The sequence below is a fragment of the Homarus americanus genome, unplaced genomic scaffold, assembly GCF_018991925.1.
Source record: "Homarus americanus isolate GMGI-L3 unplaced genomic scaffold, GMGI_Hamer_2.0 scaffold25483, whole genome shotgun sequence".
Taxonomy (NCBI): Eukaryota; Metazoa; Arthropoda; class Malacostraca; order Decapoda; family Nephropidae; genus Homarus; species Homarus americanus.
In genome coordinates, this window is record NW_024726235.1 from 6,432,432 (window position 1) to 6,504,520 (window position 72,089).

Genomic DNA, 72,089 nt, shown 5'->3' on the forward strand with positions numbered 1-72,089 from the left:
TGTCCTTACTTGGAGCTGGCGGACGCTCGCCCCACAAGGGGTCACAGCTCAAGATTGAAGAAGCCGCAAGTCCAGAAAACCGTGAGGGCAAACTTTTTCGGAGTGAGGGTTGTAAACTCTTGGAACAGTCTACCAGAGAGTGTTGTGACGGCACCGAGTGTGAGCTCTTTCAAGAGAAGACTTGACCAACACTGGAGCGGGTTCAGGTACATTCAGAAGCCGGTGCATGGCCAGTATTTGCCAACAGTGCGTGACAGAGACGTGACCGATCGCCCGGGCGGCTAGCGAGCCGATCTATTGGTGAAGAATATAAATGAAAAGAGACGTGACCGATCGCCCAAGCGGCTAACAAGCCGATCAGTGGCGAAGAGGATAAAAGTAAAAGTAAAAAGTAAAAGTTCACTTCCTCTATGGTGGTACACTGCCCTGTTAAGGATATCTTAGCCTGAGAGATGCGTCAGGTTCTCGTGCGTGCGAATTGAATTGAGGATCAATTAAACTGACCCTATACGCCTCAGGTAACGGTATTTTTCATTAATTACATATCATTTCCATCAGTGCTGAGCAGTCATGGTAACTCCCAGCCATCCAGGTTCAAATTCTTAAAGGGTTCGTACGAAGAATATTTTTTTTTAAATGAGGATGTATGAATGCTCTTAACTGGGTGACTAAAAGTAGAACAGAAAAGTAATGCTCCAAAACAGCATCAAAAGTATAGTAAGACTCTACCTTAACAAGATACTTTCATCTAGCATCAGCTAGGAAACAAAAATGGATATAAAATATTTAGAAATTTATGTCTACCCAAACGTGATGTATTTTTCAATCCAAATTTAGAATTGGAAACACACTCGTCGGAGGTGTCATTTTTGCGCACATATGAGCATAAGAAAATAAGGAGTCTGCAATAGGCCGGTTGGCCTGTGCATGGCAGCTCCTGTCTAGAGTTACAACTACTCTAACATCCATGAATCTATCTAGCCTCCTTTTAAAACTTTCCAGCGTTCCAGCACTTACTACAAAGTTGCTAAGGTTGTTCCACTCGTCTACCAACCTATTTGTGAACCAGTTCCTCCCTATCTTCCTCCTAAACCTAAACTTATCCAACTTAAATCCGTTGCATCGAGTCCCATCCTGCTCGGATATTATAAGAACTTTATCTATATCTCCTTTAATGATTCCTTTCACCCACTTAAATACTTCTATCACATCTCCCCGCACTCTTCGTCTTTCTAGGGAATGAAAGTTTTGTTTCTTTAATCTATCTTGATATGCGGTACTTTTTTTTTTTACTGTGTGTACATACCTGGAATTAGTTGATGGCTGTTCTACTAGACGCCACAGTCTCAGGTTAAAGAAACTACGAACTGACAGAACTAACTTTTAGAGTGATAGTTGTCAACTTCTCAAATAATCTACCAGCGAATGTTATTAAGCCACATTAACACTGGAACATGTTCAGGTACAGTACGTTCAAGACCCTGTACAGTACGTGCCCAGTACTTTTTTGTCTTTTTTTTTTTTACGAGGATTAGCCCACCCGGGCACAGGTCACTAACCCACCTGAGCTACAAAGAACTGGCCGACCGTCCTACCGCCTAGTAAGCTAACAAATGTCGAAAAGAAGTATTTTAATAGGTATTTAAGCAAAAGGTTTAAGACCTGAGCCTCCTCTTCTCCCGTAACAATAACAAACGCGTCAATGTACAGTATACCACTATATTTATGTCAAAGGCTAAGAAAAATCATTTTGAAATGTTATATATATTTTTTTTATTTATTACAGTATATTATGTCATAGTTGTATGGGAATTGTTATGACGTGAATTTAATTAGTGCAATATGGTTTGTTACAAAATAGAAAGGCTATTTACTGCAGTGTGGACAAAGCCACACGTTACCAGACTCTTATTTGAAGATACTGTTCTGTCAAGGCTGTACAATTCAGATTTAAAAATATTTTACTTGGATATGACGACAGAGTTACATGTATGATTGAATTTGTGTGTGTGTGTGTGTGTGTGTGTGTAACGCCAACATAATACGAACCATTAACCAGGCCAGTGTCGTTATTTTTTCTCTAATATTCTACACATTCAAAATCAATAATTATGTTTAATTTTACATAAGATAACTGTTACTCTGCCAATGCGCCAACACGTACCATTTACCGCTCCGTTCCTAGGGTGGTCCGCAGTGGTGAGATACTGTATGGGAGTACTGTACTGTATATATCATGATGCTGTGTTACGGGAAGATCACGATAGTTTCATGGAAGTACATAATAGTATTACAGGAAATAATGGCAGAACGAGGTAGTGCACAATGGCAGCCCATCACTAGGGTACATCATGATGGTATATTATGGTGGCCTATCATGGTAATGTACTATTGGAGGCATATTATGGTAGGATATTACTATGGTATTCAGTGGTAGTTCACTCTTGAGAAATAAGGAATTATATCATGGTAATTCTCCTTAAATCATCATGGTAATTTTTCATATTAGTATATCAAGGGAGTGTAGAATGATATAATGGTACTATAATGATTTTTGCTTCTTGGCGCTCTAACGCTGAAGTAAGTCATGGTACAAAATCATGAAAACACATCATGGTAGTTCCTCATATAAATGGAACATTGAATACAATCATGGTAGAAGCAGTGCGATAAAAAGTATAATTGCAGTAACATAAATAGCTTTACACTAGGTATTACATCATGGTGATCGTATCATGGTAATGCACAATAGTACGTTAAATCAATGCATCATGTCCTGTCCAATGTTATCCACATGGTTCACATCATGGTAGAGCACAATGGCATTGGTGTCTTATGATAGTGTTGCATGATAGTACATTATAGTTTATCATGGTAATGTATAGAGACCTTGTGAAATACATCGTTTTAATAGTGTGCTAAAGGTGTACATCATAGTAAGTCATAAGTATTACTGAAATACACCATGACTGTAAAGTATGGTATCACGGTAAATATGATTTTAATACGTTACGGTACTTCCTTCCTAATAATATTTAGTGTATCACACACACACACACACACACACTACTACTACTACTTTGCTGTCACTCGGAATCGAGCATGACGATCATCCAGCTATGATACACTTATATGAGTTAAGAAGGATGTCACCTTCATTGGTGAGTTACAAACACACACACACACACACATGCGCCGAGAAATTACATAAACAATACTAACGCCCATGTAAATACAGCAAGGATCCTCCATATATAAAACATGGGCGACATTTTTATTCGTTGCCTCCCACAATTTTTACCCTAAAATAACATGCATTCTACTCACACTGTACACAAAGGGAACACAATACAATAGTCTTCACAAGTATTATCGCCACAACTGTTACGAGCCACAGTCGTACCCCTGAAATTCTTGTACCTTTTAACCATAAACAAAACCAACTCAGAATAACTCACTTGGGTAAAACAAAGGGGTAAGTGTGGATCTCAGTGTAAAAATCGGTCAATTTATTCTTTACAATATTTTGCTGACCAAGACACTGTTTGTTTTACTGTGAATAAATGTTTACTTAAATATCCCCAAATTTGGTAATGTCAAATGTATTTCCAACGTTTATAAGTAACTTGCAAAGTGTACAGACATAAACCCATACTTAACATTTAAATTTTTTGAATGACTATATATATATATATATATATATATATATATATATATATATATATATATATATATATATATATATATATATATATATATATATATATATAATGTAGAGGCTGAACAATACATCTGGATGGCAGTATTTTTATACCAGTACAAATAAAACAAATTGACAAGAAGGGATGATGCAGCGAGGCTCGTGGAGATGAGGGTGAGGTTGTAAATAAGTGTTTAACATATCTCAAGTAATACGTAAAATGGAATGCACAGAAGGGCCGTTTAACTTAACCACCACACAGAGAGGGGAATTTTCTCAAGACAGTCTACAGGTAAAAGAGGCGAGGCGACAGAGAATTAAGGATTCACAAGACGATGGTTAAAACTGGAGGACTTAAAGGAGACAACACTGTTTCAACATGATAACTATGAGAATGTTTATTGAAATTATGTTGTAAAACAAAAACAAGTACACTGTATAACGTATCCGTTTGTCACAGTTGATACGGAAATTCGTGGGGGTGTAGTAAGTATTTTATGGAATGAAAGCTGCCGTAAGTAGGTAAGATAGGCTATATATAACTAGTATCTCCTGTAATAGAAAGAACTGCATGTCAATTCTGCATTTAACGAGCAGATAAATAGCTGAAATTAAAGTAGAATACCGAAAAGTGGGGGAAAAATAAAGTGTGAATTATTGTATTAGGTGTGTTGCCTGCTGATGAAACACGGAATTGCGACATGAAGACAATGGAATGTTAGCAGCCGAGGCAGAATTTCAAGGAAGGATGTGTTGTTGGGAGAATGCTGTGAGAGACATTAACTGGAAAATTCAGATTAAAGGAAAGGATATTCAAGTAAAATATAGGAGTGAATATGCATGCATTTGTGGAGATGACAGTATGTAAGGCCTACAATGATAAAAAAGATAGTTGGTGAGACAAGAGGGTGTAGGTGCCGAGTAGGAGTGTAAGGATTGAGTGAAGGCGAAAGTGTGAGAGGAGAGGACAGTTGTAACTTTTGCATCACCCATTCTGAAGTATAAAAGGAGAAGCCTCCAATAAATACTGATAGATAAGATATTATAATAATAAGGGCAACAAAATGATAAAACAATAATAGGGGTGTTGAAGTTCTGCCACAGATTCTTCATGATCCTGGGCGTGACCAGGACTCGACCACCGTGGTGGAATTTATAATTAAATTTACTGTAAACTGCGTTGTCTCTGTGAGAAATCTGATTTTTTTACAAAGTCCACTATCTTATAGTAGGTGGTCTTAATTAAACAGGTACTTATAAAGTTCTTCTCGAGCACTGTTAACTCACCACTTGTACCTCATAGGTGGCGGCACACTGGATATTTTTCTCCAAATAGGTTGCCCGTATTGCTAGGCGTTGGCCTTACGGCCCAACAAGCAGCAGGATTTCTGCTGTTGCGAGAAATGGACAACGGTTTGGTGTGGATCTTTGCTTTATATAATTTTAAGAAAATTTTGAAATAAATCATGAAACAATAATGATTTAAAATATGACACACAAATGGTGACATAATTCTATTTATTCGTCACTTTAAAACTTTTATAGTATTATTAAATCATTATTCAGGGTCTTCTTTGACCAGCCAGCCGCCGCCACTTTTAAAGAAACTTCACGACGCACCTATTGTCTTTTCTTTAGCCTTTGCAGATGCCTAATTTGTTTCAGCAATTGAAGAACTATAGCACAATCCTGCAAGGCCTCAACTGTAGTAACGGGATCCATGGCGAACCTCGTCTAGACGCTTTGTTGTTGTTTTCGTTGCGCTGGGCAGACGCGCCAACAAAACATCCTGGTGTGACGCAAACGTCTCTTTGTTTTGCTGGCCGGACCATGTTTGCCAAACATGTTTACAGGAAAGTGCCCAGTGTGCCGCCACCTTAAGTAACCCCACCATCAAAACAAGAACCATCATCGTGGATGTTCTATTTCTTTTTGGCTTCTTCATCACGAAGTGGCGGGTAAGAAGCCTCCTTGGCGAACACCTCGTCCTCCTTCGCCTGAGTCTCCGCCTGGGTCTTGTCCACGGACTCTTGTGACTTTTGGGTGCCCATCAGCAGGTCGGACATGGACATCCTACGGCACTCCTCGATCACCAGCCGCGTCGTCTCGTCTAAGCTCTCCTGCCTCCCGTCCTTCACTAAGGCCTGCACAAACACATATAACACTTTATAAGGCGGCGCTGTTCACCAGGCATAAGCTTAATAGACAATCACACAACAGTTAACAAAATTAACAGTAACACAATATTCGTAAATGTAAAATAACGGCCCGAGTAGAATAGTGAGGAACACACCTGAAACCAAACCTGCAGTCAGGAACAAACGTCTGTAACTATACCCTCTCCAACTATTAGTGTTATTTTTTTAAATATTATTGTTATTATATTTTTATTATTATTATTATTATTATTATTATTATTATTATTATTATTATTATTATTATTATTATTATTATTATTATTATTATTATTATTAAGTGTACCGTTAATGTAAGCTTAACATACAAATGTCATCAACCTGGAACAGGAACAGGGTTTATCCCGGACAATACACATTTAAGAAGAAAATAAAAAAAAGTACTTAATTTATTCACACTCATTAAATACAACAACAGAAAGATAATTACACAGTTTAATTGTGGTCGGTAAAAAGGATCTTAGCCAATGAGCTGTGCCATATCAAGGGTACCTTTACAAACTAGGGACACATCCTCTCTAACTGGTGAGTTACCTGAGGCGCGATACAGTGCTGGTGTTATCGTCTATAGAAGTGGGTGGAAATTGGTGAAGTAAATCTTGTGAACCGTGGAGAGAGAAATAATATTTCTTTCATATAACTAGCAATTTAGGATAGCTATACAAACTACATTTTGGGATATCTTGTTCAACAGTTCATAACTGTTATCAGTAATAATAAAACAATTGAAGTCGCAACAGCAATATACAAATAGCCCCGCCACTTACCAGGTAGTCATCAGGGGGCGGATTCATGAGTGTGAAGGGTGCCTCGGCGATGAGCTCCCCGGCCAGGGTGCCCATAGTGAGCTTGACGCGCACCACGTACGACACCACCACCCCGAACTGGTCACGGTGGCTTGGGTTGGTGAACCTGTCATACGCAACACCTGTTACTACCTCCACCTGATAACATTACCTGTTTGTTGAGCTAAATAGCAGCCATTCTTTCAGGTTCTACAGTGGTTTGACTCTGTGCTGCAATAAAGAATATTTATCAATCCGAGTGTTATAAGTCATATAAGGAGCAAGTGGAACTGAAAATTGTCAAGGTGGAAGCTTATAAACAATATCATCAGCTGCACCAACTATGATCGTGGAGACCACACCTGCAGTGATTCATGGAGTTCAGGTCTGCCGGCACATCATGCCAAAGTAAACTCTGTTGTTGATGTTTATAATGACTAAAACTCTGACAGTGAAAAAGACTCAAAGTGACTACACTGTGGTTTAGGTGGAGCAAAAAATGTTTGCTGGTATCAGGAACGTCTTAGTAGCTTAGCTATTGCCTCAGTGTAAGTCCCAGATAAGGTCATGGTGATCCAGAAATTATCCCAATAAATCATACAATACCTTAAAGACTTGAGGATAAATTCTCACTGATCCACATAAATCTTAAATGAGATTGATTAGCTCTTATTGACTCATACAAGACAAAGATTCCTTAAATAGGTTCTCACTAACTCACAGATATATATATATATATATATATATATATATATATATATATATATATATATATATATATATATCTTGATAAAATCACAAGGGAAAATGGAAACAACGGAGCACCTTAGCTTTCGTCTTTATTCAAGACATCTTCAGAGCTCCCAATTAATCATATACGACGCTGATGACTTAAATAAGTTATCACTGACTCACAGACAACTTATACGGTGACTTACAGAGTGGAGGAAGCAAGGTTGGTGTCCTCCACCTTAAGTCTCCCCTCCATGGCGATGCCTCGACGCTGGCGGTGGTCCTTCAGGGTAGGGGAGAGCCGGAAGGTCCTGGTGAGTGAGGACCCCGGCACCACTGGACACCCAACTCTAGGCAAGGACAAGTAGGAGACACACACGGGTTACTGACGAGTTGTAGGGGAGTGGAACGGGGATTTACAGGTATAGCGGAGAATAAGCGAAAAAATGGGTTCTATTAGGGAGTGTAGCGGAGGTTTAGTGAAGAAATGGGTTCTATTAGAGAGAATAGCGGAGGCTTAGTGAAGAAATGGGTTCTATTAGAGAGTATAGCGGAGGTTTAGTGAATAACTGGGTTCTTATAAGAAGGTCGTTCAGATATCTAGACGGTCAGTCCCTCGTAAAGATCTTCAAGAGTGAAGTGCTTCCCCATCTGGGGTACTGTCACCCCATCTGGTCCCCGAGATATGCTAGGGACTGTCAGCTGGTTGAAAATGTTCAAAGGAGGGCCACCAGACTGGTGCCTGCACTTCGGCACCTCAACTACCCTGAGAGATTGGAGCGCCTGAACGTGCCGAGCTTATATTACAGACGGGCAAAGGTGACCTAATTGAGGTGTATAAGCATCTCAAGGGGCACTACTCAGTCGAGTGTCCTTACTTGGAGCTGGCGGACACTCGCCCCACAAGGAGTCACAGCTCACGATTGAAGAAGCCGCAAGTCCAGAAAACAGTGAGAACAAACTTTTTCGGGGCGAGAGTTGTGAACTCTTGGAACAATCTACCAAAAAGTGTTGTGACGGCACCGAGTGTGAGCTCTTTCAAGACAAGACTTGACCAACACTGGAGCAGGTTCAGGTACATTTAGGAGCCGGTGCATGCCCAGTACTTGCCAACAGTGCGTAACAGAGACGTAACCGATCGCCCAAGTGGCTAACAAGCCGATCATTTGGTGAAGAGGATAAAAGAAAGAGAAAAGTAACAGAGACGTGACCGACCGCCCTAGTGGCTAACGAGCCGATCAGTGGTGAAGAGGAAAAAAGTAAAAAAGTGAAAGCCTATTAGAGAGTATAGCGGAGGTTTAGTAAAGAAATGGGTTCTATTAGGGAGTATAGCGGAGGTTTAGTGAAGAAATGGGTTCTATTAGGGAGTATAGCGGAGGTTTAGTAAAGAAATGGGTTCTATTAGGGAGTATAGCGGAGGTTTAGTGAAGAAATGGGTTCTATTAGGGAGTATAGCGGAATAGGTTCTATTAAAGAAATGGGTTCTATTAGGGAGTATAGCGGAGGTTTAGTGAAGAAATGGGTTCTATTAGGGAGTATAGCGGAGGTTTAGTGAAGAAATGGGTTCTATTAGGGAGTATAGCGGAGGTTTAGTGAAGAAATGGGTTCTATTAGGGAGTATAGCGGAGGTTTAGTGAAGAAATGGGTTCTATTAGGGAGTATAGCGGAGGTTTAGTAAAGAAATGGGTTCTATTAGGGAGTATAGCGGAGGTTTAGTGAAGAAATGGGTTCTATTAGGGAGTATAGCGGAGGTTTAGTGAAGAAATGGGTTCTATTAGGGAGTATAGCGGAGGTTTAGTAAAGAAATGGGTTCTATTAGGGAGTATAGCGGAGTTTAGTGAAGAAATGGGGAGTATAGCGGAGGTTTATGAAGGTTCTATTAGGGAAGTGGGTTCTATTAGGGAGTATAGCGGAGGTTTAGTGAAGAAATGGGTTCTATTAGGGAGTATAGCGGAGGTTTAGTAAATAAATGGGTTCTATTAGGGAGTATAGCGGAGGTTTAGTGAAGAAATGGGTTCTATTAGGGAGTATAGCGGAGGTTTAGTGAAGAAATGGGTTCTATTAGGGAGTATAGCGGAGGTTTAGTAAATAAATGGGTTCTATTAGGGAGTATAGCGGAGGTTTAGTGAAGAAATGGGTTCTATTAGGGAGTATAGCGGAGGTTTAGTGAAGAAATGGGTTCTATTAGGGAGTATAGCGGAGGTTTAGTAAATAAATGGGTTCTATTAGGGAGTATAGCGGAGGTTTAGTGAAGAAATGGGTTCTATTAGGGAGTATAGCGGAGGTTTAGTGAAGAAATGGGTTCTATTAGGGAGTATAGCGAGAGGTTTAGTAAGTTTAGAAAATGGGTTCTATTAGGGAGTATAGCGGAGGTTTAGTAAATAAATGGGTTCTATTAGTAGCGGAGGTTTAGTGAAGAAATGGGTTCTATTAGGGAGTATAGCGGAGGTTTAGTAAATAAATGGGTTCTATTAGGGAGTATAGCGGAGGTTTAGTAAATAAATGGGTTCTATTAGGGAGTATAGCGGAGGCTTAGTGAAGAAATGGGTTCTATTAGGGAGTATAGCGGAGGTTTAGTAAATAAATGGGTTCTATTAGGAGTATAGCGGAGTGAAGATGGGTTCTATTAGTAGCGGAGGTTTAGTGAAGAAATGGGTTCTATTAGGGAGTATAGCGGAGGTTTAGTAAATAAATGGGTTCTATTAGGGAGTATAGCGGAGGTTTAGTGAAGAAATGGGTTCTATTAGGGAGTATAGCGGAGGTTTAGTGAAGAAATGGGTTCTATTAGGGAGTATAGCGGAGGTTTAGTGAAGAAATGGGTTCTATTAGGGAGTATAGCGGAGGTTTAGTGAAGAAATGGGTTCTATTAGGGAGAATAGCGGAGGTTTAGCATAGAAAATGAACCTTGTTAGATATTATAAAGAAAGTTTAAAAATAATCTGAGGTGGGGCTCAGCAAAAAAACTCGATCAAGGGTTCAGAGAAACAAAAATGGTATTTTAGGGATTAGATTGGCGAGATAAGAGGTCTGAAGGGAGTTTTATGGGGTACAGTGGAGGCATGAGATTTAGACATGGGTTGCAGGAGAGAGAGAGAGAGAGAGAGAGAGAGAGAGAGAGAGAGAGAGAGAGAGAGAGAGAGAGAGAGTTTACAGTGGTAACTTTGCAGTCATCTTGAAATACCTTTGAAACTTTTTTTTGGCTTCCTACCCCGTAGCTATCCACAAACCCCATTCACCCTTCCCACCCGATGCGTACACATGTGTAGACACCCGTGTGTGTATATATGAGTTTGTCAATTTTATCTACACATGTGTACATACTTATGGGAGTGTCTACTTGTTCGTATCTACACATGTTTACATCTGCATGTGGTTTGGCATATATATATATATATATATAGTGTGTGTTTGTGTGGAACAGCATCTGTGTGTGCATTTCATCTTACTTTATGAGTGATGAATGTTTGGGCTAGATGAATGTAAATTTAATTCAATTGAGGGTTGAAGACTGTATGCAAATGAACACGTTACCAGGGGCTGTTGACAGCCTGGTCCTCAGATTGAACCTGAAGTAATTAGCAACAAGAATCCGCTTAACGGTGTTGTTGAGTGGATCAATGAACGAAAAGTGTCCGATTAATATGTTGTCGGTTGTTGAAGGTCAGCAGTGAGAGGATCAACCTTGGATTCGTCTGTAACGGTAGAAGCGTGCATCTTCTCTATTTCGTATGGTAATTTCTAGCAACTAACAGCAGCGCACATCCCGCCAAATAATAACGGAAATCGTTGAAAAGGGCGTCATGAGTGTATAATTGTCCAGTTTTTTCTCTGTAGGAAATTTTGATTTTTTTTTTAATTTCAAAGGGTGTGCGTCATGTCCGGAAAATTTAGAGTAAAGATAGAGTGTCTAGACAAACCACAGAGGAAAATTCGTTCAAGGACTGACACATGGATGGTCGCACAGATGACACCTTCGCCTGTGTTCCTTTTCGGGATGCAGGACTTGAAGGAAAACGACAATTCAAATCCTTTTCAAGGGGAGCAGGATACTGTGACAAAACGCAGGTCATATAAAAGTAGTTGAAAATTTTGTATGTGGAGGAATATTAATACTTTGCCAGCGTCCCTTTACCGCACCATAGTCCCGCGTCAGCAGTAACAGTGGCGCTCCTCCACAATTGCCTTCTTCTCCTCAAAGGAGCTGAGTGGCGTCGAGGGCCCCTGGCCTTTATCACATTTTGTAGGTATCTTTAGCCTTGTTCAGTCAATTATCGTGGAAAGTCAGAGAAAGTTAAAAAGTAAAACAGCTACAATGAGTGAAGAAATTCTAGTACTGATGAATGTTTACATAAACCGTTAATTATTATTATTACACTACTACTTTGCTGTCACTCGGAATCGAGTATGACAATCATCCAGCTATGATACGATGATATGAGTTTTAATGATGTCACCTTCGTTGATGAGCTCTGAGGTGACTAAAGAGGCTGATACGGGACCGGCAGGGCCGTCCACAGATGCTGCACGGGTGGACGGCTGCATCAAGGGCGGCAGCGTCTTTCCGGGGCTGGCGCTTGTCTGCTTCGGTATGCAGTCGAGCTAATTCGAAAGTATTGACACCTCGTGTGGTGCTCTTCCAAGCGTTACGGTGTGGAGTAATCATCTCCCAAACGAGGGGGTCGATTTGGCACTTTTTTAGGTTTGTCTTAAGACTGTCCTTTTACCTTTTCAGTTGCCCGCCAGCGTTACGTTTACCATTCGTTAGGTGACTGTAAAGTAGCTGCTTTGGTACTTTACTGTCGTCCATGTGGGAAACATGGCCAGTCCAACGTAGTTCTTCATGGACAATCGTAGCCTCGATGCTCCTACAGTTGGTGTGAGCGAGAATACTGGCAATTGTTCTTTTATCATCCCAACGAACCCGGAGAATGGAACATAGACTACGTTGGTGAAAGTTTTCAAGTGCCTTGAGGTGCCTCTTGTATGTGACCCCATGTCTCGCTGCCATACAGCAGCGGTTAGCAAAGATCATCTCAGTGGTGCCACGTGATGCTCTAAAGCCACATTTAGATTCTGGGAGGAAGAAGTCTGTTTAGGAGAACTCGGGCGATAATCTTGCCAGCTGTGGACATCAGTAAGATCCCGCGGTAGTTGCCACAGTCTGACAGGTCTCCCTTGTTCTTATAAACATTGACGATGGAGGCGTCTTTAAGAGCTTGGGGGTAATTTACCCTTTTCCCATATATTCTCCAGGAGAGAGTGGAGACGGCTGGTAAGCAGAAGTCCTCCTGCTTTATACACCTCGGCTGGGATTCCATCAGGCCCTGAGGCTTTGTTATGTTTCATCTGCTGGAAGGCAGTAGCTACTTCATCACACACACACACACACACACACACACACACACACACACACACACACACACACACACACACACACATACAGTACAGGGTGAGCATAAAGTCTTTCCCTGATTATGAAAAATCATATCTAGAAGACCATTCTAGATAGAAGCATGAATGTTGTAGCATTGTGTAGACGAATTCATAGATTTTTTTCATGCATATTTTAAGCTGCAAAAACTGTATGTTTGTACCTAGCATATGTTTTATGTAATAAATGTTTGTAATCAAGGAAAGACTTTATGCTCACTTAGAGGTGTCCTGGTCTTGTGTTCTCTATACGTGGAGTTCCCTCACAAGAGTACCCATACAGGAATAACCCCCCCCCCCCTACGCCCCTTAGTCAGGAAGTCCCACAAGATGGGAGACCTTCAGAGGTTGGTTAACCATTCCATCATATAAATAACTCACCAGTGGCATGATATAGATATGCATCCTCACCTACACCTAACTAAATCTTCATTCCCTCCTACACTTTTACCTACACCTACAACTTCCCCAATGCCTGAGTGTTAGGTGTTTGTAGGGCCTCCCCCACATCTCTCAGTTCTGAAGTGTCTCAGTATGGCGCGTCGTCTCTTGTGTTTCACCCACTCTCTCTCTCTCTCTCTCTCTCTCCTTTAAGAGTTTCATATAGTACAACATTTCTCTGTGCCTCTCCCCCCTGCCTCTGCCTCACCTGCAGGTAACAAAAGTGTCATGACATTTAATGAGGAGGAATGTGACAGCTCATTTACCAGGATGCTGACATTCCTTCTTCACTCTCTCTACTCTTATTCTTGTTCAATGATATGCCTATTTTGGGCTGCGTCATCAGCTCTACACCCGCTTTTTCATGATAGAGTTACAAAAGAACCTTTTTTGCTGAGTGATTTGTTTTCATCCGCCATCACCTTCTTAGATGTGGTCCTCGCTCGCGTGGCGCTTCTAGGCGTATGACTTTTTCCCCAGGTATATGTTCATGTTTGCTGAATGTCCCTGGCAATTTCACTCCACCTCATGCTGCAGCCAGTTATCAATCCTTGACCGCTCTTCCTTTATGTGTACGTGTGTATAACCTCAACGCTGTTACTGCCTCCTACCTGCCCTCTTGACTCCTATCTTAGCATCTCAAGATTTCCTGATTTAATCCTTCCATCCGGTTGTTGGTCATTGTATTTTCAATTTTCTTGGAAACCCCTACAATATTACCTACACTACAGCTTCACCTCGTTAGCCCTTTCAAAGGCGCTTTGTAGTTTTGTTCGAGATCGTTGCTACAATTGTTCGTTGACACACTGTAAATACCTGTACTGTATTTTATCAGAGACTAATAAACGAATGATATCAATTGCTAAATGTGTGAAATGAAACTATATTTATATTATTAACACTGAACTACTACTACTACTACTACAACAAAAAAATACTAATAATGATAATAATAGTAATAATACTAAAAACGATACTACTACTAATAAATTCTAAGCTGTTTAACAGATCATGACGGTACAGTAGATGCTCTGCTCTTCAGCCTCAGCAACACACCTCTCGAGTCACCTGGCGTCGGGAGTCACTGTGTCGGTGTTGTGCAAATCTATTCAACTCTGTGTCACCACTCACCAGTCGTGTCTCACGCCGGGGATGATGAGTCACGCCCCACCTTCCCGTCACCAAGGTCAGTCAGTGTCTTGCCAATTTTATTTGTTGTTTTTCTTGAAGGTCACAAATTAACGATGAATCAGTCACTCAACAGTCAAGGTCGAATTTGCCGAGATATTTATCAGTTAACTCATGGCATCCACTGTATTGGTTTTGCTTCAGTTTTTTCTTCTAGATGTTCGTGAACCAGTAAGAGTTCTCACACTGGACCGGATAGCAGGTTCACTCATCTCCACGTTCTCACAATAGCAACTGTTATGGTCAAGGAACTCGAGGAAAAAAGTCACGGCTTGTTGCGAGCATCCTGTGTGACGATGGCGCCTTGGAGAGACAAACTGGTCAGGGGTCCAGATTCACGAAGGTAATTACGACGAATAATTAATATAATTGAGGATATGGAAATAAACCTGAGTGACTTATAAAACTTTCATTGTTAATGATCCTTAACTTGATGCTCGTTTGATCACTTAACACCACCAAGTAGAATATAAAACTGTCGTATACAGAATCTTTTAACAGAATTCTGTCCCTTAGTTATGTCTCCTGACTGGTTGACAGTGAACATAACTAGGTAAGGGAGGTAGTCAGCGAACTTTTTGTTATTTTTATTCGATAATTTTATGCCCAAATTTGGTAACCAAATAACCTCTTGTGTACGGTGTCGTCTCTGAGCTGAATAAAATCGTCTGGCGTTAGCCAAATAAAATTTAAAAGTGATGTCCTCGTAGTGACGGGGTAAGTGGATAAAGTCTACTAATAAATTCTTCTACGTCTTCAGTTACGAGGAATGTTAATCAAAGGTTTCTGTGCACTTTTCGATATAACTACGATTACCACAGGCAGCCGCTGTTTACTCACGCTCCTTGCAAATGTATTAAGGATAACACTGGAGGGTGTGAACACCAGTACTTTTTTTACGGGGATTAGCCACCCGGGCACAGGTCACTGACCCACATCGTTGTAGTTTGTAACAGTGCATCTGTACCACAAGATGTTTACATCGTGTTGTTTTTTGTGCTGGATATCAAATTACAGTATATGTTTTCCCTAATCTGTCCTAACCCTCAAAACAAGATTTAAAAGTTCGTTAACTGTATGACCTCTGTAATTAAAAAAAAAAAACAGCAAACGGATCAAATTGTAATTGAATATTGATTAATCAAAACAAAAAGCACTGGAACTAACTGTGACTCGATGCTGCAGATGGTGTTTCTGATCTGGCCGGTGGGTCCCAGCGACACGTCACACAGCTGCACCACGCTCACCTTCACCTTCTTCACCTGTTTGTTGGAGTTGTTCGTCACGTTCACAGTCATCCCGATCGCCTCCTCGTGGTAGTAGATCTAAAGTAGAACAAGTGTGAGGGTGCTGAGTCATGGCTGTTCTGGTGATTATGAAGCTCAAGGTCGAGAAAAGTTGTTGCTTACATGATGGTGGTGGATGAGAAGCAGTGGTGGTTATATTTTTGGTGGATATGTTTCACATCCACCACAAATGTAAACAACGATACCATCTGAAGCAGTCATGGCGAGGGTGTCAAAGATAACCGCATAAAAATTTCATGGTCCACTTCCTAATATACACTTTCAACCAGGAAACGACATGTTCTTATAAAGGGGACTATGGTCCCACCTGCCAATCATTATATTCAGTGTAAGAGGTCCCGTGTGGATTTAATATATACATTCACTTGGTCATTGGATCAATGTCACAGTAGCTTCAGGCATCAAGCCACAGGACTGAACTAACCACTTTCTCCTGTTACTGTGATATTGAAGAATGTAGTGTTCACTGTTTGCCGCAAGAGGACACGGACAAGAAAGTTTTTCATTGTAAAATGGGCCATTTTTACAATCCAAATTTTGGAAGTGATAATAAAAAAGTTACGGGTATATCTCGAAAAAGTAAGACATAAACCAGAAATCATGGTACTGTAACCATTTATACAGGAAAATTATTTTGATATTTGAAAAAAATAATAATGATCTAAAAAACTTAAATAGATAGAATGTTTTACAACACAACTCGAGGAAGATTTATTATATATTTATTTCAGAATGTTGAAGGTTTTGAACAATTTGAGGAACAAAATCGAATCATTCAACACAACTGCTTCTTCTTATAATAGGATTTCGTGCTTATCTTCCTTCTTGTAACTGACTGATATATTTCCATAGCGCTGCCAGCTCACTGTACAGTTCGTCGTGGCTCTCCAGATCCTCAACATAGTAAAGGCACCTGGGTCAAGGAAAATATAATCAATACCTTGGTGAAAGAACTTACAAATGAACCTTTTTCTAATTGAGTTAGAAACAGTGAGGACTGGATTCGAGAGTAATTATTTATTATTTTTTTTTACGCAGCCAGCCTAGGGTCACCCACCGTCTCGTAGCATCATCAAGGTTACTAAGTTATTTATAGTAAGCAAAGTCAGCTGGACGGTCAGAAGTCACGAAGAGGTTTAGCTACATCAGGCATACTAATTTCATTAAAAGGAAAAGACCATGAAGATATAAAGGACTTGGATGACGTAACTCGGAAACTCCTTTATAGAACACGCATGTCGTTATGATTCTCATACGGACGATATGAATATGAATTAAAAGTATGTCAACAAGATTGTATGTTAAGTCGAGGTTCCCTGTAAGGCTTCTGTCTCACTCCTCCCGTCACTGCTGCGTCTCCCTCATACCCTTCCTCTCTCATGCATCTATCCTGCTTTATTCTACACTCTTTATTGTTTTCCTTCTCTCCTACTTTTCCTTCCTCTTTCTCTGTCTATCACTTCCTCGTTCTTCCCGTCTATTCTCGCTTTATCTTCTGCTTGTTATTTTATTTTTTCGTTTACTTTTGTCTAATTGTTATAGCTTCCCATTTTCATCCTCATTCCTCCCACTCCCATCTCCCCAGCAACCCTCACAACCCCTCTATCACAAAAATTATTCCTGGTACTTTAGTATGGCGATAACGTCACCTTCAGTCTTCACGGTGGTAGATCACGCATGATCTTGCCAGCTCTTCCTTACTACCAACTTTACCTATACCTAGCAAGTCTACAACATACTTGCTTCTCTACATAAACACGAAAACGAGTGTTGTGTTTAGAGTGACGATGGTTATAAAAACATAATATTGTTCTACATCCGACGTTTTCTGCCGATTAAAAAAAAAAAAATTGTTGGGACGGAAGTACTCTGGCTGCTTTTGTACTGTACACACTAATCTGTTCCTACCAAAAACCACATTTAGAAGCCGGATAGATATGTATAAGAACGGCCACACCGTATAACGCACAATAACGTACATATTCAGAAATATTAGTACAAAACTATATACACACCTTGAGTGAGCTACGGTACTGACCTACTTGTAACATTTGACGTGACTACCAAGAATTAACTGAGATACTGGTACTGATCTTCTTATATAGAGTGACTTGGGACACTGAACTGCCAATCTAGGATAGGATACTGACCTGCCTGTCGAGGGTGACCTGGAGGTGCAGTTTGCCAGGAGAGAGCAGGAACTCCTTGGCACAGGAGGCCATAGGTTGACGACCTTGTTTAGCCGGGGCGTACTGCATCCTCCTGCCGAGACACACATCATACTCAATCGGTCATTATTTGTCTGACAATTCTCTGTTTGTTTGACAATAGCAATTTTAACTGAGATTAGCTTATGTTTGTAAGATAATTAATTCAGTGTAAGTGGTAGTGTGTGAGGCCAATATGTTTCCATATCAAAATGGTTAGTATTAGATTATACAACTGATTAGTCAGCTTATCAAAAGAGAGGGGGAGAGGACCTACCTGACGAGGAGCCTGACACATGAGCGGCGGTGAGGCTGCTCGTCGTTGCTGGTGCCCACAAACACCCGCAACTCCCAGTGTACCCCACATGGTCGACCTGTCTCCTCCTTCCCTGTCAAACACACACATGCCAACACTTTAGTGACCTATCGCACACACCAACTTTAATCACACACACACACACAGCCGTATGATAACAAACACAGACGCTAACGCACACACACTTACATACCTTGCTGTATGGTGACAGAGGCCGGGGCGTTTCTAGGGAGCTCCAGGTGGAAGGGATATGAGTTGGTCCCTAGCTTCTTCTGCAGCCGCTCCTGTAGGTGGAGACAACACGATCAGAGACGAACTGACGCAACCTGCAGCGGGGTTTGCACAAGACAAACCTAATTTAGACCTACTATTGACTCGGGACTTCTAAAAGGCTTCTATAGCACCAATACACTTCAAGAGAAATTTAATAAAAAAGAAGTACAGTACTTGGGTACATGTAAATGCTTAGTCAGACCGAGAATGACCAAAAATGATCACAACTTAGCGAATTTGACTGAACCAGATCGAATCGCACTGAAATGGGTCTAATCGGAGCAAAATGGACAGATCCGGAGGAAAAGAATCGTATGATAACAATATTTTAACGTTAAAAGCCTGGTTACCTTATTATCTGACTGTAATGGATAGGTCAAGCTGAGAAGTCTTAAAAACACAGAAAGCAACGGTAAGCATGACACACAGCAGGACACTGACATGACAATACTTATTCACTATTCACAGGTGTTCACTTATTTTATGGCTCAAATAATCTGAGGCAATAGGGGGGGGGGTGTCTAAAGAATGTTTTCTTTTCTATTTATGTACTATACAAGGATTTTACGATTAAAGGTGAACTGTTGAGAAGAGAAATATTTATTTTTTTACACGTAGTCGAGGGGTGTGTGTAATAATAATAATAATAATAATAATAATAATAATAATAATAATAATAATAATAATAATAATAATAATAATAATAATAATAATTAAAGGTTTATTGAAAGAGCATGGCAGCCGGAAGGATGAAAATATACAGTTACACAATTGAGGAATGGGTCTCTTGGTTTACAAATAATATACAAGTAACATAAGTGATACAAATCTGATATATAATGACTAGGAGGGGAGAAGGTCATACTACAGGGCATTTCAACATAGTGACAGTGCAAAAAGTAAGTTTGACTGGGAGTGAATATACTGGTTGATTACAAGTTACTGATAATTTTTACAATGGTTGGGACTGGGCTGTTCTTATAGCGATCAGTTCGTGTTCGTATGGGCTGGATGCAGTTGTGGTGTCGAACAGCAATTCTCAGACGAGGGATCTCGGGTGTGTGTGTGAGTGTGTGAGTATTAGTACCCACCTGCAGGCTGGTAGGTCCAGCAGGGAGAGGAGCTGGAGGGTAGACTTGGGCGGATGCCACCACCACCTCCCTGGCGAAGGTGAGGCCCATCACCTCGTCCTCCTCCCGCCCGTACCTGTAGGTCATCACCACCTGTGCGAACACCCGACGATCCTTCACGTAGTCCTTCTCCAACCACACCATACCGTCTGTGGCACAGTGACACCTCATCAACGCGGTGCCACTGACATACTGTTGCAGTGTCACCCACACTCTGTTACAGTGCCACCCACTCTGTTATAGAGCCACCCACACTGTTATGGTGCCACCTCACACTCTTTTACAGTGCCATTCACACCTTGATTCTCTCTTGTAGTATTTATGCAATATTCTTAATTAATGAGAGATGTCTGTGAAATTACACTCACTGGACACCACCCAGAGGGATCGCACTTTGAATGATAACCTCGGTAACACCCAAAACACAACCCCAGTTTGGATGACACCCACAGTAACCACGCCCACACCCATACAGTACCCCAGGTTGGCTGAAGCCCTCATTGGACCTCCCAGACAACCAATAAATGGTACTTCAATGTAGACGTCGCCCACAGAACACCCACTTAATACTACAAGAGAGTTAGATGAGGGATTTACCAACACTGTTCATTAAATATTGAGGTATAAGGCTCCAATTGGCTATGGGGAGTCTGGGTATCAAGGGGTTTCTGACTTGTGAAGTGTACAGCAGCAACACATGTATCGCTCATAATGTGTCACGTGTTCGAGCGTTGGCCCGTACACACTTGAGAAGTGTTATCCAGTGTGACCTAGCAAACATCGCAGTTTTCCTCCAACAATAACACCGGACAATAAAATTCATAACAATAGACAACTGCCTGAACGACTCGTAAGTTGATAAATGATGAAAAAATAAACTAAACTAAATGGTAAATTAAAACCAAACAGGTAAAAATACATTAATTCAAAGAGATTAAATAAACATGTTGAAAGAGTAACTAAGATCGAGATAATTAATTTCTACTATTAAACTACGGTGACCTTTCAGAGACTATATAACTACAAAAGCGTTTAGAAATTGATATTAAACATTTGTATCACATGAAGGTTAACCCCTCCACACTTATTTCACCTGATGATTGAATTACCTTAACGCTACCGGAGCGGTGTTAGGTCAGATTAGGTTACGTTGCGTTAGGTTAGGGTAGATTTTGTTAGGTCAGATTAGGTTACGTTGCGTTAGGTTAGGGCAGATTTTGTTAGGTTTTGTTAGGTTAGGTTAGGTTAAGGTTAAGGGTGGTTAATCTTAAGGTGAAATAAACAGGGGAGAACTGATCTTCATGTAATCCACTTATTCTTAATCTGCATTTATACGAGATGTGAGGATTGTCACTCGTGGTATAAATAGCAAAGGTGAGAGGTGAGAGGTGAGAGGTGAGAGGTGAGAAGTGAGAGGTGAGAGGTGAGAGGTGAGAAGTGAGAGTTGAGAAGTGAGAGGTGAGAGGTAAGAAGGAGAAGTGAGAGGTGAGAGGTGAGAGGTGAGAAGTGAGAAGGAGAGGAGAGGTGAGAGGTGTGGAGGGGAGAGGTGAGAGGTGAGAAGTGAGAGGTGTGGAAGTGAGAAGTGAGAGGTGAGAGGTAAGAAGTGAGAAGTGAGAGGTGAGAGGTGAAGGAGAAGTGAGAGGTAGAGGTGAGAGGTGGGAGGTGGGAGAGGTGAGAGGGGAGAGGTGGAAGTGAGAAGTGAGAGGTGGGAAGGGAGAAGTGAGAAGTGAGAGGAGAGGTGGAGGTGAGAGGGGAGAGGGGAGAAGGAGAAGTGAGAGGTGAGAAGTGAGAGGGAGAAGGAGAAGTAGAGGTGAGGGAGAGGTGAGAGGTGTAAGTGAGAAGTGAGAGGTGAGAATTGGAGAATGAGAGGTGAGAGATGTGAAGTGAGAAGTGAGAGGGGAAGTGAGAAGGAGAGGGAGAGGTGAAGTGAGAGGAATGGAGAAGTGAGAGGTGGAGGTGAAATGAGAAGGAGAGGTGAGAAGTGAGAGGTGAGAGGTGAGAAGGAGAAGTGAGAGGTGAGAAGTGAGAGGTGAGAGGTTGAAGTGAAAAGTGAGAAGTGAGAGGTAAAAAAGGAGAAGTGAGAGGTGAGAGGTTAGAAGTGAGAAGTGAGAGGTAAGAAGGAGAGGTGAGAAGGAGAGGTGAGAGGTGAGAAGTGAGGAGAGGTTAGGTGAAAAAGTGAGAAGTGAGAGGTAAGAAGGAGAAGTGAGAGGTGAGAGGTGAGAATTGAGAAGAGAGAGAGGAGAAGTGAGAGGTGAGAGGTTAGAAGAGAGGTGAGAATTGAAAGTGAGAGAAGTGAGAAGTGAGAGGTAAGAAGTGAGAAGTGAGAGGTGAGAATTGAGAAGTGAGAGTAGAGGTGAGAAGTAGAGGTGAGAAGGAGAGAGGTGAGAATTGAGAAGTAGAGGAAGAAGTGAGAAGTGAGAGGGAGAGAGAAGTAGAGGTGAGAAGTGAGAAGTGAGAGGTGAGAATTGAGAAGTGAGAGAGAGGTGAGAAGTGAGAAGTGAGAGGAAGGAAGTGAGAAGTGAGAGGAAGTGAGAAGTGGAGAGAAGGGAGAGGTGAGAAGTGAGAAGGAGGTGAGAAGTGAGGAGTGAGAGGAGAAGTGAGAGGTGAGAGGTTAGAGAGTTGAGAAGTGAGAAGTGAGAAGTGAGAGATAAGAAGTGAGAAGTGAGAAGTGAGGAGGAAGAAGTGAGAAGTGAGAGGTGAGAGGTTAGAAGGAGAAGTGAGAAGTGAGAAGTGAGAAGTGAGGAGTGAGAGGTGAGAGGTGAAGTGAGAGGTGAGAGAGGTGAGAAGTGAGAGGTGAGAGGCATTACCTATAGGGTCTACGTGGGTGAGGTGGTCGGTGTAGTCCCGCCTGCCCACGTACACCGACACCTTGCCATTCGGGGCGCTCTTACGGAACACATGGAAAGAAAACACCATTGACCAGACTGCTGGGGGACTGCTACCTGTGGGAGAAAACCAGATCAGCTGGAGTGAGGAGGTGAGGGGTGTGGGGAGGTGAGGGGTGTGGGGGAGGTGAGAGGTGTGGGGAGGTGGGGGTGTGGGGAGTGTGAGGGGTGTGGGGGAGGTGAGGGGTGTGGGGAGGTGAGGGGTGGGGGGAGGTGAGGGTGGGGGGAGGTGAGGGGTGGGGGGAGGTGGGGGTGTGGGGAGGTGGGGGAGGGGTGGGGGAGGTGAGGGGTGTGTGGGAGGTGGGGGTGTGGGGTGGGGGGTGTGTGGGGGAGGTGGGGTGTGTGGGGGAGGTGGGGGTGTGGGGGAGGTGAGGGGGGTGTGGGAGGTGGGGGGGGGTGTGGGGAGGGTGGGGGTGTGGGAAGGTGGGGGTGTGGGGAGGTGAGGGGGAGAAAAGAAAGGTCCAAATGAAGGAGGCAAAAAGTGAAGAGATAAAATAAGTAAGAAAGAAGAATGATTAAGTCAGGTTAGGTTACAGTGAGTTTACAGTAGTTGAATTAGGTTAGGTTAGGTTAGGTTAGGTTAGGTTGAGTTAGGTTAGGTTGAGTTGGGAGAAGGGATCATTTCGGAGGAGGTTGGCTTGACAAGATACATAATAATAATAATAATAATAATAATAATAATAATAATAATAATAATAATAATAATAATAATAATAATAATAATTATAATAATAATATAATAATAATAATAATAATAATAATAATAATAATAATAATAATTATAATAATAATAATAATAATAATAATAATAATAATAATAATAATAATAATAATAATAATAATAATAATAATAATAATAATAATAATAATAATAATAATAATGGCAATGGAACTCATATAGACAATATTAACAAGACTATTACGTATAGAAGTTTAATCTCGTAAAATATAATACTCAAGTAAGACATTACTCTCGTTCCCTTGATAAAATTAATTAACTTTCTGCATTAGTGGAGATTAAAGACACCTGATGGCAATATAATAAAAGCAGAAGTATTAACCTTTTAGTGCTGGAGAGACGATGCAAAATGATGATTGAATCAGTGTTATCAGATCACACACCACAGTTCTCTCGCGGCTTCTGGGGTAAGTGACTTACCTGTATAGACCGAGGAGTAAAGGTATTTTGAGAGGGAGAGCGAGAGTCTTATGGGGTCCTGTTCAGGTGAGGTAACACTGTTTCATAACACGATGTTCTAGGGAGCATCACAGTCATTCATGCTAACGCTACTCCATGGCTTCCTATAGTCTAGTCTAGACCTATTGTTGTGCCTTCCACCAGCCTGGGAGGAAACAAGTGTGATCCTATTCAGTGCAATATTTACAAAGATATATATATATATATATATATATATATATATATATATATATATATATATATATATATATATATATATATATATATATATATATATATATATATATATATGCTCACATACACACACACACACACACACATGCATACACACGCAAAAAAAACGCATTATGTTTGTCTGTATCTAATCTATCTTTCCATTTTTCTCTTCTTTCCTATTTCTATCTTAATTTTCCTCTTTGTAAACACAGCGCCTTCTCCGTTGTTTTCCTCGCATTTTCCTGGAAATCGGCTTGCCTTGGGTCACGAGGCGAGGGTTACAACCTGGTGGTGGGGAGGGGAGGGGGGGTCGTACCATCCTGGGCCCCCAACAATCGCTTGCGTAACACTGTCTCCTTATGCAACCTGTCCACCTCCTCCCCTACTTCCCCTCACCCACTATCCTCCTCTTTTCATGCACTGCCTTCCCTCTCTCTTTCTCTTTCTCTCATTCACTCTCCTTTCCTCCCTCTGTTCCTCATTTGCTCTCCCTTCCGCACTTACTCTCCTTTCTTCACGGTTTATTTCACGTCCTCTTAGTCCGTCGCCATCGCTCACTGTTCCTTCAACCTTCAACTCCTTTTCATAATCATACAACCCCCTCCCACCTTTAACTGCCCCTCCAGCCTTTCCCTGCCCCCCCCTCCTACCTTTCCCTGACCGCCTCCCACCTTTTCCCTGCCCCCCTCTCACCTTTCTTTGCCCCTCCCACCTTTCCTGCCCCCCTCCCCCACCTTCCCTACCTGCATCACAATCAACTACCTCCACAACACTCCACCACAACCGATTTCTACCACCGTAACATTCACAACCCACCTTCACCATCCTCCGTCACACCAACCAGTCTCACCTCCACCACAACCCCCCACCTCCACCATACTCACCTTCAACACAATTAGTTAGTTGTTTACACGACAGGAGTACAAACTTGCCTCATCTGTGTGATGTCCTGCCAGGTCTCAACAGCACAGTTACTGTTCCCTCCAGCTCAGCCAAGTCACTAATTGTACAACCAGGTTTTCCACTACAGGTACACACTAACGTAAAGGCAGACTTCATTAGGAGCAATGGGGGCAATGTTGGTGCGTGGGTGGGGTGTGGGACGACGTGCGTGGGCGTGGGTGGGGTGTGGGGACGTGGTGGGTGTGGGGACGTGTGGCGTGTGTGGGGACGTGGGTGGGGTGTGGGGACGTGTAGAGGGACGTGGGTGACGTGAGGGACGTGGGTGGGGGGTGGGACGTGTAGAGGGACGTGGGTGGGGGTGTGGTGACGTGTAGACGTGGACGTGTGGTGGGTACGAGGGACATGGGTGGGTGTGGGGACGTGTGGGGGACGTGGGTGGGGGTGTGGGGACGTGAGGGGCGTGGGTGGGGGTGTGGGGCGTGTAGGGACGTGGGTGGGTGTGTGGGGGCGTGTAGAGGTGCGTGGGTGGGGTGTGGGGACGTGTGGGGGTGCGTGGGTGGGGGTGTGGGGGCGTGTGGGGGACGTGGGTGGGGGGTGTGGGGACGTGTGGGGGACGTGGGTGGGTGTCTGGGGGCGTGTAGAGGAACGTGGGTGGGTGTGTGGGGCGTGTAGAGGGACGTGGGTGGGGGTGTGGGACGTAGAGGGGCGTGGGTGGGGGGGACGGGTGGGGTGCGTGGGTGGGTGTGTGGGGACGTGTGGGGGGCGTGGGGTGTGGGGACGTGCAGAGGTGCGTGGGTGGGTGTGTGGGGACGTGTAGGGATGTGGGTGGGTGTGTGGAAACGTGTAGGGGTGTGGATGGGTGTGTGGGGACGTGTAGAGGACGTGGCTGGGGTGTGGGGGCATGTAGGGTGCGTGGTGGGTGTGTGTGGACGTGTAGAAGTGTGTGTGTGTGTGTGTGTGTGTGTGTCAAGTGCATTACTAACTTTTCTTACTTGTGTGTGTGAGACTCATCCTGCCTCCCACGTATATATACAGTCACCCTCATTCGATCTTACCACCAGATACCGCCTATATTCACACTTCTATTTTGAATCCTCACCCCATCTATCCCACCCACCCTCATCTCTACACCCACGTTTACGTTTACCCTCACCCACACCCATCTACTTTACCCCTCACCCACACCCATCTCTACACACATTACCCTCACACACCCACCCTCACCCATCTCTACACACGTTTACCCTCACCCACACCCATCTCTACACCACCACGTTTACCCCTCACCCACCCATCCCACACCACCACCCTCACCCCCCCCACCCACTCTACACCACCACGTTTACCTCACCCACACCCATCTCTACACATTTTCTCACCCACACCTACACTTTACCCTCACACACCCATCTCACCACGTTTACCCCCTCACCCACACCCATCTCTACACCACCATCACCCACACCCATCTCTACACCACCTCTCACCCATCTCTACACCCCCCCTCACCCACACCCAACTCTACACCACCACGTTTACCCCTCACCCACCCCATCACCATCTACACCCCACGTTTACCCCTCACCCACACCCATCTCTACACCCCACGTTTACCCTCACCCACAATCTCTACACCCCTCACCCCACACCCCACCCACACCTCACCCACCCCCACACCCTTTACCCTCACCCACACACCCATCTCTACACCCCACGTTTACCCCTCACCCCACCCCGGTCCCCCCTCACCCACACCCATCTCTACCCCCCCCCTCACCCCACCCATCACTACACCCCACGTTTACCCCTCACCCACACCCATCGTTTACCTCACCCACACCCACACCCCATTTACCCTCTCACCCACCCCTACACCCCACCCTCTCTACACCCCACGTTTACCCCTCACCCACACCCATCTCTACACCCCACGTTTACCCCTCACCCACACCCATCTCTACACCCCACGTTTACCCCTCACCCACACCCAACTCTGTCTCTCCATGAGGGTGTGCGTGTCTTTCGTTCCCTCTTACCGACTTAACTTCTGCTCAACACACATCCCAGGAGCTTGGCGCATGTACACCTTACTTTATAGGGAATAGGAGGAAGTTTATTGATTTTAAGTCTCGAATGGGCATGGTGACTCGTTAATGGTAGTCTCGTTGTCTTACCCGAGTGGTTATTGCAGTAATGAAACACACACACACACACACACACACACACACACACACACACACACACACACACACACACACACACACAAACACACACACACAGGTGGGGCTCGGGAGAAGCCAATCAGGTGCAATAGAACAAGACAACCTATGGTGGGTGTCTCATGGGGGGATGGGGAAGAGAAGGGGAGTAAATGGGAGGTAAGCAGGTGGAAAGGTGTGAGAGAGAGAGAGAGGGTGGGAGGGGAAGAGAGGGAGGGGAACTTTTAACTTTACTTCATAAATCTCACTCACCTTGACCAGCTCCCCCTCACTTCTTACTTCCTCCCTCACCTCTTACTTTCCCCTCACCTCGCCTCACCCCACCCTTTACCTTCCCTCACCCTTTACTTTACCCTTCACCCCTCACAACCTCACCTCGACCTTCATGTTCCCTCTTTTCCCCCACCTCAACTCAACCCTCATCTTCACCTAATCCCTAACCTCTCCTTACCCCCCCACTCATCCTGAACTGCCTCAATCATATCCTCAGGGTCAGGAGACTTCCCCTCTCTCTTCCTCATCCAATTCCGCTATAAGCTCCCGCTACCTTTGTGCCCGCCCCCCCTCGCCTCTAAACCCACAGGCCTGAGACATCCACCTTCCCTCAGTGTCATCCTCCTTTATCTCCTACTCCTAGTTCCTCCATTTCCCTCCAGCCCCTAGATTTAACAGATTGCTTCCCTCCTTCTTTACCACCTTTGCTATCCTCTCAACCTATCCACGTTCATTTCTCCCTCCGTCCTTCCTTTCCTTGTTCTCCTCCCACCTCTTCTGTCCCTCCATTTCCTTTCCTCTTTCCTTTCTTTTCTCCCACCACTTGTTTCTCCTGCCTTCCGGCCTCAAGACCAGGGGAGGGGGAGACACTTCACATTGACCACCGCCTTTGGTCAATAAACGGAAGAGGAGCATAAAAAGTTGTTGACAAAAGACCTGTTGGCTGTTTTTCACCCAGAGTGTCGTGTGTGGTGGTGGATGCTGTGCAGTAATAGTGGTCGTGACGCAGCTGGAGGACGCACTCACACATTCTACCATAAACGAGCGCCACTGTACTGTACAGGAGTCGCACGCTCGTATGACGTAGTCTACATAAGCGTTGAACTTCGGCTTATACCATAAAGAGAGCGCCACGAGGAAGAGGGGCGACTGTTCACTTGGTGTAACTTCCATAAACGTTTGGATTAATATCATACCGCAGAATGACCACCACCGTTCCCAGAAGAGGGACGAACGTTCGATTGGTGTTGCTTACGTGAACGTTGAACTTTGGTGTGTGCTATTAACAAAAATCACTCAAGGAGTCTAGATAGGGGCGAATATTCGTCTGGTACACCTTCCATTGATGTCTAACTTACGTTAATACCATAAAGAATACAGTATGCCACGGCAGACAACATACACAGAAGGGCTGGTGTGGCGTAGCTCCCGTGAGTTTCTGCCGCGTGGAAAGGACCGCCAGGCGTTGTTGTTTGCACGTGCACCACACAAGTATAGAATGTATGTAAAGAATATACACAGTAAGTATATAAGAAACAATAAAATGCTTTGATTTAGTTCAAGATTATTATGACTAAAAGACAAAATATATTGTATAGAAAAGTAAGTAATATAATATTAAAAGAACCTAAATAGAGAAAACAATAACATAAACCCATTGACAATACAATATTATGCGGATATGAGAGTGATAAGAGAAGATTAAGAGTAGAAAGAGAAGAATAATTACAATAATGTTACCAGTAGAGATGGGTAGATCCCCTGCTGTGCTCTAACATAGCGCGCCACACCAAAGTAAAAGACGCCCTCGTACCGTGCCGAGTGTACAGTAGGTCAAAAGCTGCCGAGCACAAATAATAAGAATTTTTATATCATTATTTTTATTCTCTATCATTTACAGTTTACAGCTTATAAACCTAACCTAACCTATTTTAAACTTTAATTGAGGGGCTTTTGTCCTACTTTGCACTTTAACTGAGGGGATTTTGTGTAGGGGGCTTTCGTCCTGGGGGCTTTTGTCCGGACCCCTACCGTGCCACAGGACGTGAAGAAGGAAGAAGAGGGTGGCGCGGAGGGGGTTATGAGCGGTGTTCCGGTACCACTACTTGTGTATTGTTACTCGAGTATATAGCGGAGTAGGGCGTCCCCCCCCCCTCCACACACACACTAAACCCCTTCAATGTTAAGGCCCTGAGAGGAGGGGGGGAGTGAGCTTATATGTCCACATGAAAACCTGCCTTATGGTGATTTTACGCGAGACAAAGTGACAGGTTCAGCCCGTGGAGGGAGACAGAAAAAACAGACGGCTCAGGATATAGATGTTCTACCATACATACATACATACATACATACATACATACATACATACATACATACATACATACATACATACAGATACATGTTAACATAGCTATAGAAAGATACAAACGTGATAAACATAGAGAAAGGGAGGGAGAGAAAGACAAGTAATGGAAATATTTAAACCAAGGAACCTCATCACGGTAGTCATTAATCTAACAATACCCGGTAACAGAAGGGAATCATGAAGGCTGCAACTTCCACATTCTCATTAAAGTTGATTCTGGTGGAGAGGGTCTTAACTCTTGAGTGATAGCCAATCATCTTCTGGGTCGCTTAGTCGCTGTTCACTTCATTGTTATTGATTTTATAAAGTGACAAAAATATTGGATTACTACAATAGTGGCCCCACCAGCCTGAACGGGTCATCTCAGAGGATCAAAGGTGGTATGGTACAGTACTAGTTTTGGAGCGTACAGGAATTACAGCTATGGTAGTTTTGGTAGTTTTTCAGAGGCATTTGCTGAAATAACAGTTAGAGTTTGTGACAATCTTGAAAAACTCACTCCACAAGTCGAGCATCAACCTCACGCGGTAGACACGAGACTCAGGTATGGGACACACACACACACACACACATACAAAAAAAACACATACACACGTACACTTACAAACATATACATACAGGTGGTGAGAGACGAGTTTCCCAGTTATTATCGCTTCGGTCCACACCTGAGGCGGGAGTTGACGTCCGCAGTTACATTAGTGATCATCATATTGATCCTGGCAGTGGTGGCCCAGATGAGTGAGAGGTCGACTCTACCTCCCGCTGCTGTTTGTTATAATTATACAGTGTAATATACACTTCTATGTATGATCTATTGTGTTAAAGCCAATAATATATTAACTACTGCCACAAACCGCATTACTCATGGGACTTTGTATGCAGAACTGCCTCATGTTTATGAAATTATATATTAACACTGTATAAATATAATCTCTATTTACAAAAACCTCAAAAAGGAGCAGAGAATTGCTCCCAAGCGGAGAATATAGATGGTTGTGGAGGAAGAGGAACAGAGGTGGTGGGTGACCCCTCCCCCCCCCCCCTCATACACATCACCTTTTTTTTAAAGAAACTTTGGGTCTGGCTGGGGATAATATGACACAAGTAGTCGCTTCATTAGGGTGAGTAGGGTAAAAGTATAATTTTTTTCTCGGGTAAGAAATTTATATAAGTTCATAAAACAGCGAACAGTGTCCTCGGATAGCGAGAGGTTTCAGTGCGAATGTATCTGAGTAACTGATGATATAAGAAGGCTGGCGGTATATCTGGGCAAGACCTGGGAATGTCAATTAACATTCTCAAGTCCTTCACGATGTACCGCCAAGCTATATAATAAAAAAAAGTTATATACCTTCACTGAAACTTTTCATTGTTCTAGGATTCTGTACTATGTTGATCACATTTTTATCTAAAAAAAAAAATCATTGCCCCACTACACGACATCTTCCCGTAAATTTATCAAATGAAAAGCTTACGAAAAGTTGCCCCTCCAACTGCCGTCACATCTAATTACAGAGACTTGTTCGTGTGACCATAATAAAGTAAACACTAGTGTACACGAGAAGATGTTGAGTGTGTTCTTTATTCTGCAGTCGACACAACACTGCACATTATGTTGTTTCTCAGTGACTGGTGTTGAGGCGCGGCAGAGCGAGTGTATACTGTACCTTGATGTGAGTGAAGGTGTCAATATTTTAACCAGTCATATCTCATGTCATTGGTGAGTTTCCAATACTGTAATTTGTCCATAAAAGTGATTCCTGAAATTAAACATACACACACACACACACACACGGGGCTCTAGCGTCAATATTCTCCCCCTTCCGACAACAACAAATTTCTAAGACTCAAGAGAAAGAAAACAAATTGAAGACGCCGTGGTGTTTGTGTGTGTGTGTGTGTGTGTGTGTGTGTGTGTGTGTGTGTGTGTGTGTGTGTGTGTGTGGATTCAACTCTGACATGGCTCGTTTACTTTACAGCACTCATTCACCTACCAGTTAGAGAATAATGTTACCCATGGACATAAAGAATTTACCTGAGGGGAAAAAAAAGGCAATGCGCTTCATATGAGATACAAGAGCCCTTCAGATAACAGGTTATAGGCCACGCCAAATACATCACCTCTTCAAACAATAGTTCACGCGATTTACATCAAATGCAAAAATATCACGGTATTCATTAACCAGAAATTAACATAAATAACCCAAAGAATATATATTTTCACAGGGATTTTGACTACTTGGCACAAAACAGGTCTTCTCTCACATTAGCCCGTTCAGGAGAGGAACCATCAAGGACCCCTGATAACAGTAATAAGGAGAGACCTACGGCAGAGGCATTGGGGATGACAGCAGGCACATTGATCAATCGAGCGAGGCCCCACTGGTCGTCCGTCAGCAGATGTGGTATAGAGACCTTTGGAGAAGTTGTGCTCGAGTATAACTGCCCGAACCATCGTCCGTGTGTGTGTGTGTGTGTATCTAATATGCGTGCTAGATAGATAGATAGATAGATAGATAGATAGATAGATAGATAGATGCATACATTAGATTGAGTACACTTAATACACACACACACACACACATATGATAATACATTAGTTTAGCATATGCAGTACACAGACAGTGCAGGTATACAAACAATAGGAAACAGTAAGACAAATCAAATAACGATAGCATAAGAAAACACTGGGAAGAAACAGAGGAAAACGAAAACTAAAGAAAAACGTGAATAATCCAGTAATAAACCTTGAGAATGACCCAAGAAAGAGAACATACGAAGACACGGGCAGACCAAATAGTTGTAGTAAGTTCAAGTTCACTTCCTTCATTAATTACAAGATCTATAATGCTGGAAAAAAGTGGTTATCAGCTCAACTTGAATGTCAAGACTAATAATGCTGGCACCTACCAGACATCAAGTGAAATTTAATGAAAATATGAATCATCTTGATGTAAAGAGGATTTTCAACTTCTCTAAAACTAAAAATAAAATAAAAAATATATATTATTATTAGGTGAAATTCAATGACAGTCTGGGAATCTTTTGTATCTTCCGTCGGCTTGGTGGTTCTGGCGGGAAAATGTGAGAGATGTGAGGAGTGATAGTGCCGGCGGAGGACGTTCTGGCCTGCTGCTTTTTTTTTTTAGTTTTTTCTTTTACTCTCTGAAATTCAATTACATCTCGAGTGAAGCTTACACAAAAGTGTTTCTCGCGCTGTAAATTTTAGACACGGAATTGTTGCTCTTTATTCAGGCCATCGCGTGCTGCTGCGGGAGGAGACTTAGTAGGGCGGAAAAGTCTTCAAGAGATCTGTTCAAGGGTTCAAATGTGGCGTCATACTGGTTTCTTTTAGGAGATATTTGTGTATAGGAAACGTTAATGGTGTATTTGTGGACCCATAAATTACCAATATCAAGCCACCTGTGAGTCTTTACGGTTCAAATATCTAGGTAGCATGGCACAAGTGGTTTTGAGTCGCTAAACACACCATTAACGTCTCCTGCACTATACACGAGTAGCTCCAGACTACAGTATAGTGCCGCCCCTCAACCTCTGACCAGAGCCCTTAACATCAATAAAAGTGAGGAGAAATATCACCCAATAACAAGTGTGAAAAAATAAGTAATTATGACACGTAATATCACCAGTGTCACCACCTGTATCACCACCAGTGTCACACCTATCACCACCTGCATCACCACCAGTATCACCACCTGTATTACCACCAGTATCACCACCTGTATCACCACCAGTGTCACACCTATCACCACCTGTGTCGCCACCAGTATCACCACCAGTATCACCACCAGTATCACCACCTGTATCACCACCTGTATCACCACCAGTGTCACACCTATCACCACCTGTATCACCACCTGTATCACCACCAGTATCACCACCTGTGTTACCACCACCACCATGTGTCACCACCTATCACCACCTGTCACCACCAGTGTCACACCTATCACCAGTGTCACCACCAGTGTCACACCTATCACCACCTGTGTCACCACCAGTGTCACACCTATCACCACCTGTATCACCACCTGTATCACCACCAGTGTCACACCTATCACCACCTGTATCACCACCTGTATCACCACCAGTATCACCACCTGTATCACCACCAGTATCACCACCTGTATCACCACCTGTATCACCACCAGTATCACCACCTGTATTACCACCAGTATCACCACCTGTGTTACCAACTGCACGCCATCTGTCATAATAAATAATCTGTGAATTAAAGATCAATTAATTTTCACTCTGTACATTATACAGCCCAAGTCACCCGTGTTTTTTACCTATGCATCTCATCACATATAAAACATAATACAACATGTCTTTGAAAATGTGAGCAATTGACCTCTAACCTCTGACTTTTATAAACGGGGGTCACCAAAATATTTATGAGCCTTAGGTACTGATTTCATAAACACGTTAGTCAAAATCCTCTTAAAAAACCCTCATAATTATTTATGTGTATGATAAATAACAATTCAGAATTTACGTAAAAAGTGTTAAAAATGTGAAGAAAAGAAATGAATTATAAAAAGCGATCAGTTGATAAGTATACACACAAACATTAGGAGGGGAACTCTCAGAGAAGTGAATCCTGTATTAAATATCAAACGAGTGACTCCTCATCTCTGACCTTTAGTGTCGTGGTCACCAAAATATTTTTGCGCCCTAGATATTGATTCAATAAACATTCTAGTTGAGAAGTTATACCGGGGATTCCAAGTTGGCACGATGCTTATTTTAGAGCCTGTGTGTGTGTGTGTGTGTGTGTGTGTGTGTATTAAATTCACGGGTACAAAAGTGGTACGACATTGTGTTTTAAGCCCACAAACGCATTATAAACATCGTTACACCCCTCCCACCAAACAAAACCATTCAAAACAATCTCGTGATAACTTTGAACCCCTTCAAGAATTTAACAATTTCATCTATCGTTTTTACTATATAGTTGTTAACAGAAATTGGAAAAAAAATGCTCCCTAGTTAATGGATATCAAACACCCTCCCGAAAAAAAAAATACTCGACAGTTGAACTCAATGTGTTTCAAGCTCCTGACTTCATCTCACTTTCACCCTGCTTGGAAGAACTGCCTCCCCCTCCCCACCCCCCCTACCATCCTCTTTGAGTTACCTGGCCGTCCCCCACTCCCTCTACTGTAGTTCAAGGTTTAGTCCAGTCTCTCTTCTCAAAAGCCTAGTGGTGCTGGCCGTTTATACAGCTTCCGCAATTACTTAGGAAACAAGATATGTACACTTAATACACACACGCACACACATGATAATACAAACCAATACACACACACATTCCTACACAAGCACGAGAAAGTACACACACACACACATTCCTACACAAGCACGAGAAAGTACACACACACACACACACACAGTAAAGAAACGAATATACAAACAACATGCGCAAGTAATTATAAAATATAACCTTTCCCTGCTTTGCATATCAACCAAACCGCAATCTATCATTCGCACAGCACAGCGCCGCGGTCACCAATAAACGATATAAAAAGCATAAGAGAAGAGCACTAAGGAACAAGTGTCAGCAGAAGATGTCTAAAACGTGAGCAAATTGTCAGTGTTGAGGAGCGTCGAGGATGTTGATGCTGTTGATAATAGTGGTGGTCGACGGGACAGCTGAGAATCATGGTGGTAGGTGAAGAAGGCAGGTAAGGAGAGAGAGAGAGAGAGAGAGAGAGAGCTAGAGAGAGGTAAAAGAAGAGGAAGGATCAGTTAAAGAAAGAGACAGACAGAGAGAGAGACAGAGAAGATGAGTGACGTGACATAAGTCGTAATATTATCTTGACGACGACGGCACAACCACCACCACCACCAAACTGGACGATCGCGTTAGTTTACAGTAGTAAGGTGAGGAAACGTTACAATCTTCATTTTAAATCTTGAATGGTAGAGGAAGAGTGGTGTCGAATAAAAGTAGAGGCCGGAGGGAAGGCTGGGAAATGGTTTAGAATTTCTGTGATATGTAAAGTTGAATGGTAGAGTTGGGTCACATCTGACAGCGGGGCGGTGGCTGGTGTGGACCACTGGAGTAGTGGAGACCCTGAGATACTCAGTGGGCCGTGAGCTGAGAGCCGGAGAGGAGATTTCTCAGTGGCCAACAAAGGGCGTATGAAGAACAGAACTCCTCCCTCGATGAGCTACTTTATGGAAAGAGTGCATGAGTGCCATTACCCTTGAGTGATTACTGTAGAACGATGGAGCCCTTACCCATTCACATGAATCACCATCTGTATCCGTATATCCCGTTTGTCGTGCGCGGTAGCCAGTACTGGCAGGGTTCTAGTCATAGTGATGTGTAGTTTAGACAAAAACCTTATTTTGCATTTATTAAGCAGCTATTCGTACTCGCGCACAAGTAACACGAGATATGAGTAATTCTGCTCTGGTTTTTCACGTATCTCTACAGCACTTAATTTTTTTTTTTTTTTTACTTTGTATTATCGTAAAGTTTATTTGACGTAAGATAGATACAGCATCTGAAGTTATATATCTTGCTTATAATACGAAGCAGCGCTCCATCCCTGCCAGTGACTCTTCATATTACGTAATAAGCCTGGAGCCGCTCCGTGCCTCTGCATCCTCCACTAGTGTAACTCACGGTTACGACAGCCACTCCCATCTCCTGAACCACCAGCTGTGGTAATTTTTTTCGGGGGGAGGGGGCTTGTTTCATAATAATAATAATAATAATAATAATAATAATAATAATAATAATAATAATAATAATAATAATAATAATAATAATAATGATAATAATAATAATAATAATAATAATTATAATAATAATAATAATAATAATAATAATAATAATACTTACTTTATCATTGGTTGTTTCTGTTGTTCATTTCTTAACACAGCTGCTGCCTCAGCACTGGTACTTCATCTTCAAGACGTTTATTTTTTTCTTGGCGTTACTGTCGGCTCTGAAGTATATGTTGACATTTGCATCAACATTATCTCTCCATCACAAGCTAGTCCGCGGTTTATCTCTTAAAGTCGTAGTTCGCAGTAGTTGCTGATGTGGGTCATTGACCTGTGTCCTGGTGGGCTAAACCCGTAAAAAAGAAAGTTCTATGTCCTTTCGTTAATTTCTCCTCAGCTTCTTCATGTCTTTAGGCGCCCTAATGCTGCGCCGGATACAATAAGAACTGAACCCATATAATGATCCACTCTTCTATTTGTTAATTAATTTCCACGGCCTGGACTCTCAGTGGTTCGAACCCTACGTGAACTTTTCCTTAAACTGGTGATGAATGAACGCAAAAACCTGACCCATACATATGATAAAAATAAATGGCTTTGAAAACACACTGAGACTCTTCTGCAATTACATTCAGTCTCTTATCATTCGTTATAGGAAAACATATAACAAACAAATCATTAAGTACCTGAACAACTAGGGACAGAGGGTGCAGCATGGGAAAATATAATTGCAATAAAATGTAAAGCAAACTGTACTGCAGGCAATTGCTTATCGCGGTGGGTGACAGTGACCAACCAGGCAGCAGCGACCACTACCTGAACCGTGAAGGATTATCTGGACGGTTGGAGTTATGGACCAGGATGTATTATAGAAAATAAATAGATAAACAAGTAAATGATACATAATTAATAGGTAAACAAATAAAATGGTCTAGATAAAAACTATAACAACAAACAACAATTACTGCTATTACTACTAACCTAACTTCTTCTCATCAAATAATGCTAGCGTGGTTAATGTTCAGGTGAAATAAACTGAGGTGGAGATTGTTCAGGTGATCCGATAAAGGAAGCTAAAGTTAATTCAATTGTTTTTTTTTTACACCCTTTGACCTTGACCAGTGTCAGTGACCTTCGAACCCAACGTAAATATTATCATGACCTCTACTGCAGATATTAAGGTAACAGGTCAGCCCGTTTAAAAGTTAAGAGCGGACACAGACACATACAGACAGACAGACAGACACGAGCGACCCTTCGATAACAGCCTGTAACGATGGATACCGGTATATACAGACTGACAAACGAACTGATATACGGCCACATGGAGGAGACACAAATAAAGCTCAATTACACCAACACAAAACAACAAAAGAGTATCTCACTCCTGACTAAGCTCTGGAGTGCCTAAAGTTTGTACATTAAATTTTACCCCAACTGGAGGCGCGAGAATTCATCTGACTTCCTCACTTATGTAAGTTTCTGCACAAAGATGGCCGCCAAACTAACGTCGCAGTACTTCCTCTCATCTCAGTTATAGGGTAAATAAAAGTCAACGTAATCTGCTTTGAGAATCCTGACTCCAGTTCCCGAAAAAAAGAAAAATTATTCTTTCCGTTGATAATCTCTGCCGCTTTTCATGTCGAGATGAAGACATTACCTTTGTGTTTCCGTCACCACCTCAGTATTACTTTGTGTTTTTTGTGTATTTAAATAACTGTTTTGTTTTACTTCTTTTGAATGTGTTTTAGTATTTACGGGTATGTTATCAATCCATTTATTCATGTATTTTGTGGGGTGCGTTTTTATATCCATTAATACCGGTATTGTATACGGTACCAGTGGAGAGCTTAATCAAGAGTACGTATGTGTGTGTGTGTGTGAGTAAATATTAAAATAAAACAAGATTCCAACAACTTCACTCTCTGCCTCCTTCATCCCCCGCCTCTCCTTTCCCCTCCCCTCTCACTCCTTCATTTCTCTAGCTCCCCCTCTCACCCCTACCTCCCCTCGCCATCCCTCCCACTCACCCTCTACTTCCCCCACTAATCCCCTGAGCGCACGGTAAGTCACAGGCCACATAAAAAAATGAGAACAGTGACTTAGGTTATACAAGACATGAGTTAATGTACACATACGACACGAAGATATTTAGGAAGGTAGCAAGTCAGGATGATGTCTCAGCAATACAGGAAGACCTGAATGAGCTGTTCAAATGGCCTCAAGACTGGCAAATGCTCTTTAACATTACGGAATGTAAAACCTTACACGTAGGATACATCAACCCTAGCATAGTTATTCTTTTAATACCTTTCCTGAATGCTGTCAAGAAGGAGAAAGATCTTGGCGTTTTTATAGACCAATCACTGAAGACGGCGCAACAAGTGAGGAAAGCAAATCAAGATTTGGGACTTATAAAGCGTATCTTTGAATACAAAGACAAGAAATTGCTCCTTCAACTGACAAATCTCAAGTATGTCCCAGTCTGGATTAGTACATACAGGCATGGGAACTCTACCTCCAGAAAGACATGACATCCCTAGAAAAGGTGCAACACAAAGCGACTGAAATGATTCCGGAACAATGTCGTCTAGATTATTTAAGTAGACTGCAGGCCTTAGGACTAACAACCCTTCAGTCAAGGCACAATTGCGCAGATCTCATTGAAACATTAAAAATCCTGAAAGTGATGGAAAATGTGAACCCGGACCATTTCTTTGAGATGTCACGCACCGCCAACATGAGAGGACATAACTACAAGTCCGTCAAGCTATCATGCAGAGCTAATTTGAGAAAATACTTTTTCACAAAGAGGCTGGTAGACTTATGGAACAGTCTACCGGCCCAAGCCTGGAGTAAATAACAGTACTGGGCCACAAAATAGCCCTTGACAAAATTATCAAGAACAATGGAGGAATCCTACCCAAGCCACTGGCCTCCTGTCTTTGCCATGGCCACGTCTAGTGGGTGGGCCATTAGGTAAATAAGGTAAATATTCATATGCTCCTACACACACACACACACACAGTCACCCAACGACCTGAAATTTAAATACTAATGTCTTGATTTCCATAACTAATTACCTTAATACTCATTATTCTCCCCAGACAACTAATTAGCTAACGGCATTAGTGATTACCAGCCAAACTAAGATAATATACCAGCACTAGTTCTTTATGGTAAATTAATCAGAATTAGCATCACTTAATGGACATTTTTTAATTCGGTCTGGTCAGGTGAAGATTAGGCACCCCACTTAATTTTACGTGATGAATGAACACCATCACGCTATCTGGGGGATAATGTTATGTTATGTTATGTTATGTTACGTTATATAGGAATATTATCGTGGTGGTGGTTAACGATGAGTTGCGTTAAGTTAAGGTAGGTTAGCTAGTATTAGGTTGGGTTAGGTTAGGTTAGGTTACGTTAGCTAGAATGGGTTAGGTTGAGTTAGTTAGGGTTAGGTTACAATACGTTAGTTAAAGTTACGTAAGTTTGTGTTACGTTAATTAAATTAGGTTAGTTTACATTAGTTAGGGTTAAGCTAAGTTATAATAGTTTAAGTTAGGTTAGGTTAGGTTCTATAATTACTTGATGTGTATTTAACCAAATTCTAACCTATCCTGACCTATGTGACTGATGAAGTTTTTTTTCTTTTAAGCGTGAGGGATCTTTTCACTTGTGTACGACCTGTCAGTAAGCGCTAGATTGAGTTGTGTGGGAATGATATAAAGGTCGCCACTGTGTCGAGGTTGACGACAATATGAAAGTTTAAAGTTGAATTTCCACTAAAAGCAGAACCACAGACGAACCTGACCAAACCTACCATAACCTATCCTAACTTTAACTTAACCTTAACTTAACGTAGCCTAACCTACGTTAAGTTAGACCTGACCTCACCTAATCTAACCAGACCTAACTTAACCTAATCTAACCAGACCTGACCATACCTAATCTAACCAGACCTAACTTAACCTAATCTAACCAGACCTGACCATACCTAATCTAACCAGACCTAACTTAACCTAATCTAACCAGACCTGACCTCACGTAACCTAACCAGATCTGACCTCACCTAATCTAACTATAGATGGTGCTGTACAGCTGTAGTGTCTCATTTGGGTTTGACACAGTTTCGACCCGAGGAAGGAAGGAAGGAAGGTGCGTGTGTTAATGAGGACAGGTGGAGGGGTGAGAGGGACAGGTGGAGGGGTGTGAGAGGGACAGGTGGACGGGTGGGAGAGACAGGTGGACGGGTGTGAGGGACAGGTGGGGGTGTAAGATGGACAGGTGAGAGGGACAGGGGGGGTGTGAGAGGGACAGGTGGAGGGTGTGAGGGACAGGTGGGGCAGGTGGAGGGACAGGTGGAGGACGGTGTGAGGGACAGGGACAGGTGGAGGGGTGAGAGGGACAGATGGACGGGTGAGGGACAGGTGGGGGTGTGAGAGGGACAGGTGGAGGGTGTGAGGGACAGGTGGGGGTGTGAGGGACAGGTGGGGGGTGTGGAGGGACAGGTGGACGGGTATGAGGGACAGGTGGAGGGGTGTGCCGGTGTGGGTTAATACTTGCCCTCCCTTCATCCGTTCACATACCTTGGGCACTCCTCTTACCCTCCCTCCTCCTTCTCCCCCTCCTTCTCCTTCCCCCCCCCCCCTTCCTAGGACCAGGTGTTAAATACATTATGATAATTTTACACCTTATTATAAAGTCACTTGTCCGGCTACATGGTGACTCACGCCGCCTGGACTGTCAGGTTCACAGAAATCAGGTAGACAGACACACAGACAGAGGAGTAAAATAATAGACATAAATACATGTATACAGACATGAATGTATACAAAGAGATATAAGGATACACATACACTCTCTCATTGACACTCAAGGACATACATGATTCTAAACAATGAAACATACATCACTGTATATACACTGATACTCAGACAAACATCCACATACATAATATTAACAATGAAAGAGACACATGAATATACACATACTCAAAAACACAAAGCAACACACACACACACACACACACACAGCCCCAAATACGGCACGTAAGCCATAAAATGTGGCCTAGTTTAAAATTGTACCTATCAATTTTAAAGAGAGAACTATTGCTTGATCTATTAATTGTATTCTTTATCTTTTCAATGTGATTACATGTTAAGACTTGATTATCACTTCATTCTCAAATCAACAATTTTACTAATTTTGTCACAAAGACAGATTTCAAGTACGTATAACTAATTTACGTGTGTAGTCGGTATTATTGTATCCCATGTAACGCTTATGAACGTGCAAAGTGTGTACACCGAACACGGCAGGTTTTCCTCGGGCACTGTACTCCTGTATCCTCTTGTACTGTACTAACACTGGACCCTTGGGGGATGATGGCCCCCACTAAACCTCTAAAGTTCCCAGTTGGTCATGACTGATCAGCATCACCCACTGCAAATATATCAATCAATCAATCAAGTAATCGATCGATCAACTCTCGCCTATAACACAACACTTCACCACAAAAAATATATGCTGCAATTAGCCGAACAAGTATATCAGATTGCATTAACGTGTTCACGATGCATCAATTTGTATAAATTTGGACACGCGACACTGTGTGAGCCTGACTCACCACTGTGACCTCACACCTTCACTGTTGGTGCTCACTCACCCTCCTCGTTCTAAAAACTGAATAACTTACTCGCTGGGAATAACAAAGGAGAATATAACCTGTAATTACACGAGGTAAAAAAGACCTTAAGGCAGAAGAGGCGAGAGTGACCCCCCCCCCCGCGAGGAGTGAAGGCAAGAGAGGATAGGGAGGGAGGGGGGGAGAAAGAGACAGGGAGAGCAGTGGTATGGTACTCACCGCGACGAGTGTGGACACAGACTGAGGTGCTGGTCCTGGTGGCACTACTGAAGGGGCTCACCGCCACGTGAGTACGCCACTCAGTCCTCCTGGTCTACTATGGTGGTGCAGGTTGTGGTAGGAGGGGTAGGTTGTGGTGGTAAGGAGCAGGTTGTGGTAGGAGGGGTAGGTTGTGATGGTAATGATATGTTGTAATGATGTTGGGTAGATCTGGGTATTGAGGTAGGTTGTGGTGGTAAGGATAGGTTGTGGTGATGGGGGTAGGTTGTGGAGGTGAGGGTAGGTTGTGGTGGTAAGGATAGGTTGTGGTGATGGGGGTTCGTTGTCGTGGTAGGGGTAAGTTGTGGTGGTGGAGGTAGGTTGCGGTGGTGGGGGTTGAAGAGGTGTTAACAGTGATGGTGGTATGTCGTGATAATGATAGTGACACTGATGATGATGATGATGATGATGGTAGCAGATAGTGTGGGAGTTATCTTAATATAAACTTTGAACACTATAGACTATACGTTCATCTATTTATTTTGTCGAGATGTAAGGCGTTTGAGGTGAGAATTGTGGAGCGTACAGTTGACCGAGGTGTGTCCCTGGTGGTGAAGCCTTAGTAGGGAGAGAGTGGTGTGAGTGGCCTCTACCATAACAACGTGTTGCACGAGAGCGGGATATTACCCTTCTCTCTCTCTCTCTCTCTCGTGTTATTGTTTCCATCCAGATATCATGAATTATAGTTAGGTGCTCAGTGGAATATATATTACATCGTAGTTGTATACATCACACTGTCCTCCCTCTCCCCTCTCTTTATATGTCGGTAATTTTTACCTAAGAGCGTAAGCATAACCTAAGCTGATCATATCTGAGTAATTGTTAACTTCAAAATTTTTATAAGTGTAATCAAAGTTTTCTTCGCTGAAGTGAGTAATTTATATTGTTTCATTTTTATGAATTTGTCAACTTATCATCAGTGTTTATGTCAGCCGTTTTATGTTGCCTCTTACACTTCGCCAAGTACCAGGCCTGTCATTAGGAGGAGGGATATCTGGTCAGGGAGAGAAGAGGTGTTGGTAACGGCTGGGGACCTGTAGGAGGAGGTCATAGGGCAAGTGAGGATGTAGTGAGAGTGGGTGTGACAGGCCTGGTACTTGACATTATTAGGGACCTGCCACACTTTGCCATAAACAGATAAATTGTACCGGGAATTTTCCCCCCACACACTCATCATTCTGTCACGTTATGTAACTTGTTGACAAAACCCATGACCCTTCAGGCTTTCACGCCCTTAATGCATGAATCATAAAGGCAAGCATGAACTCTGCATGCTTCCCAGTTGGGCACTGTAAATGCTTCTGCGCTTCACCTTGCACAGGATGTAAGGGGGTGCCCAATAAACTAGCCCCTTCGTGGGCAATCTGTAATCTGTAATCTGAGAGGGTAGCCGGGGGTGGTGTCCTTAAGTCCAATAGGTAGCCCTGGTGGAGACAGCACAGACACAGTAGCGGGCGCGGCTTGCGGTGGGTGGAGGACAGGTTGCGGCACCACGTGCCGTGAAGATGAGGCAGGACTTCGCTCAGGGGCAGCAGGACACACCAGGGCAGGCCCGGTAGGCACTACACCAGTAATGAAGGCCGCCGGAGGTGGCGTAGGGGGGGCTCACAGGGGGACTACCAGCTTGTGTCAAACCAGAAGAGAGGAGTGACTGGGTGGCAACAGAGGGCAAGAGTAGGTCGGAAATGGTGGTACAGAGTGTAGCGAAGAGTTTTTCAATACGGTTGGTAAATTCTTGGAAGAGGGATATGATCTGTGTCATGTCACTGGAGGGGGGGTTGTGGGGCACCAGTTTGCCTATTCTGAGTTGAGTAATTCAGTCAAGTCTTGACACTGAGAGTGTATCACTTCTCACTGCCACGCAGGACAGCTGATGAGGGGTTGGCCGCGCATGGTGTAATGTCACCATTAGCCAAGTCATCACTGAGACGCACTTGAGAACAAAGGGCGTGACACAAGCCCGTGACAACACCACGAGTTCTTCTGTAACCCATTACAAGAGTCAATAGTTAGTCCTAAGTCAATGTTTTAATACGTCTTATTTTAACTCTGAGTTGTCTTTGGTCTTTCTGTTGTCTTGATATGTTCATCCAGTTCCGGCACTTAAGCAGTCAGGAAGTAGGAACAGGCAAAAAGTGGACGTATAGTTGTCACGCCGTTGAAAAGGTTAACAGATATAACTACCTTCAGTACAATAATTAAAACGGGCAATAATAACCATCTGTCCTGTTTACATAACATCAATTATATTTAACATATTTATGAACAAAATGTAAAAAGACAACAATTAAATAAAAAAAATGATCCGGATTTTAATTCCTATTTTTAAACTACAATTTTAACGAGGTCCACATTAAAAACAACTATTACAAGCACAGTAAGCGTTAAATTCCGAAAATTTTAAATATGTATGCATGTACTGTGTGACTATTTACTCAATAAATGCAAATCACAGCAAATATAACCATGTGGTCATTCATACTGTTATAGAGGCACACACAAGATGAAATCGTTCGCATTGTCTTTCAAACTTTTTTTATTTATATTTTCAATCCTTCGTTACTGTTGATTAAATTTCATTTAGTACATTACAATATTATTAATTTGAAGAACATTTCAATGAGTAGGTGAGTCAATGCAGCTATTGACCAGCATTCAAATTGAAAGAAAACGTATGACGTTGGGCTGGTTTGGATGGTAAACTACAAGTTTTGTTGATCCAACAGTCGCTGAGGCAGCCATGATTAGTAGGAGCAATAGTATTGTACGACACCCATCATTTGAGTGGAAATAAGCAAACCTTGATTATTACCTTCTCACCAAAGTGAGAATGGAGTTACTGATTTATTTCCACAGCATTCAACTGTAAGAGGTCTACAACAGATCTCACATAAAACAAATATTCAGCGTTCATAGACCTCTGTTTGCATGTCAGAAACTGGTATGAGGAGACGGTGGAATTTTTTTTTTTAAGACAGATTATAAGAAAAAATTGTTTTTATCCTTTTCGCCATTTATCAGCTTACTAGCCGTTTGGGCACTATATCCAGTGTTAGTACAGGAGGAAATCCGAGACAAAATTCCATTGTTAGTTACTGGCATTTCAACCTTACTGCCATAACATTCTAATCTGCCATATCAACCATTTCGTATGGCAAAAACTTAAAGCGCCAAAACTAGCATAAACTAACCTACCTTAAGCGTGTTAAGTACTGTGGTGAACTAGACTGGCAAGTATTCTTTTCATGCTATTGTTACGACCCTCCTTCCACCGCTTACCCAGTTTCCACCACTGGTTACCAGCGGCTAGGGTCGTATGTACAGAAGCAGTAGATATCTCTCAAGAGTTGTTTGGATGCAATGAAACAGTTAATTTTCTTCTCAAATAATTGACGTTTATTTATGGAGAAATACTGTAAAATAATATGAACAAGACCAACACTGGTCACCACGACCACCACCTGTGTTATGATCACTGACTCGCACAACAGTGAGCAGTCCAGTTGAAAGACCATTTAATAAAACGAAAGTGCCGCGGAAAATTACAATATACTCGTACAATAATCGGAACACTTCCTCTGGTAGGTCAGCTAAGTAGGCTGTACCGAGTGTAGCCTACACTATGCGTGTCATGATGGGCTGTACTCAAAAGATTAGTGCCTGATGGTGTTTATGTCGCATTGCGATTTACGATATTTGTTCCAGTGAAAGTTTTCTTATTCCGAGATGTGAGGATAAACTTCTGGTGTCTACCACAGTAGATCACACCTCACTACCAAGACATGGAGTCTTCACGATGATTCACCAATAAAATTAGGATGTATTAGTCCTTGACTATGTTCCTCTTATCTAACATATTTCTCTCTGCTGGTAATTTACTTATGTCACAATAGGGTGTAGAAAGTAGCTCCTGGCACGTTATCTCTCCAAGGCATCCCTTTCTCTGGCTGGTTCTGAACCCCTGCCAACATCTCCACCTGCCTCTCACCACCACCACCACCACCACCATCTCTATAATTTGGACTAATTTCACGCATAAAACCATGAAGATGTAACGATATTATGATTACAATTTATGCTGCTGGAGGGAAAATATAGTTGTTTGTTCAAGCTATAAGTGAAACTATAAATGTTCCCAGTGCATGAATTAACCTTCACTTCCACGCACGTGTCACCCGCTCACTGTCACCTCACCTTCAAGCCACATGAGTCCTCCCTCTCATTTACGTATGGTTCTTGGAATGTTGTATGAGGCAGGGCAGGAGGCATTCGCAGCAATGCGGTGAACGTTTTAACTGAAGGTTGTTTAGCGCTGCCGAGGTTAGTCAGGAACCGGTTTTGTTGTGTAAATGTCCACCTCAGTTTTACCTTCTGGTAAGTCACCTCTTCCCCTGGACACAAGGAATTTCCTCTGAATAGGCAGTACGTACATTTTCTGGGGTCGTGGAGGATTGCCAAGATCCTCTCCTCCCCGTTCCTCAAGGACGGACAGACCCAGCCTAAAGGAATACGTAAATAATGTACCAAAGAGGCTCTCTCGGTAAGATGCAGGCTGGGGCCATAGGGTTGTAAGGCACTGTGATGCGCTATTATATATTTTTTATAACTAAGTATATATGTATGGTAGGATGCCTCACAGAAACACTGTGTTATTAATAATTCTGCATACGCCATGTCTTCACCAAATGAATGCATAAACTGTGTGAGTAACAAGTTATCACGTACAATCGTTCCAAAAACTATCTTTACGATTTTGTGTGACAATATGACACAGCGGACGAAGGAGTTGACAACCTTATAGAGTCTCGTGTTCATTTTGAAATTCATCGAATCTTTTGGAACGAGTGTATAAACAATGGTTCTTTTGGTCAAGAAGTAGTCGTATTATATTTATTATTATTATTATTATTATTATTAGTATTATTATTATTATTATTATTATTATTATTATTATTATTATTATTATTATTATTATTAGAGGAGACAGAGTGAATCAGAGTCACTTTCCTAACAACTGCAGCACCAGACGGCCATACCTGTACACTGTACTCAAGGAAGGTGTCAAGTTGTCAACTCTGGTTTAGTTGTACCTTTTACAAAACTATGACCTTGACCTTTGAACTATTTATTTCTAAAAATGTAGCAGCTTTAGTGTTTATTACGACGGATAAACAGACAGAGAAAGAATACGTCGCTCCCTCGATTCTCGAGTCATGCCAGGTTCTTACACCCACACACACATTAATACTTCTAAATGCCGACACGAGTGGCACAGACCTCCGTCCTCACTTGGTCCTCTCCAATGTAAAGAAACAAATTTAATCACAGCCTGGACTCTCAAAGATCCGTACGGTGTATTTATTTACTCTCTACCTGGACATTTGAAAACACATCTAACTTTCTCATTAAACCCTTTCGATGTGATTCCTGAAATTTATTAATTCATTTTGGTTATCGCCAGTCGATTTTATTAAGCATAGGGAAACATCTCGCAGCCAAAAGTTAAGTTACCAAACAAAGACTGGAAGCCAAAATGGCACTGAGGCTATACTTAGACCGCTTTGTAAATACTGTACAGAATATGCCTTCACTTTTTCCATGTAAATTACGCACGACTCTGAGAAGAAGGACCCAGAATCACAGACGGTGAAGACAGAGGACTTACTGAGGTGTTCTACAACGGTCATGGTATTGTGCTCCCGGTTCACAGGATGGGAAGTAGACGTATTCATAGTAGAGTTTCGATGTAACTTTAATGCCGTTTACACATTACTTTTTATCCTTTAAGTGAAGTCGGTCAGTTAGATACGTTCTCACATCTTCACTTACTAGGAAATTTGACTTTACGAGCCCAGTGAGGAAACGAGAGAGAGAGAGAGAGAGAGAGAGAGAGAGAGAAAGCGAGAGAAAAAGAAAGAGAGAGAGAGAGAGGAAATGTATTATTTTCTGACACTAGCGGAAGGTCGAGTTGATGTAACCAGGAAGATGTGTGGATGACCTCAGGTGCGGCCAGTGAGAGGTGGGTTAATGTACGTAGTGAGTGGCACATGAAAGAAGATTTTTCGTTTTGGGAAGATGGATGAGAAGGAAAATAAGAGGGAAGGTCGATAAGAAGAAAAGAGAAAGAAAAACAACACTAAGAAAAAGAAAAAAAGAAACAGTAGAGAAAGAAAAAAGTAATAAAGCAATAGTAATAGTAATGGTGATAAATACTAATAATAAAATAATAATGATAATAATAATAATAATAATAATAATAATAAGAAGAAGAACAAGAAGAAGAATATGAAGAAGAAGAAGAAGAAGAAGAAGAAGAAGAAGAAGAAGAAGAAGAAGAAGAAGAAGAAGAAGAAGAAGAAGAAGAAGAAGAAGAAGAAGAAGAAGAAGAAGAAGAAGAAGAAGAAGAAGAAGAAGAAGAAGAAGAAGAAGAAGAAGAAGAAGAAGAAGAAGAAGAAGAAGAAGAAGAAGAAGAAGAAGAAGAAGAAGAAGAAGAAGAAGAAGAAGAAGAAGAAGAAGAAGAAGAAGAAGAAGAAGAAGAAGAAGAAGAAGAAGAAGAAGAAGAAGAAGAAGAAGAAGAAGAAGAAGAAGAAGAAGAAGAAGAAGAAGAAGAAGAAGAAGAAGAAGAAGAAGAAGAAGAAGAAGAAGAAGAAAAATTAGGGAAGGAGAAAGACCGACAAATTGGTGTTAAGTCATAAATGAAGTGGTTGAAGAATAGATACGACAATTAACTTTATTTCCGTTACTTACAGTTTCCACTTTACTTAATATCATGAGAAAACCAGCGCGAGTACAAAACGGAGGACGAAAATAAGAATATGCAGGGGAGAGAGAGAGAGAGAGAGAGAGAGAGAGAGAGAGAGAGGCGTCGACACCCTCCACACACCCCCAGCTATTTCCCGCTCGCTGGAATTCAAAGATCCCCGCGTTACACTTCCTCTGATGTGAGTGGTGTTCAGATCAGAAAACACACTACAAAGTGGTTTATTCTAAGCATCTACAACTCTTTGCGTTTTGGCTCTGTTTTGTTCAATGTAGTAAATTTTAGTAATTAATAACTCAATGTTTTAATGCTCAGTGTTTTTTTTTTTCACAAGTCACATAATGTATCCAATACTATATTTAATTTTATTTGTCATATTGAGTGTTGGATGATCCTGCACGTTATTTCATGTTTTAGGTTTAATGATTAATACTGTCAAAAAGTTACCGAATTCCTGAAAGCTGAATGATCTCAAAATAATTCATCACATTACCTAAGGGAGGCGTAGGGCGTGGAAAGTAAACCCACCAAGTTCAAGGCTAAGGTTGGCCACCTCCGCCCCATCCTTACCTCCCTCAGGCCTTACCCAACCTCATGCCTAACACCCCCACACCCCGCCCTCACACAAAATCACTCACAACCTATTGAAAGCTCTCACAATCTAACACAATCACTCGCATCGTAATACAGCCTCTCACAACTTACAAAAAGCCTCTCACAACATACTAATTCAGGCCCTCATAATCCACTACATTCCTTCACAAACTACAACCCTACAGCCCCTCATAACCTCTCACAGAACACTACTAACTCTCACAACATACAACAATTCAAGACACACTTGCAAAAATACTCTTCGCAACACACTACAACCCCCCAAAACACAAAATAGCCCCTCACAATACACTACAATGCTTCACAACACATCTTCTACCCTTTGCAACATACTACTACTCTTCACAACACACTACAACCTTTACAACATACTACTACTTCTCTTCACAACACACTACAACCTTTACAACATACTACTACTACTCTTCACAACACTACAACCTTTACAACATACTACTACTACTCTTCACAACACACTTACAACACACTACAATCTCCAGACTCGCCTGTTTAACTCTCTGCTCAAGGCACTCTCACCACAACTCTTATTGCAAGGAATAAGGAAATTAAACGCCAATGGACAGCCACAGTAGTGAACAGGCCGCCAGTTAACCAAGGTGATACTCGACTGGATCTCACGAGATGAGAAGAGACCCAGAAAAACACCTGAAGAATCTCCACCCCAGCTTTTTTCACCTAACATTAACCACCCTAACACTATTTCGGGGGTTAGGTTAGCGTTAGGTTAGGTTAGGTTAGCGTTAGGGTGGTAATCTTTAATTGAAATAAGATGGGGTGGGGTGTCTCCGGGTAAACCAAAGATATTATAGATGAAGAACGATGCCTTCAATTTTTACGCTACTTATTCAGACCTTTTACTTTAATAAATTAAAGTTTACATTAGGCCCGAAATTTTTTTTAATTTTACAAATCACAATGAAAATAAGTCAGAGGAAACGTGTGTGTGTGCGTGTGTGGTTCCTGAAATTCATCGCCATTGTGAGGCAACACGATGGCATGAACGGCAGTGTCCTGCACAACGGCACCCAGTCTGAGTTCTTCCCCATCCAAACAGGGATTAAACAAGGGTGTGTACTGGCACCAACTCTCTTTTCCATCTTCTTGGCTACCTTTCTTACTCGTGCCAGTGCCAATTTAGCCAGCGGGGTGAACATCGAGTACCGGGTAAAGGGGGTCTTTTCAACATAAGACGACTCCAGGCAAGAACAAAGGTGTCGGCAGCTTCCATTACTGAACTTCAGTATGCAGACGATCTTCCCCTTGTTGCTCATACTGAACACGACCTACAGGAGATCCTGAACACCTATGCAGACGCGTATGCACACTTCGGCCTTGAGGTGGATGTACGTATGACTCACTTTCTCTTTCAATCTGCCCCTGGTTCAGACACACCTCCACCATCCATCCAGCTTAACGGTACTACCCTCTCTAATGTTGCCCACTTTCGGTATCTCGGCTCCCACCTGTCCACCACAGCAGACATCGATGAAGAAATTCAGCATCGGATCAGGTGTGCATCTCACGCCTTGGGCGGACTCCGAAATCGTGTCTTCAGCTGCAGGGAGCTGAAATTATTCACAAAGTTGCGCGTATATCGAGCAGTGGTCCTGCCCACTCTACTATATGGCAGTGAGACATGGGGCTGCCACCGCCCCTCCCACAGTAGATGGAGCCCTCCACATGTGCAACGAATGTGGACGATGCTGCCGGTCCCGTATCGGGCTCTTTAGTCACCTCAAAACTCACTAACCTACGTGACATCCTTAATAACCCATATCATTTTACAATAGCTGGATGATCGTCATACTCGATTCCGAGTGACAGCAAAGTAGTAGTAGTAGAGTTCCTGAAATTAAGAAACATTTGAAATGAATCTTAGCTCCATGATTGCCCCAGTACAATCGATATTTTTCTTTTTTTGCCTAGCTAGCAGCATTTTTCGGTGCTTCTTACATATATTTGGATCATTGTACTCTATATTTTACATCAAATAATAAGGAATATTTCTAAGAATTATTTTCGAGTACTTTATCAGGAAAGTAACATATTCACGTTCTCATTTCTGTTGCCATAGTTTGTTTCATCTAAATACGTAACTCATCCCAACCAATCAACATTCAGTTCTCTCGTCAGATACTCGCCTGTGGCTCCTGAAGTGCATTTACACGCAACTTTTTTTTCCTCAAGCACAGCTATATCAATTAATTTGTGAGTTAAGCCTTACTATACATTCATATGAAATATAATGGAAAACTGGAATATTTACAATTTATTTAGAACAGTATAATTTTATTCTTTATATTCAATCTGCGTTCAAATATGCCATTCAGTAATGTAAGTATTATACATGGATATATTTAAATACACTAAAAAATAAATTCGGATTGTGATATTATATAACATTATAAAGTTGATGTCTTAATATCTAAAAACTACTTTGAATACAAAGTGGCTCGTTAAAGGTTATGATTACGTTACATTATTACTTTTTTTACAGGTTATGATGGTTTCCGTATATGGATCATATCAGGTACAGCCACTTGCAATGGCAGAGATCAGAAAAGTGAGGTGTGGACATGACTTCAATTGACGCAAGGGAGTGTGTCAGCAGTTCTCAGTATTATGTTGAGATAGTTGCGAGGAGGAGCGTCCCAAGGTGGAGTAGGATGTTGGTGTTGCCTCTTGTATCGCGCCCACCACCGCCCACCTGCCTCAAACCCATCACCGCCCACCTACCTCAAACCCACCACCACCCACGGGCTAGTCCTTTAATATTGCGTCTTGTTCTATAAGTATACAATAATTGTTCGAATCAAACTGCTACCAGTTAGACCGTATAGAGATGAAGAGATCTTGATCTTGTCGGAGACAACTGTTGTGCTTTAGTAAGCTTGGCCGTGATGACTAGTTCACCGGTTTGACGTCATGAATTGTTTGAGAGTTGTCCCCATGTATTGTGTAAACTCTAGCAGCTGTCACTTTGATTTATGGTATAAAAAGGAATGATTGTATTAGTCTATATCACAATACCCACAATTTATGATCAACAAATTGTACATTAACATTTTCATCTATATTAGCTCAACAAAAACTTGGGATGAGAATTCAATAGTTCTTATGTCTGTACAGAAGGTTTTATAGTTAAGAATGTGTAGTAATGTTATCCTTGACTTTATGTGCGTCTAACCTTAGCCTTATCAATATTACTGAGGCCACCGCTCTACTATGAGGACTGGTTAATGACAAACGCTACATCTTTATAATACAGCAGCAAACATTATTTTGTAATATTCGCACAAAACATTACTTTCTTCAAGCCTTCGTTGTATAATTTCACTACTGTAACTGAAAAACACAAATAATTCCGCCGTAATGGTCTTACTAAGACAGTACTGAGTACAGTATTGTTATCGACACGTGCCAGCCACATGTTGATTGAAAAAACTGTTGACAACTCAGGATAGCTTACTAAGCGAGATGGAGCTGGTAGCAGCTGTATGACTGCCTGAGGGACAGTTAGAGACAACATCTTGAACTTTCGTTCGACCAACATCTTCCAGGAGGATGTTACATCTGTTCTCGTTGGTCAAACCCTAGACCCCAAAACGTGAGTGTGATTGTGAACTATTAAATCCTCTAAGACCTCTAAATAACTTTAATAAGTGTATTTATGTACTGTATATTGATCATATTATACAAACTGTGTCCTGATGTATCAGCAGTTGTAACATGTGAGTTATATTTAAGAGGATAATAGGTTATGTACCGTATATTGATTGTACTATTCAAACTGTGTGTCCTGATATACCAGCATTTGTTATATGTGAATTGTTCTTTAACAGGTTTTGACCGAATTATACTCATCTCGTCAACGACAAAGGGTCTTATTGTCCTGCAAAAACCAAAATCGCTCCTATGAGCGGTTAAAGTATTGATTTTCACTTGAGATCGGTATGTTCGATTTAGGCGCCATATCTGCACCAATCGTAAAACAGAAATTATTACAGGTTTGAGTAATACCCGACAAAGAGACACTGTTCATCAGCTTATATGTAGTAAGATAATGTGTAATGAAAGTAGTTGGGATATATCTTCCATCTGTGGTTTTGAAGTTCATCACCTGAACGATGACATAGACTAGAAAAAAGTCAATTAAATCCTAGGCTACCTTTATATACAGACTACCAAACGACCCAATTGACAATATACAGCAACAACCAATTTGTAACCAGAGCAAATGCACCTCAGGGAACGCCAGTATCTTATTTCGCATGCATGGAGGGAGCACCTTAGAAAGTCAAGTCACCCATGGCACACACACACACACACACACACAGTTCTCATTTAATCAGGTTAAAATCTAATATGTTTATATATCCAAGAAGTTACTTTCAGATCTTGTTTTCAATTGATCTTGACTGTGGAATGTGGACTGGGTGTGGAGTGTGGGCAGGCTTTATGCTTATAATTACATCTAGTCATCTAATTCCACTGGCGAGGTGTAAGGGGTAGAGAGGATCCCTTACAGGCTACAACTCAGCCTGATTAAATGAGAACTAAATTAGCCAGGCAGGTAGCTATGGTTATCAACACTTTTGACTTCTTAGGCTTCCATAATATGACGAAGGTTGTCAAATTATCAATAAAATACATTTTTGCTTGTATACCAACTAAGGACACTAAACTTAGTTGTTGAAGCGTAATAATAATATTATAACGTCAACAGTCAAGTTTACAGCCCCTTACCGAACTCCATGTTAAAATATACCCGGTAGTGGAAATATTCTATATTTATTATGTATTGGTACCTGATTTTTGTATTACTTTTTACTTATAGCAGTGTTTAAATTCTTATCCACACCTAAATACGCAAAATACAACTGGGATTTAGTCATTATTATCAAAAGTCCTGCATATCCAAAGTCCAGGTATTCATTTGGATATAATTATATAGTAGTAAATAAACAAACATATCACCAATCCTATTATTGTCCAATATTACAATCGTAGGTACTATTCCATCTCGCACCGTGACTTATAGGCATGGGTAAACTACAAATCGACTTCATACATGATTCATGCATGAAGTCATGATGAGAGGGTTGCTTATTTTGCACACAAGTCATAAGGAAACCCGGAAATCCAGCACAAATAAAATGAGAAACGGATCTGAGTTTGTAGCCTCCTTCTCATCAAAATAAAGTGAACACTAGCTAGCTGCTCGGCACATCTGACTACTCAGCAGATGTAAACAAGATCCAGAAGAAATAGTCACCATCTTGGACTCTGTACTTTAGGCAGAGAAGAAAGAGTTGTGGTAATGGAGCGTAAAGGTCAAGGGTTGTGGTGGACAGAGCAGTGACCCCGAGAAGAAAGTTGGTGTCAGTTCGTCAGCCGAAGCACGATATGAAGGCACCACAGAGGCCAAGACGGGAAACCCCTACTGAAAATCCGGTCAGCGTCTCGTGTTCCTCCTTGTATTTTAATTGGCTGACAAGGAAGAACAGGTTTTGCACCAGGGAGACCCATATACTGTGTATATATATATATATATATATATATATATATATATATATATATATATATATATATATATATATATATATATATATATCTTGATAAAATCACGTGTGATTTTATCAAGATTTATCTTATCCACGTTTTCATTATTGGATTTACATATATATATATATATATATATATATATATATATATATATATATATATATATATATATATATATTATTTTATTTATTTTTTTTACATACTGTACAGTACTTTCTCCACCGCGGGATCTCTATTTTACCACCAAATCATTAATGAAGATCTTTTGAGCGGGAGTACTAGTGTACGTTTGTCGCCTAGTGAGTAATGGCGTATAATATAATTTCTTATTACATAAAGTGAATTCCTGAGATACTCAGAACAACTTGACATTAAAGTGAACCTACCTTAACATATGAAGCGAAGGATTAATGGTGGCAGAAACTACCAAATGGGCTTCTTCGCATTTCCTCGTTCCTTTTTACTGGAGGTACTACTACACCATTACTGGCGTGGGCTTGTTGAGGATGTAAACAATGTTACCCGGCTCACTAGCACCTGTACCTCTGACATTTACTACATTGTATTTTATCAACTATTCAGTAGTCGCGAAGTGATGGTCGCTACGTACGCAACTACAACAGACAAAGAATGATTTTCTCCAGAAATAAGTTTCCTTATATCCACACCTCCACAGTCGTTGAGTGTTACTGGTCCGTTGATCAGGCTGGTCCGGGTCGCTTAGTTTATGAATAATTATGATGCCAGGTAAAACCCGTATTATCATGATTATTATTAGTAGGCTAGTAAGATGAGTATCCTATTAATGTTAGCGATAGTAATAGTGATAGTAGTATTGGAAATAATAGTGTTTTTCAAATATTTTAATGGCAGTACAGTACTGTATTGGAGTGACTTAATATTCAATGAAATCGTGGCGTACCCAGAAATTTGCCTTTGGGGAGGGGGGACGAACTTTGAACTAAACATAGAATAATTAATATTTTTCTATACAAGGACGGTCATGATGAGCTTACCATTCAATTAGTGATACTATAATAGTGATTTATTTTGTTTTCGTTGTTTTTCTTTTCATATTGATAAGAATGGTTTATTTGGAATAATTTATCAGCTTAAGGGAGGGGGGGAAGCGATCGCTTACGAAATAATGCTAGGTTGAGAGCAACTCGTCACAAATAGTGTGATACAGTCTTTTTTTTTTTTTACGGGAATTAGTCCACCCAGGCACAGGTCACTGACCCACATCGGGGCCTGGGGGACGAAAATGTAATAATAATAATAATAATAATAATAATAATAATAATAATAATAATAATAATAATAATAATAATAATAATAATAATAATAATAATAATAATAATAATCATAATAATAATAATAACAATAATAATAAAGAACCATAAAGAAATACAAAGTGAAAAAAAAAATCAAAAGTGAGGAACAATTTATGTATGTTGTGTTAAGAGAAAAAGTTGAGACCCTGCAATTGTGTGTACATAAGAACATAAGAATGAAGGAAACTGCAGCGGGCCTATTGGCCTATACTGGGCAGTCCCGTTACACCCAACCCCTATTGCTCATATAAGCATCCAACCCATGTTTGAAGCTATTCAGCGTATTCGAGTTAATGATGATATTTGGTAACTTGTTCCATTCATCCACTACTCTGTTTCCAAACCAGTGTTTACCTATTTCACACCTAAATCTAAATTTGTCAAATTTAAAACCATTGTTACGAGTTCGCTCCTGGTTGGATAGTTTGAGTACCTTTGTAATGTCCCCTTTGTTTAGCCCTGACTTCCACTTATACAGCTCTATCAGGTCGCCCCTCGCTCTACGTCTCTCGAGGGCGTGCAAATTAAGATGCTTTAACCTGTCTCTATACTCAAGGTTCCTAATGCCCGGGATTAGTCTTGTCATTCTCCTCTGAATTCTTTCCAATGATTCTATATCCATCCTGTAATACGGTGACCAGAACTGAACTGAGTAATCCAGGTGTGGTCTCACAAGAGCAAGATACAGTTTTAGGATGACCTCTCTAGTCTTGTAACTAACACTCCTTTGTATGAACCCAAGTACTTTATTAGCCTTGTTACGAGCAAAAACACATTGTTTACGTGGCTTAAGGTTTCTACTTACCATTACTCCTAAATCTCTCTCGCAGTTGGATTTCTCTATGGCATCGTTGTTCATCTGGTATCTGGTTTCCCTGTTTACATCTCCTATACTGAGTACTTTACATTTGTCCACGTTGAATTTCATCTGCCATTTTTCAGACCATTCGAAAAATTTGTTTAGATCTTCCTGTAGTTTTGCCGAGTCCTCGTCAGATTTAATAACACGTCCTATTTTAGTGTCATCAGCAAATTTACTTATGTTACTGTCTATGCCGATATCTATGTCGTTTATGTATATAATAAATAATAATGGTCCAAGTACTGAGCCTTGGGGAACTCCACTTGTGACGTTGCTCCAATGGGACTTAGTGCCGTTAATGCTCACTCGATGTTTCCTGTCCTGTAACCACGCCCTAATCCATTTAAGGATGTTACCTTTGATGCCATGTGCTTTTACCTTTCTAATTAGTCTTTCGTGGGGGACTCTGTCGAAGGCTTTGCTAAAGTCGAGATATACCACATCATAATTGTGCCCCTCGTCCACCTATTCGAAAACTGATGAAAAGAATGTTAATAGATTAGTTAGACAAGAACGTCCGCTTGTGAAGCCATGATGGGAATCATTGATCAATCTGTGCTTCTCCAGGTGATTTCGTATAGAGTTTGAAATGATTGCTTCCAGTAATTTGCCTACTATTGATGTTAGACTGATTGGGCGGTAGTTAGAGGATAGTGACCTATCCCCCTTCTTGAAAATCGGTATTACATTCGCTATCCTCCAGGATTCTGGTACTACACCTGTTTTTAAGGACATGTTAAACAACTTTGCTAAGGGCATACTAAGCTCTTCCTTACATTCCTTTAATACTCTGGCAAATATCTCATCGGGACTAGGTGACTTATTAGGTTTTAGTTTGTCTATTTGCTTACTAACATCGTTACTAGTCACTACTCTCTCGCTTAATTTGTTTTCTTCACTATCTCTGAGGCAGAAAGTCAGATCAGCAACCTGGGACTTGGTCACAATTTTCGTGATGCCATGTGGCAGCAGGATCTACCATAGACAACACATTTTGCTTCCAATATCTTCCCAGGCGGCAGTACCTCCCTATTTGGTAGCTGCCTAATACCTACTACCTAGTAGTGAGCATCTCATTATATATTTGTTTCTCTTCAAGTTTTCTGGGAGCTCTTATTGGAATACAACATTTTCTTAAGTTATAAGTTATATTTATGGTGCAATATTCTTTGTTTGATGAAATACTCACAATGCTTTTCGTTGGCTGTAATATAATGCCGAGATGGTTGGATGTGCTCAGAATACACACTAAAAATTCTTATGGTCGTTAATTTGTAAAAAAAAAAAATGGAATCCCTCAGCATCTGGATTATGTAAATTTATGTTGCCTGAGAGTTGTATCTCACAATTTCTAATTGTTGATGAACTAATGTAATCACCAACCATGATACGTGCTTAAAGACCTTAATTGTTGAAGCGAAGTAATAGCATTATAACGTCAACGAGTTAGCGAACCGCTCTGGGCTGGAAATGTAGGGTAATAGAATCATTTTGAATAATTCATTCTCCTACTGAGGTTACGTAACCGAATATAACCTTTTTTCCAACCACGACCAAGTTAAAACGGCTCGAAACGCTGATAGCCAAGAAAAATTGCCTTCCTCTGTCAATTTCAGAGCAAATTGTCACCAACATATTGATTTTTTATTTTGCCGCTTACAGCGGCTACTTTATTGTGCACCCCACACTCATCCTGTGAGCCGTAGCGCAAAAGGATTACAGAGTAGGGTTTACAAAGGGTCATAATAATTAACCCCCGTTGTCAGGATATTATGGCACTGAATGTTACACAGTGTTTCATTTACATTATTTGTTTAGTTCTATACATAAAGGGTAACTTATTCACAAATGCGTGAGTACAGGTGTGTGAGGCAGTATGTCTGGCCTCACACTTTGTTATTCACATTTACGTGAGAGGTATTCAAGCACATTGCGTATTTGGTTCTGTACATGAGAATTGATATAGTTACTAAGTGCAAAAGAGTGGATACAATCTTAATATGTCGGCTATCTTGCCATTAGAGATGAAGTGTTGTGCCATTTCACACACACTGTGCTTGGACCTGTCCCTAAAAGGTTCTATCTTCACACAGTCGAGGACGTAGTGTTCAAGTGTGTGGCCATATGTCTGGCCACACACTTTACATTTAGTTTTGTTTACATCTGCTTGAGGAACATACTGCCAAAGGTACTTATATGCTAACCTTAATCTAGCCGTTACAACATCTTGTAATCTAGTGATCTTGTTATTTGTTCCATATACATATTTCACTTGATACATCTCATCATGGTAACCCTACATTCATTCTATGGATCGACTAGTGCCTGTTTGCACTAGTCTACTTGCGTCAAACTCATCAATAAGTTGTTTCCTAATTACAGTTTTAATGGTTCTTTTTGACAGAGTGTTGTTACTACTCCACGGGTGTTGTAGTGACCACCAGGGTGTTGTTACTACTCCGCGGGTGTTGTAGTGACCACCAGGGTGTTGTTACTACTCCACGGGTGTTGTAGTGACCACCAGGGTGTTGTTACTACTCCACGGGTGTTGTAGTGACCACCAGGGTGTTGTTACTACTCCACGGGTGTTGTAGTGACCACCAGGGTGTTATTACTGCTCCACGGGTGTTGTGTTGATCACCTGGGCGTTGTCACTACCCCTGGAGTGTTGTGTTGACCACCTGGGTGTTGTCACTACCCCTGGAGTGTTGTGTTGACCACCTGGGTGTTGTCACTACCCCTGGAGTGTTGTGTTAACCACATAAATGCTGTCACTACCCCTGGCGTGTTGTGTTGACCACCAGGGTGTTATTACTGCTCCACGGGTGGTGTAGTGACCACCTGGGTGTTGTCACAACCCCTGGAGTGTTGTGTTGACCACCTGGGTGTTGTCACTACCCCTGGAGTGTTGTGTTGACCACCTGGGTGTTGTCACTACCCCTGGAGTGTTGTGTTGACCACCTGGGTGTTGTCACTACCCCTGGAGTGTTGTGTTGACCACCTGGGTGTTGTCACTACCCCTGGAGTGTTGTGTTGACCACCTGGGTGTTGTCACTACCCCTGGAGTGTTGTGTTGACCACCTGGGTGTTGTCACTACCCCTGGCGTGTTGTGTTCACCGGAATTCTATTTTTGAAACTCGGCACGTCTAATTTTTTTTCGGGCATGACATCAGCGATGCACTCTGACTCAGCCAACGCCGTGTTCCATACCTAATCATAACTGTCTTGTACCTTGCAGGAGAGAAGAAAATAATAATGATGTAAATATCTGCCAGTGGTTGTTTGCTCTATATCAGAGGGGCTGCAGGTTACATGTAGACGGGATGACTCGTGCAAAGAGCGTCCCAATATAATGGGATGAAAGGTATTACAGGTGAAGGATGTGTGTTTAGATGATGTTTAAACGTGATGAAGGGCAGTGGAGAAGAGTGTTTAAGGTCTTGGTTTGAGTAGTAAAGGTACGATAGCTTAAATTTCATCAGAATGTCGACCACTAGATAAAAGATGTGACGTGGAGAGGGAAAATAGATAACTACGTACGTACTGTACGTAGTCGAGCTCTGTGAGAAACTGATAATGTGCGTTTTTTGAACATGTGATATGAAAACTGGTGAATTTATAATTTTACACCGGTCTTTCTTTCACTGTTATTAATATGTATCTCGTAATGTTTACACAACTCTAAGGCACTTTTCTTCTGTGATATTTCCACCGGAAATTAAGGATAACCAAGATATTAAATTTTCAATATTATTACTTTCGTTCAGGCACACGTATCTCCATAATTTGTTTACTTATGGCGGAGGTGGACTGACCCCCAACTCACGCATCGCTCCAGGCCTCCGTCTTCGCTCTTTAAGCGTCTGGAGGCCACGTGCGGGGAGGGGGGGGGGGGATTTTTTAATTGGCGATAGCAAAAGGAGTATTTATATTGGGCAAGATTTTTTGTTTTTGTTTTAGCCAATGGACAATGAGTGGGTGGGTCTGGAGGGAAGATTTTAATTTTTAGTAGGAGATATGGCTGAACCGGTGGAAGAGCTGTGCAGAAATTGTGAGAAAGATTATTTTGCCACAATTGCCGAGTTTCACCAGAAAAATAGTGAGGTAGTTTCTTTTTTTTCAGAAAACATGGTGTTTTACCGAGTACTTGTCCAAAGTGTAATAGCCAGTGTACACTGCGTGAAGAACAACATATTTGACGGTGTCACAATAGTTTTCTTCAGCAAAAAAGTAAAATAACGGAAAAGGTGCAACTTTTCCGTTAGTGATTATAAAAGATCTTTGGATTCATTTACAGATTAAGGTAAGATGTGGGGGCATGAACAACTGGGGGTCCAGGGGTGCTCCGCCCCCCCCTGGTTAAGTTAGGTTTTCTTGGTTGATTGGTAATATAATTTATGTTATTTAATCGAAAAAAATCTAACTTATTCCGTTATGCTTGTGGGGGGTATCTAAAAAACACGTGATTTCCGGTGGAAGTGAATATCAAATTCGTTCGAAACTCATCAAATTACATCGGAAAAACCTATTTTTACTATCAAAATAAAGACCGGTATGATACAATAAATTAACCTGAAACTTAACATAATATTTGCTCCCTCCACCCCAAAGGCTTTTTTTAATGTTTACAATCAAAAACAAAAGTCGTGTCGTTGTTTTGTCCGAAGATTAAATATAACTCGTGAAACATTATGAGAACCCCCTACCACAAGGCAGAGCGTACCAAAAGTTTTATTAACTAGCCCTTCGGCATATGTTTTCACCAAATTTCACGAAACGACTTTTGTCTTTCATTGTACATTCGATCAAAAACCTATCTGTATATGCCCCCCCTCCCCCCCCCCAAGTACAGATAGTTTTTTGGTCGATGAATTTCAGAATGTACATTGCGACTCCTGTTGTCTCGGTAGGGTTGCCAAATCCTTCGACCTTTGTGTCATATTGTCTAACAAAATGTTGTAAGGATAGAGTGAGTATGAACGGGAGGTGTTGGGCTACTATGAGAGGGAGATGGTGAAGGATGTGATGATGAGGGAGGGAAGTAGTGCGGAGTAGTGGTGGGAAAGGGCAGTAGTGAGGGATATGAGTGACACTGGTAAGGAGAGGAAGGGAGGAGAGTGGGGGAGGAAAATAGTCAGGGAGGAAGTATAGGATGGGAGAATAGTAGTAGTAAGGAAAAGAGGCGATGAGGAATTATAGGGAAGTAGTGAGGGACAGGAAGTGTTGGGGGATGACGATAGATAGAGGAAGAAGGAGGCAAGAAAGGGCGAGCTTGAGGGACTCCCACCACTCTGAGAACACACATACACACACACACACACACATACAGTGATCACTACCGACATACAGTTAAGGTCTCTGCTGCTCGTATGGTCAACAGTCAGCGGCTCGTTCAAGGGCTTATGTGGTATGATTAATCAACTTTATAAACATATCTATAGCCAGCTCTTAAGTTTCTTCGTATACGTAAGTGTTTCCTTTTGCGTGTGTTTTTGTAGTTTTGTGGATGTGGGTTTGCATATATGAGTATGTGCACTGGTGTGTGTGTGTGTGTGTCACGTGTATGATTAATGATTAAATCTTAACGTAGCAAAGCAACAATTCACATTAGCTCCGGACCTCCCTGTGCCACGTGTGTGTATCTGTGTAATGCAGCTTAACGTGTGGGTATTTTTCTCAGAATTACCAAATCTTGGCGCAGCACCAAATACAATACACGTCTAAACTGAAGAAAATGACGCATCCTTGAGCGCTGAAAATCACCACAGATCTTGGCTGTTTTCTTGATGCCATAATATTATTAGCTGAGGGCGTCTGTGGCCTTGATCCTCTGTTGAGGTGACTTTTGTTTTCTTCTTCTTCATGCACCCTGACGCAACTAACACACACACACACACACGCACACACACACACACACACACACACACATATATATATATATATATATATATATATATATATATATATATATATATATATATATATATATATATATATATATATATATATATATATATATATATATATATATATATATATATATATATATATATATATATATATATATATATATACACACGCGCGCGCAGAAAAGTGTCTCCTTCAGTGAACACGAACACGAGCAACAATACACCACAGTCACCCTCCCGGGAATACATTCGCCAGACTGGCTATACTGGTGAAATATACTCAACATGATACTCTGTTTACGAGACCCACTGTTGGTAGGCCAGGTGCAGGCAGGACGTTGTGGGTCTTATGAACGAATGGAATGACTTATTATGTCGTATAGGAGCTCTATAATACAGAAAGAACCTTATACTATATAGTGGGAGAGCTTTATATCCAAGATGACTCCAAGTAAGCAGTAGATTACCCTGACCACGGCATTATCAACCTTTGACCTTTGACTGTACCGAGACCTCCAGTTGACCTCCTTCCCGACTCACAGTTCTCGCTTTCAAAAATTTTCTCCGAAAATGCTTGGAGTCTTTTGTGGTTATGTTATGTGTCCGGAAGAGGTGGGGGAAGTCCCACTGAAATAATTTACCCCCGGTGCACTGGGGGTTGACCGCAGGTCCAACGTGGACGTGTTGGCGGTCATTCAGCGCCCTTAGCAACCCTTGCAGGAGACAATATTGGCCTACATATACAAGCTCCGGCAGGGAAAACACGCAACCAGTGTTGACCTGACCGCTGATCACTATCGTAACTTCACGGGTCAGATGCAGTGGGATTTTTTTTTCGGGTTTTTTCTTGTCTTGGAGAAGTTCCAGCCCTGCCACAACCTGCTGCACCATGGCTGTTAATGATGACGTAAGGTCACCTCTCGCACCTGTGGCTTGTGTTGTTGTGGCCGCCTGAGTCGGTGTTGAGAAACAGTCAAAGATCAAGATGGGCCACAAAACTACGCACGTAATTCAGTTGCCTCTGAAGTTGTCTTGAATAAACACGAAAACTAAGGGACTCCATTTTTCCCCCTTTTCCTGTGCGATTTCATCAAGATTTATCTTATCCACGTTTCCATTGTGGATGTACATGATATATATATATATATATATATATATATATATATATATATATATATATATATATATATATATACACAATTTACTTGCGTAAATATCTACATAAAAATTAAACAAACAAAGCAATCGACCACATTAGCAAGGTGTGGTGGTGAACTTGAAGGCTGCCACTGGCCCGTAAAGACGCTTCTCCTGACGCAGCCACAGACAGGAAGGCGTCTCACCCGGATTCCCCACAAACACCAAGTTTTCACCACTCCCGGAATCTTCTGTCAGGACATGTCAGGTCACGGCTATCATCGCATTGCCTCATAGTTTAGAACTCTAAGTTTTAAAAAAGGAAATTATACAGAAATCATGTGGGGAAAATGGCAGTTTTCACTGAAAGGGTCTTACTTGGTTAAGGCTCATTCCAATATAATGTGAGATGCAGAATCTCGAGGCTTTATAATCTTATATTCCACTCCATTCCGTCATTTGATGAGGTTATTAAGTAAGTAGAAGGTAATGTGAAGTTTCAGGGATGAGATCATGATAAATCGTTTAAGATATAGTGATTTCAGTAGGTAAACAACCTTGACTTAATCTCAGTAGCTGCTGGATACTACCGTCCTCCCCGAGGTGTTAAAATGTTATTCGTCATATATATAATATATATGTGTATATATATATATATATATATATATATATATATATATATATATATATATATATATATATATATACAGTATATATATATATATATATATATATATATATATATATATATATATATATATATATATATATATATATAGTGTGTGTGTGTGTATAATAATAATAATAATAATAATAATAATAATAATAATAATAATAATAATAATAATAATAATAATAATAATAATAATAATAATAATAATAATAATAATAATAATAATAATAATAATAATAATAATAATAATAATAATAATAATAATATAATAACAATAATAATAATAATAATAATAATAATAATAATAATAATAATAATAATAATAATAATAATAATAATAATAATAATAATAATAATAATAATAATAATAATAATAATAATAATAATTAACGGTTTATTGAAAAAGTCGGCAGCCCCAAGGCTGAAAATATACATTAGACAAAAATGACTTCAAAGACATGGGGTGGGTGGGTCGTTTAACAAAAGCTTTCATTACTAAAAGAAGAAGGAACAATGATTGGACATACAAATTATTATAGTTTACAGTTGATGACCCGGGTGTGGGCTGGTCATGTGTGTGTGTGTGTGTGTGTGTGTGTGTGTGTATGGTTTGTGATCCGCACTTTAACCAGTGGTTTATGTCATTTGTTGGGGAGGGGGAACGGTGATCTTGTTCCAGCTGTTTTACGCACGATATACAGTTGCTTTCATTTTTGAAACTCCTTATTGGGGAGCGTCTGTCTGCTGATCTCACCTACCTGTATTTATCTATCAAAAAGAAAGATCAAGTAGAACCGAACAGTGTGTAACTGCTGCTGGTCCCCTCACCATTCATTACAGCGGGAGAATGCTGGTGAGTGCTATGTGTTGTGATAAATAAAAGTACTTAATAATGTATAGAATTATTAAAACAGAGAATGGTAAAACTATTTTTCATGCAAGTCATCTGCTGAGTATGGAAATATGTGGTTAGCTGTTGCGCCGGAGAGGGGAGCTCCTCAGGTGGTGTGTGTGTGTGGTCAAGTGTATCGCAATGGCTGCTATCCTGCAAGTAGAGTTCGTTTCTTGGTCAGTATCTGCTGCAAAATACATTAATACTTTTTTATCTCTCTCTCTCTCTCTCTCTCTCTCTCTTTCTCCGTGGTTTATTTAAATCGTTACAGAGGTTCAAGGATCCTAGAAGGCAACCTTCATATGCCCCTAATGGCACACGAAAGACTGTGTGTATCCAGTATCTGGAAGTTGTGGACTGTGTTGTTAATGCTGTCGCACGCCTGCTGTGTGTGTGTGTGTGTGTGTGTGTGTGTGTGTCAGGCGCCAGGACGTCCCCTTCACTGTAACGTCACAGGAATGTTGTGTAAGTGTGACACGTTGCATCTGCTGGTCCTGCGCCATATGCTTGATGAAGGTACTGTGGCATTTGTTTGCTCCTCGATGACCTTTATAAATTAATACATTTGTAAAAAAAACCTACGTAAACACACACACACACACACACACACACACACACACACACACATGCATAGCTATATCGTACTTCTAATCTTTCTACTAATCTTCCACACTTTTATTACAAATATACTAACCATCATTAGTCAGAACCCTTCTCCTATATACCACTAGCATGTACAGTTTAAGCAGACTTATAGCCACGAGACGGGCACCCGTCATTAACCATGTCGTAGGTTCGACAAGAAGGTTCACACACACACACACACACACACACACCTGCACGCACGCAATAACATAAGGAATAATATCACGACCAACAAAAAGTGTAACATCAGAGGAATACCAATAAACAACAGTAGTAAAACAGTATTACCAGCCTGAACAGCACACATAAGTACAGCAACAGCCACAACAACAAGGTGCGTCTCCCAACTCCTCCATTCCCACCTTGAGCTATTACATCATTCTCTACGCAAGTCCTCGGCGATGCACACAAATAATAGCATGTTATGGACGTGCCATTATCGTTATTGCTTCCTCATTCACTCACTTTCTCTCGCTTAGCCCAGTTCCACAACCGCTAGTTATTCGGTTATGAAAAATGGAAGATGAGCTCCTAAGGAGACGTGACATCAATTTCTTCTGTCGACGATGTGTCCGCTCGTGGACGTCAAGGAAGAGGAAGGAACCAGGTTTTTAGTGAGCTAAACTTCGGATGAACAATGATCAAAGACAAAAACTCCCGGCAGCCATGATGACCCTCAATTATTTTACCTAAAGACAGGTATTATTACATCAGAACAATAACTAATTACGGCCGCCTTGTGTCTTCCGCTTCCCGTAGTGAGCTTGTCTCCCCTCCGCGTGTGTCGCTCTCCAGGTGACACAGGTGAACACAAGGTTTTGAGGTGGACTGTCTGGCGTTACAGATGTTTTGATATGTGAAACACTTGGGTCCAGATACTCAAAGGCTCGTTCAAATAAAAGGCCTTGTATCTGAAGATGCAAGAATATAGCTAACAGACTGACTGTTTGGCTAAATCGCCAGACGAACGTTTAAACTACACCGAGAATATCTTTACCAGACATGTTCACTTAGTAGTTAAGAATAAAAAAAAATTAGTACAGGGTATACAGACTTTACTATGTCAACGTATGTGTAGTTAAGTTGGAGAGTAGTGTAATATTAATTATATATATGGATGCTTATTTGTGCTTTACCATACGTCAACCCGTTAGATGCATTCTTACATTTTCAGTTACAAGGAATATTTTTCATACGAGGCTTTCAGTATTTACAAGGTGATGGAGAATATGGTGGAGATATACCAGACGTCTAGGGCGTGAGGTTGTCTGTGGTGGAGATATACCAGACGTCTAGGGCGTGAGGTTGTCTGTGGTGGATATATACCAAACGTCTAAGGTGTGAGGCCATCTGTGGTGGAGATATACCAAACGTCTAAGGTGTGAGGCTGTCTGTGGTGGAGATATACCAAACGTCTAGGGCGTGAGGCTGTCTGTGGTGGAGATATACCAAACGTCTAGGGCGTGAGGCTGTCTGTGGTGGAGATATACCAAACGTCTAAGGCGTGAGGCTGTCTGTGGTGGAGATATACCAAACGTCTAGGGCGTGAGGTTGTCTGTAGGAGATATACCAGACGTCTAGGGCGTGAGGTTGTCTGTAGGTATACCAGACATCTAGGGCGTGATAGATATACCAGACGTCTAGGCGTGAGGTTGTCTGTGTGGAGATATACCAGACATCTAGGGTGAGGCTGTCTGTAGGAGATATACCAGACGCTCAGGCGTGAGGCTGTCTGTGGTGGAGATATACCAAACGTCTAGGGCGTGAGGCTGTCTGTGGTGGAGATATACCAAACGTCTAAGGCGTGAGGCTGTCTGTGGTGGAGATATACCAAACGTCTAGGGCGTGAGGCTGTCTGTGGTGGAGATATACCAAACGTCTAGGGCGTGAGGCTGTCTGTGGTGGAGATATACCAGACGTCTAGGGCGTGAGGCTGTCTGTGGTGGAGATATACCAGACGTCTAGGGCGTGAGGCTGTCTGTGGTGGAGATATACCAGACGTCTAAGGCGTGAGGCTGTCTGTGGTGGAGATATACCAAACGTCTAAGGCGTGAGGTTGTCTGCGGTGAAGATATACCAGACGTCTAAGGCGTGAGGTTGTCTATGGTGGAGATATACCAAACGTCTAAGGCGTGAGGTTGTCTGCGGTGAAGATATACCAGACGTCTAAGGCGTGAGGTTGTCTGTGGTGGAGATATACCAGACGTCTAGGGCGTGAGGCTGTCTGTGGTGGAGATATACCAGACGTCTAGGGCGTGAGGCCGTCTGTGGAGATATACCAGGCGTCTAGGGCGTGAGGTTGTCTGTGGTGGAGATATACCAGGCGTCTAGGGCGTGAGGCTGTCTGTGGTGGAGATATACCAGGCGTCTAGGGCGTGAGGCTGTCTGTGGTGGAGATATACCAGGCGTCTAGGGCGTGAGGTTGTAAACATGAAGAAGGCCGTGACAAGGGCGGGGTGCTGCTGGAGGCCATGGTCACGGCCGACTGGTGATGACGAGCGTCGAGGCGTGTGCTAGGGCAGGTGGAGAGGGAGGTGGGGGGGGAGGGGAGGAAGGGGTGTCGTCGTGATCTTCTTCAGGATGCAAGAGAGGAACTAAGACTTCTCCCTGCAATATGACGTCCCGCGCCATCATATAATACAGGGGCCCTCTTACTGAACTGTCCTGTCAGGGAAGGTCCCATTGTCTTGCGTGAGAGGACAAGCTGAGGCGTTATTCCGTCTGTGTGTGTGTGTGTGTGTGTGTGTGTGTGTGTGTGTGTGTGTGTGTGTGTGTGTACTTGATGTTCAGCCACTGTGTTCACTCACTAAGGTCAATGAAGTATGGAGATGGAGGAGAAAAATTCATGTGGCCACAAGATGATTCTCACATAGGATACTGTATGCCTATGCTGTGCTCTACCTTGTATTCACCCCATTGGATCACACTGACTTCCTCTGATGGGTGGCGAGGCAATACTAACACGGAAAGTAACTCCGTCTCAAAGTAACGACAGGTTTTGATTCTTATTATTTTATGAAAGGCGAGTGTGAGTCTTTAACGATATTTTTAATATGTTGCCAGTTTCATTGACCGATATATTTACTTAGCCATTGTAACCTAATTATGTTTTCCGTGTGACGATCCACCATTTGGTTTTGATTCTGTCTGTGTACTCTGACGTGAACAAGTAGTGTGCATACGTATAGTTACGTGTGCCTGAGTATACGTTTGTCTGTATTTATATACGAGTGTGTGTGTGTGTGTGGTTACATGTACTGTACGTATGTTTGTATGTATGTATGCACTGTATGTATGTATGTATGTATGTATGTATGTATGTATGTATGTATGTATGTATGTATGTATGTATGTATGTATGTATGTATGTATGTATGTATGTTTTTAAATCATCTTTGTCATCATTATCATCATCACATTCATATGACACAGTACTGCACACATTTACTTGAGGTCTGTGAACACGAACATGTTTACCAGTGTGACAGAAAAAAGAGGTGAATTCCATCTCACTGGTGACGTCAAGCGAAAACTTCTAGGAACCGAATTATGCCTCGTAAATAAATATAAACGAATATTGTGAGGTAAGAACTTTTTCTCCCATTTCAAGCTTAAAGTTTTTTTCTGAATATTTATACCTTCGTGTTAATACATTAATATGATTACAGCTCATCTTACCTCGAACTAGTCTGTCATCACCTCTGTCAGTTCATGGTACTGGATTGAATGAATTAAACACACGATCATCACCTGTCTGTCTGTCTCTTTGTCTTTCTATCTATCAGACTATCTATTTCCGTCTGTCCATTTATCTGCCTATCCTTCTATCCATCAGACTATCGATCTTTCTGCCCGTCTCTTTATCTGTTCGCTAAATCATTGAGAAAATATCCATTGTGTGTCTGTTATGGTCTTTCTTAGTTTGTCTGTTGCTCTTCTGTCACTTCGTACTATAACTCGAGAACGTTTCTATGGGAGAGGACCATCCATTCTGGGGTCACAGAGGTCATGGTTATCCCCCCCCCCCCACCCTCCCGTCCTTCTCTGTTAGGTTACAGCTCCAGTACTCATTTATAGGCTAGTTCTACAGAGAGAGAGAGAGAGAGGAAAGACAAAATGACAGGTAGATAGAAGTACATAAGAACATAAGAAAAACATAAGAAACATAAGTAGAGAGAAAAAGGACGATATATAGAAAGGCAGATAGACAATAAGCAAATAGAGATTGGGAATTAGATTAGTGGATAGAGAGATATTTGTTACGTCACTTCACTCTAGTGTCACCTTCAGCACGGGCGTAAACAAACGCAGTTGAGAAACTTAGGGAAATCCCCACCTTTGTCAAATAAGAATGCGAGGCAAATAGTTTCCTTGAATCTACCTTTCTTCATGTTTTTCCTCATTGCTCTCTTTCTTTCTAAATGACATATATATATATATATTTCATTAGCCCAATAAAGCACGCGGACTTCTACATACAATCAACACATCAACCCGCCAGGATTCGAACCCACGGCCCACGAGCCCATGACTGTGACCGGGGAATGCTACCTACTGGACCACCAGGATACAAAAGCAGTCCTAGACTCTGTTATATTTCACACAAAGCCTGTTCAACGAGCTTATGGCGCCGTGAACCTCTAATGGGGACTACCCGTATCACGTAGGTGGTCAGAGTAACGTTTTACCAAATCTGGCTTCAAAACACGAGGATCCATATATATTTCATTAGCCCAATAAAGCTTTATTGTATATATATATATATATATATATATATATATATATATATATATATATATATATATATATATATATATATATATATATATATATATATATATATATATATATATATATATATATATATACAAATAAATCACTGTAGGAAACAAGAAAACACAAAGGTCTCAAGTGCCTTCGTGTAATTCACATCTTCAGGGGTGAGTACAGACTAATGTAATGAGTAATTGGGAACTTCGTGTTTTCTTGTTTCCTATGTGGTTATCAGTGTATACATGGAACACGCTGCCGACCCCATGATTAGATAAAACAAATGTTAAGCAACAAGGGGCAGGACACAAGATATAAGGAAACAATCATTCTCGTGGGGTCCAGCTTCACGTTTCCCGGGTATTTTCATGCAAATGGGAGATTTTCCGACATCCTGGTGTTCACGGAAACTCTTGTAGTTTTATCTCTTATATTCAGTGATTTTTATCCATTAATGCAAAGGCCTGGAAACTTATGATCGTAAGTACTGATCTGGTAATAAGACCTTTAAGGATCTACATCTTCAAATTTAAAAACCAACTCCCTTTAATTGTCTTAAAGTATACCTTGGTACTGTCGACCAGCTAGATAGAATAACTTGAAGGTAAAGTTAGTAAAATAATTCCAGTATTTAGAAAATAAGACATGATATTTATTAATCAATACAAAACACACACACACACACACACACACACACACACACATATATATATATATATATATATATATATATATATATATATATATATAT

General features: G+C 41.6%; 1 protein-coding gene across 1 annotated transcript; it reads right to left on the reverse strand.

The window, feature by feature from the left end:
• Positions 1-3,773: 3,773 nt before the first annotated feature.
• LOC121865483 (phosrestin-2-like) lies at positions 3,774-42,201 on the reverse strand. Its single transcript, XM_042364976.1, has 10 exons — positions 42,116-42,201; positions 22,512-22,646; positions 19,666-19,853; positions 18,495-18,585; positions 18,263-18,374; positions 17,929-18,040; positions 15,639-15,796; positions 7,619-7,762; positions 6,663-6,807; positions 3,774-5,844 (listed from the first exon to the last, which is right to left on the reverse strand). Exons 2-10 carry the CDS (start codon positions 22,618-22,620, stop codon positions 5,623-5,625), a joined length of 1,281 nt encoding a protein of 426 aa, XP_042220910.1. The 5' UTR covers positions 22,621-22,646; positions 42,116-42,201; the 3' UTR covers positions 3,774-5,622.
• Positions 42,202-72,089: the final 29,888 nt, after the last annotated feature.

Coding starts and splice junctions, on each gene's coding strand:
- LOC121865483 (XM_042364976.1), bottom strand. CDS start 22,620: ATGGTGTTTTCTTTCCATGTGTTCCGTAAGAGCGCCCCGAATGGCAAG. Junction 15,797..17,928: donor AGGTCACCCTCGACAGGCAG/GTCAGTATCCTA, acceptor GTTCTACTTTAG/ATCTACTACCACGAGGAGGC. Junction 6,808..7,618: donor AACCTTGCTTCCTCCACTCT/GTAAGTCACCGT, acceptor TGCGTATGACAG/GTTCACCAACCCAAGCCACC.